The sequence below is a fragment of the Aulonocara sp. 'chitande type north' Nkhata Bay genome, linkage group LG1 (genome assembly GCF_057382095.1).
Source record: "Aulonocara sp. 'chitande type north' Nkhata Bay isolate Kocher_YH1m ecotype deep benthic linkage group LG1, A_spYH_male_GT1.1, whole genome shotgun sequence".
Classification (NCBI taxonomy): domain Eukaryota; kingdom Metazoa; phylum Chordata; class Actinopteri; order Cichliformes; family Cichlidae; genus Aulonocara; species Aulonocara sp. 'chitande type north' Nkhata Bay.
The window spans coordinates 433031-505119 of NC_141344.1; the positions used below are offsets into that span (position 1 = coordinate 433031).

A 72089-nucleotide genomic window follows, 5' to 3' on the forward strand; every position below is an offset into this window, starting at 1 on the left:
AGGGCTTCCTGGAGTTCACCTGATGTCAGTGGTGAATCCAGTGCCATTGCTTGAGTGTCTAGTAATTTTGGAAGAGTTACGTTGTCAAGAAACAGATCAATTTCATTTTTAGATGGGTTTATTTGTGGTGAGTATAAAGTTTCATAGAAATCCCTAAAAATGTTGTTTATTCTTCCAGGATCATATATTGTGTTCCCCGATAAATCTTTAGCAGCACATATAGTTGTTTTTTCTTTATTTATTTTTAGCTGGTTAGCTAGAAATCGACCTGATTTGTTACTGTGTTCAAAATTCTGCAAGCGAAGTCTTTGTATAAGGAATTGTGTTTTTTTATTAATAATTTCATTTAATTCTAGTTTTGTTTTGCATATTTTGTTCAATGTTTCCTGATCTTGGTCGCACGCGTAGGCTTCTTCTAGTGATTTGATGTTTTTTTCTAATTCCTGAATATTTTTGTTTTCTTCTTTCTTTTTGTGTGATGAGAAAGAAATTATTTTACCTCTCATCACAGCTTTCCCTGCTTCCCATAGAACAGAAGCAGATATTCCGGGAGTGTCATTAAAGTCTAAATATGAAGTCCATTCCTTTTTAAAATATTTAATAAAGTCTTCATCTTTAAGTAGTGATATATTAAATCTCCAGTTTTTTCTTGGCGTAGTGTTATTCTTGTGCATTAGTGTTAAAGATACAGGAGCATGATCGCTGACAGCTATAGGATGAATCTCAGTGTCTGAAATGTCGCTCAGCAGTGAGCTGCTGACCAAAAAATTATCCAGACGAGAGTAAGAGTGATGAACATGTGAGAAAAAAGTATATTCCTTACTGGTGGGGTGAAGAGAGCGCCATGCATCGCAAAGACCAAAGTCACTCATATACTGTTTGATTATATTTGTGGACTGCCAATTGCGCTGAGTTCCTGTTGTGTTGAGCCTATCCATGTCTTCATTTAGTCCAAGGTTGAGGTCACCGCCAAGAATGAGTGTGCAATCAAGGTGTTCAGAGAGTGCACTAAAAAATCCGTGGAAGAATGAGGGTTCATCAACATTTGGACCGTATATACTTACAATACATAGTTTTTTGTTCAATATTGATAGTTTAATAATTAGAAATCTACCCTCTGGATCTATAACTGTATCGAGTACTGTAAAATTAACATTTTTATGTATTAAAATTGCTACTCCCCTTTGTCTAGAATTATAACAGGCTGCAAACACGTTAGGAAACTCAGGTGTTTTAAGTTCGTTTAAACCTGTGACAGGTCTGTGAGTTTCTTGTAATAAAACAACATCTGCCTGTAGTTTTTTAAGCTGGTTAAATATCTTTAACCTCTTTCCTCTGGTGCCAGCTCCATTTACATTCCATGTGACAAACCTCAGCATGCCCATAATTGTGTGTGCATGTCTAATGAAGTATGCTGGGTGTTTCGTTTAGACAGGTGGAGAGAATATGGAAACATCCCTTGTTTGTAAATAGAAAGAGAAAAAGAAGTGTGGTGAGAGGCTCCATAAGTCTGACTATGTGTGTGAATATTCACTAATATGAACAAGCGTGGCTTGCTTATGTGTCCTGCAAGTCTGTGCGTGCTGTGAGGCTGTTGTGAATATGCTGCCGTTGAGCTGATGTGTTTGCGTGATCGTGGTGTGAAAATATGGAGAAATAGAGGGTGTTGTTTGTAGGTGAGTGGGGAAGTAGGTGATCACAGCAGTGAAAGACAGGAGAAAGATAGAAGCCACATGAACTGTGAGCAACAACAACAAAAAAGAAACGAAACGGAAACATTCCAATTAAAGCAATGACGGAGGGTGACGGTGTTATATCTGCTATGACATCATATTGATATTACTAGGTTAAACCCATGTTAAAAGAGAAAGTGTGAATGAATAAGAAAAGAGTGTAGCGGGTTCTTATCTGGAGTGCAGTCAATATAACCACGGTGTGGTGCCGGGGTCGCGGTAGAGCTGGCCGTCCACGTAGAGCCGGTCCACGGCGATGACAGCACGGGAGCCTTTCTGGATGAAGCTACGTCGAACTGGGAACAGGACCTTGCGTCGTTCCAGGATCTCTTTGGGGAACTGGTCGTTCACGCTGAAGTCCGTTCCTTTCAGCTCTCTGCCGCGACTCTTCACCTGTTCCTTCTGTTTGAATTGACCGAATTTGGCCACAATAGGCCGTGGTCTCCCAGTCCGCGACCGCACGCCCCCCAAGCGATGTACTCTATCGAAGTTGATGTTCTTTACGGTGTCCTCCGGCAGCTTCAGGTGGATTTTAATGAAGCTTTTCACCGTTGCCTCTGCGTCCTCTGCGGCAGTTTCTGGAATACCAGAAAACACAAGATTATCTCTCATGCTACGGGCTTGTAGATCGATAACGGACTCTTTTATTTTTTTATTTTCAATGTTTAGCTGGGTCACGTTATCGGTGAGAGATTTGACCGACTCCCGTAGCGTGGCATTTTCAGCGGCAAGCGTTTCCATCTGCTGCTGGCTGAATTCCAGGGATTCTCTCAGAGATTTAAATTCCCGGTGTAAAATCTCCACCAGGGACAGCCTCGCATCGAAACTGGACAATCGCTTGTCGATTGACTCCAGGATGTCTGCGATGTCTTTGCCGGCAGGCGATGTTGTACCGGGGGAGTCTGCCGGGCGACATCTCTTCGATGACGGCGTCTCAATTTTGGCCGGGGAAGATGCACTCTGGGCCTTCTTCATTACTAAATCTTGAAAACAGCAGTCGATGTAATCTTGGAGAGCGTCTAAACTCTCCCCGTTGTCCTCCAGGGTGTTAGAGATGATAAAACAGATGTTGTTAGTTATATGACAATTGATTAGTATATTTGGTAATACTGAAGCTTGAAAAACCTTTGTTAAACTATGCTACCATTTGCTTTTTCTCCGCCAAAATCTCCGGCGTCTGACGTCACCTACAACATGGGTCGCTTACCTTGTCCGTCACTTCCGTCACTTACCACCATAATGGAGAATTTGTTATTCCCTTCAGCCTTTACCTTGAGCATCCAGCTAGCGCAAGGGGGGCCACATGAGATGAAGATAGTAGTTGTTTTGGTTAGTGCGAACAAACTGCTTCCAATTTTACAGTAGGTCCAATGTCCATCACTGGTCACCAGGTCTCTCAATTCCCGTTGTTCTTCTTCAGATGTTATCCATATAGCAGAGCCATGACCTTCTCCAAGATCGTATCCATATTGCGTTACGAAAAACACAGTCTGAGTACACACAGCCCTGCCCATTGTCTATCATGTTGGCCAGCCTTGTGGGATTTTGAACAGCTGTAGTCGCTTCTTGTTTTTCGATAAGCCAGGTCCGAGCCAGCTCCAATCAGCCAGAACTCTCTTATCATGGTTCCGAATTGGTAGATGTCATTCGATGTCCTCCATCGAGAGTGTCGGCAGACACACGAAGGCAACCAACCATCGAGTGTCCGGCAGCAAACGTCTCCGCAGGACAATTGGGCTCTCACGAGTTTGCCAGTTTTGCTAAGGGACCAGTTGATCAAATCCATAATTCTTCTTTAGGTTTTTATAGAACAAGTCTGGGAGACTCTCTTAGGGTTAGACAATAAGCAAGACTATACAAGACATGAGAAGAAATGAGAAGCCAATCAGGAAAGATAAGGGAGAGGGAGAAAGTGCATCCGCCTCCATCAAGAGCCAAGAGAAGTGTACATATACAGTGGGGCAAAAAAGTATTTAGTCAGCCACCGATTGTGCAAGTTCCCCCACCTAAAATGATGACAGAGGTCAGTAATTTGCACCAGAGGTACACTTCAACTGTGAGAGACAGAATGTGAAAAAAAAATCCATGAATTCACATGGTAGGATTTGTAAAGAATTTATTCGTAAATTAGGGTGGAAAATAAGTATTTGGTCACCTCAAACATGGAAAATCTCTGGCTCTCACAGACCTGTAACGTCTTCTGTAAGAAACTTTTCTGTCCCCCACTCGTTACCTGTATGAATGGCACCTGTTTGAACTCATCATCTGTATAAAAGACACCTGTCCACAGCCTCAAACAGTCAGACTCCAAACTCCGCCATGGCCAAGACCAAAGAGCTTTCGAAGGACACCAGGAAAAGTATTGTAGACCTGCACCAGACTGGGAAGAGTGAATCTACAATAGGCAAGCAGCTTGGTGTGAAAAAAATCAACTGTGGGAGCAATCATCAGAAAATGGAAGACATACAAGACCACTGATAATCTCCCTCGATCTGGGGCTCCAGATCCCAGAACCACACGGGGGGACCTGGTGAATGACCTGCAGAGAGCTGGGACCAAAGTAACAAAGGTCACCATCAGTAACACACTACAACGGCAGGGAATCAAATCCCGCAGTGCCAGACGTGTTCCGCTGCTGAAGCCAGTGCATGTCCAGGCCCGTCTGAAGTTTGCCAGAGAGCACATGGATGATACAGCAGAGGATTGGGAGAATGTCATGTGGTCAGATGAAACCAAAGTAGAACTTTTTGGTATAAACTCAACTCGTCGTGTTTGGAGGAAGAAGAATACTGAGTTGCATCCCAAGAACACCATACCTACTGTGAAGCATGGGGGTGGAAACATCATGCTATGGGGCTGTTTTTCTGCCAAGGGGACAGGACGACTGATCCGTGTTAAGGACAGAATGAATGGGGCCATGTATCGTGAGATTTTGAGCCAAAACCTCCTTCCATCAGTGAGAACTTTGAAGATGAAACGAGGCTGGGTCTTCCAACATGACAATGATCCAAAACACACCGCCCGGGCAACAAAGGAGTGGCTCCGTAAGAAGCATTTGAAAGTCCTGGAGTGGCCTAGCCAGTCTCCAGACCTCAACCCCATAGAAAATCTGTGGCAGGAGTTGAAAGTCCGTGTTGCTCGGCGACAGCCCCAAAACATCACTGCTCTCGAGAAGATCTGCATGGAGGAATGGGCCAAAATACCAGCTACTGTGTGTGCAAACCTGGTAAAGACCTATAGTAAACGTTTGACCTCTGTTATTGCCAACAAAGGTTATGTTACAAAGTATTGAGTTGTATTTTTGTTATTGACCAAATACTTATTTTCCACCCTGATTTACGAATAAATTCTTTACAAATCCTACCATGTGGATTCATGGATTTTTTTTTTCACATTCTGTCTCTCACAGTTGAAGTGTACCTCTGGAGCAAATTACCTCTGTTATCATTTTAGGTGGGGGAACTTGCACAATCGGTGGCTGACTAAATACTTTTTTGCCCCACTGTATAAAAATTCCCCGCTCAGGGTTAAGGGTTAGGGTTAGGCTATTGGATCTGATGGTCCCCCCTCAGATCCACTAGCTACTGAGTATTGCCGTTATGGGGTGCATCCTTCTCCCATATGCTCTTCCAGTATTGCTCCATCTCCAGCCTTGGTGGTGCTGTTCTCATATTGTTCCCTTGCCACTGAGAGTACACCTTGGCTGGTTCTGTGGAGAACAGCTGATTTATTCTCCTGCCTTCAATCTCCCCAATGTACCTCTTCAAGCAGCTGGCCATGGCTGTGAGTCGTTGCTTGGCAGTTTCCAAGGTCTCAGGTATGGACAGCTTCCTGTACTTCTTAGGCACCTTCTTCATCGCATCAATCTGTCTAGCTATGAATCTGTCAATCCTTTCCATGTCCAGGCCAGGTGAGGTTTCCCATGTTGAGTCAAAGCTTGAGACGTACATGTAACGGCGTGAAAGGTGATTTTATTTCCACAGTGTTTTTTCTAAAGGAAGGAAACCTTCCTCCAAACGGACAGAGCAGTGAAGCCGACAAGGGAAAGCACACGATTAAAAAACTGTATAATTAAAATATTATTTATTATATTTAAATATTTAAAAATGTAAAATGAATTAAAACACAACATTAAAAGTCCAGTGGCATCCGCCACGGTATAAAAGTCACAAAGAACTAAGAAATCCAGCGAAGTGGTGTAAAAGGGAAACCCAGCGGAGTCCTCGCCTTCCTCCCCGCATTCCGCGTCCCGGTACGCTGAAGAAAGGGAGGGAGCGGCAGTCACTATTCTTTTCAGGCAGTTTTCATTCGTAAAAAGGGGATAAGTCGAAGACTTACCCTGGGTGGGCAGAGCTCTCAACTCCGCCTGCCGCTTCTTTAAAACTGCAAATCGGCACCAGCTGTCTCGCCGTCTCTGCTCTCCTGCAGTGCACAAGCTGGGCTCTTGTTGCTACTGCCGTCCGACTGTTCGCTCCTTGTCCCTAGTCGCTGGTGCTGTATCGTCCTCTCCTCTGTATAGTTCTCTGCTCGAACGCCAAGCTCCAAGCCTCCAAGGCTCCAAGACTGCCAGACTCCTCGAGTGCAAGACTACAGGACTGACACACACACTCCGGCCCGTCTCTCGAGCCCCATGTGTCACTCTTTTCGTGTCGCTCTCAAACCTCATGTCAGGCCTCATGTCCCACGCCATGTGTCACACCTCTGTGACTTCACTCTGAAGCCTCACATCAGGCCTCATCTCTTAAGCCTCCATGTCACTCCAGGCTCTCGTGGGTTCCCGTGACACTCATGGGTGCCTTCATGCTTCGGTCCTCTCTTGCCTCTCGGTCGAACTGCTTCCTGTGGTCTGCCAGGCCCTCTTATTGGCCTCTCTGGGATCTCTCGCAGGTGTGATCAGTTTATTATCAGGTAGGGGCGGAGTCTTTCCAGGACAAGTCACCAAATAAATACCATTAAAACATGCAGTAAAACTCATAAAAATAACCCAATGTACAATATTAAAACATTAAAAAGATAAAACACAACAAAAACATGCACAACAAAAAACCTAGGTAACTTGTCTCTCTCCACCCCGTGACATACAGATACAGGGTTAATGATGGCCTCTATAGCAAAAGGGCCGATGAATTGGTGTGAAAGTTTCTTGGATTTGGCCCTTAGTGGCACAAAGCGAGTAGACAGCCATACCTGTTGTCCCACAGCATACTCCGGGGCAGGTGTCCGACGGCTGTCCGCGAGCGTCTTCCTCCGTTCTTTGGTCTGGAGCAGGGCGGCCCGAGTCATATGCCAAGCCCGGCAGCACCTCCGGAACGGTGTGTTCACCTTCATTGGTGGGAAGCAGAGGCGGTTGGTACCCCAAGGATGCTTCAAAGGGGGACTTGCCGTGGCAGTGAAGGTGTGGCTGTTGTGCACGTACTCTATCCACAGAAGCTGTTCACTCCAGAGCACTGGTTATGGGATGCGACGCAGCAGAGGGCAGCCTCAAGCTCCTGATTTGCTCGCTCGGTTTGTCCATTTGTCATGTGTTGTGGGAGTATCTGGTCAGGTGTGGTGCAGGTTCCTGTTGCCCATCCCTGGGGTGGAGTTGGCCAGCTCATCACCTGCTTCCAATTTCCGGGCATCCATCTGGAGGGTTTTTAAGCCAGCGCTGCCTGCCACTCCTCCCCAGTTCATCCTGCTACCAGTAGTGGTAAACTTGCCCCCACTCTGTTTGCCATCTGTCTCCCTGGATCTTGGATTAACGTGTTCTCTGTCTCCAGTGTTCTCCAGTGTTCTCCAGATACATCACCCGTCGTGCTCATCAGCAGCGCTGGTTGTGTTTTTACTCTGTTCTCCAGTCTACCTAGAACCCTAGGACTACATACTCACCATCTCCTTGGCCTGCCCTCCTGCCCTCCTGCCTGTGCTTCAATGGTGGATCTCTCTCCCCTGGACACCCTGGAACCTGGACCAGCTTCCCCGCACTCTCAGCCATCCATGGAATGCTCCCACGGCAACCCCTCCCCTGCCTAATAGCCGGTATTTCCAAGTAAGCACAAGACTCTCCACTAGTACCACTCACCTCAGCCCTTTAATTGTTTCCCAGATCAGTAAAACCTCTCTCCTGTGTTTGCAGAAGTTCCTGCCCGTGTTCTCCTTGTGTTCCACGTCCATTTCTCCATCCTCTGGTCTCCCTCAGTTCCTGCGTATAGTTTCTGTTAGCTTTGCTTAAGTACTTTTTCCCTTCAATAAAATTCTACATAGTTTGAGCAATTGAGTCTGCTCTTGAGTCCACAGCATTTTTGTTTGTGTCACATTACTCTGTGGGTGAAGCTGCAGTTTCCGATTTGGGGGTACGGGCCACTCCACCACTGCTTTCACCTTCTCCGGGTCGGTCCGCACGCGCCCGATCTTTACAAAAACCTCCCGTAAGTCATGGTAAATCCTTGGGACCGCTGAAAGGTCCAGAGGGTCGAGTGGCACAGTCGTGGGCTATAAGGAGATGGGGGCAGTGGGGGCCCGGAGGCAATGCATGTGGCAGTTGACACTCCATCCCATTACTTTCCCTTTCTCCCAGTCAATATGAGGATTATGAAGCACTAACCAGGAGTGGCCCAACACTAGTGCAGTGAGCGGTGCTTTAAACGCAAAAAAACAAATTCTCTCCGTGTGATTGCCCAAAAGAGAGAGAGAGAGAGAGGCTCAGACACATGGGTTATGTCGGGTAGGCGCTGACCTGATAGTGCGTGAACATGGAGTGGGTTGGCCAGTGTCTCTAGGGTGATATTTAATTTAGCGGCAAGGGAAGTGGCAATGAAATTTCGCTTTCCACCGGAGTCGACGAGCAGAGAAATGGGAGGGAGTCTGAACGCATAATTTAGCTGGTAAGAGGAGTCTGGGGAGAGTGTTATTACTTGATAGATCGCCCACCAATATTCTCTCCATTACTAGTGGGCGCGCCCTTTTGCCAGTGCCGGGCAGGAGGAAACCAAGTGGCCCTTGCAGATGCAATAAATGCACTCAACTGATTAAGACAGATAGGTTAAGCTGGATCATAGATTTACACACGAAAACTTTACTGAGGCTAGAGGCTCACTAACGTGTCTCACACAATCATCTAGCAATGAGACTGCGTCCCGACCTTAAATGACAAGCACATGATGGACAACACGTGTGTGTGCCAAGGGTGGGAGCCCGCAGTGAGCTCCGCCCAGGCGGAGAGGTGAGAGAGAGAGTAAACAAAAACACATGTAGCCTTGCGGGGCTGGCCGGGCAGACACGGGGACCCTGACAAAAACTATATATTGTGTCAGAGTATTCTTAAGTTTTTCAGGCCTTTCTGGTCTGTCAGTACAGTGAGAGCTTGGTTCAGCAATAAGTCAGAGTGGGCTGACAGGGCTGCCTTTTGTCACTGATTATTTTGATTATATTCAAAGACAGAATTTCTAGGTGCAGCTAAGGTGTGAAGAATAGAGGGTTTGATGGTTTCAGGATCTCATCTCCTCTTTTTTGCATGTATGCTTGAGAGATGAGATCTCTGGATTTGTGTTCATTTAATTTCAATTCAGTACAATGTAATCTTTACTCGAAATGATCGAAAGCTAAGTGATACAAGATCAAAGGATGGCACATTCAAGATTTATCAAAGAAAATTGAAATGAAAATCTAAGTTATGTATAATATATGTAATGTCTTTAGATAACATTGTAAATAATAATGCTTTATGAAAAAGTTTTATTTGCTCTCACACTAAATTATTGCCCCATTTCCCGATCACCCCAGTAGTCCATAGAATGATGGTTAAACTACCACTAAGTGTTAGAATATAGTCATTTTTAATAATATCACTAAAAACTGTCATGGACTGCGGTGGGAGACCATGGAGTAGCACTTAAAAAATCAAACTTGCGATTGCTGAGCTTACCGTCATTTCTTTAACAATTCAACAATAAAAGTTGAGTTGCCCCATAAATTCAAATACATTAAAGGTTTCAACTAATCCTTTAACGTTTTGGAGCAAAAGTTGGTCTCAGATTAAATTTATTGCTGGCAAAATGAATGAATTCAAGTTTTTTTTTTTGTTTTTTTTTGTTTTTTTTTCTAAATGACATCAGAAACAGCAGTATGCGACATTACGTGATGGCAGAGCTTCAGTTCATCCTTTGTCATTTTTTTTTTTTTTTTTTTTTTTTTTTAATAAATAGGACAGGGGGAATGAATGAGAGAGAGAGGGGGAGAGAAAGAAAGAAAACCAAAGGGGAGAAGAGACGGTGAGAAGGGGGGGGAAGAGAGAGAAAAAAAAAAAAAGAACTCCTGGGTCACCTGTATGGAGAAAAAAAAACAAACAAACAGAGGAGACAGCAAACAACAAAGAGCAACATAATAATAGAGAAAACAAAGCACCATCACAATAAACTAGCTAGTCATAGATATCAATATTTACTAAATAATAAACGATATTGTGCAGCACGCAAGATAGACAGCGCACAGTGTGCTTTGAGGCAGCAGCCAAGAAAGCTTTAGTCCGCGTCTGTGAATACCCATGTGTGCATACCTGTGTGGATCAGCATGCTTGCATTCCAAAGGTTTCTCCATGTAATGATCTGCTAGGGAGTGTGGGGGGGCCACAGCCCCGTCCTCCAGGATGTGAAGTGGGTATGGAGGAGATCAAAACTCCAGACATCCAGAGGCCCCCAGAACACAAGAGACCATGGAAGACCAACAGAGGGGCAGCCGCGCCACTGTCCCAGTAAGAGCTGAGGAGAGTCCCAGATGAGGGCTCGCCCAGCAGCCGCGGAGCAGAAGTCAGGGGGAGTTGCAGTGACGCGCCCGTGAGCTCCGCCGGCCCCCAGCTGTGCCTGAGTGACCGAGCCCCAGGCCGAGAGGCCGGGGGCACCCCACCTCCAAAGGGGCCCGAGCGAGCCCCAGGCCCCAGGCCCCGACAAGCGGCCGCCAAGGAGTGAGCCGGTGTGTACCCGGACGCCCACCCCCAGACACAAAGAACCACCAACACACCGACACCTGAGGGAGTCCGCCACCGGCAGGGGAAGTGGTGGTGGGTGGAGATAGGCCTCCAAACCTTGGAGGGCCTGAGGTGTCCCCAGAGAGGTGGCGTCTGATACCCAACCTGACATATAGACACAGACATACAGGCACACACAGACACAAACATCCATTCCCACCCTCATGCTCTCATATGCACTCACTCCACACTCAACCAACGTGGAGACAGACATAAAGAGACGCTGTACACACAATCACACTCCCCAAGCGTACTCTACAAACCGGGTCTAGGTACCCTTGCCCCTGGAGGGGGGAATTGCACTCAAGCTTCAACTCAAGTTTTACATGAGTTGAAGCTGTTGGCGCCTTTCTGTACCTGAGCACGCATGTGCATCTCATATTTTTGGATACTACGGGGTCTACTTTGCACTTTTGCAAGGACTGAAAGCCACCTGGCCGTCTGCCTTAATGCAAACACGAGGCTTTTTACCCCAGGAGCTGGATGCAGCTAAGGTCGTTCATCTCAACTTCCTTAAGGCAAGTAATGTTTCTTTTATTGTCTATTTATATGTGTTTACTACATCATTTAAGAGTCCCCCTAGACTGTTTGACTCAATCGTGCTGCTTGAATGCCCTCGTGAGCAACTTGAATGTTTTCCATCATAAAATAGTGCTATAAAGTTTTGGTATAAAAATCGCCATGTCACAAAACAATGAAAATCCGACAAACATCCCTACCAAACAGGCGCGCTCATGTCTGACAAGCCTCCGCGACACCCCTTACGTGTATTTCATGAAGTGCAGGCTGTGGCCGCCATACCACCGAACGAAAAAAATTCTACCATTTCAACCTGGGTCGAAAGTGCGGACTTCAAATTCAAATTCAAATTTTATTTGTCACACACACAACCATACAAAGTATGACATGAGGTGAAATGCTGTAGCTGTGCAATGCAATGCCCGACCATTAAATGACAGTGGTTTTACAGTATTTACAATTTACAGGTTATACAAAATTTACAGATTTAACAAATAGCAGAAAGAGATTATAAATTATAGGAAGTGTGCATGAAGAAAAACCAGAGTGCGTGTGGTGATGTGATGTGTGTGAGAGTCCAGTCCTACACCTGGTTCAGGGCCCAAATAGCCTGGGGGAAGAAGCTCCTCATTCTCTCTGTTTTGGCCTTAAGGGAGCGGAAGCGCTTCCCAGACCTCAACAGTGAGAAGAGTCCATTGTTGGGATGGGAGAGGTCCATCATAATCTTCCTAGCTTTGGTCTGGCAATGATGGTGTAGATGGACAGCAGGTCAGAGAGCTCTGATTGAATGATGCATTCGGCTGAGCGCACCACTCTTTGCAGATCTCGTCTGTCCTGCTTGGTACTGTTCCCAAACCAGGTGCAGATGTTTCCCGTCAGGACGCTCTCGATGGTGTAGGAGTAAAAGTTCTTGAGCACCTTCAGTGGCAGATGGAAGTCTCTAAGTCTTCTGAGGAAGAAGAGACGCTGACGGGCTTTCTTAACCAGGGTGTTGATGTGACAGGACCATGACAGGTCCTGAGTGATGTGGACACCCAGGTATCAGAAACTGTCCACTCTAGAACTGTCACTAGAAAGTTTGACTCTATCACCCCTGTTCTGAAAAATTTACACTGGCTTCCTATCAAATATCGAATTGATTTTAAAATTCTATTGTTTACTTATAAAATTTTAAACAATATGGCACCTGACTACTTAGCTGATCTCCTCTGTCTGTACAGCCCTCAGAGAGCACTAAGATCATCGGGCCAACTGCTCTTGGTGCAACCTAGGTCTCGGCTGAAGACCAGAGGAGACTGTGCCTTTGCCGTTGCTGCACCCAGGCTATGGAATACTCTCCCTCTTCATATTCGCGCGTCAGATTCCATTCAGTCTTTTAAATCACGTTTAAAAACGTATTTGTTTGATCTGGCATTTAAGGCGAATTAGGGTAATTTACATCTGGCTCTGTATTTAGATTATGTAATTATCTTATATTTTATATATTTGTAATTTATATTTTATTGTGATTTTATTTGTACTGCGATTTTACTGGAAAGCACTTTGGTGTACTTCGGTCTTAAAAATGTGCTATATAAATAAATTTTGATTGATTGATTGATTGAATGATGGACTGTTTGAAGCACGTGGGAACCGTTGCTTGGGCCAGGGAGAGGTTGAAGATCTCCGTGAACACCGGTGCTAGCTGGTCAGCGCAGGCTCTCAGGACCTGGCCAGGGATTGCATCTGGTCCTGCTGCCTTCCTGGTGTTCACCCTCCTGAAGGTGTTCCTTACGGCATGCTCTGTGATGATGAATGCATTGTCTTCACTGATGCACTCCGAGCGCGCACAGCCGTTTGTTGTTTTAATTGCTGCGGCGTTGAAGCGAGCGTAAAACGTGTTCAGCTCATCAGCCAGTGAAGCGTCAGGATTCATCATTGAAGACGCTGGTCGTTTATAGTCCGTTATTGTCCGCAGTCCTTTCCACAGGCTCCTAGAGTCGCACTGTCGTAGCTGTGACTCTAGTTTTGTCATGGTCCTGGGTCGTTGACCCAGCGTTTTGTGTTTATTCTGATTTTGTATTAGTTTAGGGTTGAACCTGAAGCTTGGTGTATATTCAGCCCTACCTGTGTCTGTCCTTGGTGCTCTGTTCATGTCCCCGTGTTGTGTTGTAAATCAGTCTGTGTCATGGTCCTGGGTCGTTGACCCAGCGTTTTGTGTTTATTCTGATCTGTATTAGTTTAGGGTTAACCTGAAGTTTGGTGTATTGTCAGCCCTACCTGTGTCTGTCCTTGGTGCTCTGTTCATGTCCCCGTGTTGTGTTGTACATCAGTCTGTTTCCTTGTATAGGTCCATATTACCGGAGACGAGCCCTTCATTGTAGGCAGCGGTGCATGATCTCAGAGCGTCGCGGATGTTTTTATCCACCCACGGCTTCTGGTTGGGAAACGTTCGGATGATAGTTCTTTCTGCTGTGTCGGCCGCTAGTTTCCCGATAAATCCCACAACCGCTTCTGTAAACATGTTGATGTCATCAGAGCTGCGCCGAAACATGTCCCCGGTCTGCGTCATCCAGTGCGTCCTGCAGCGCGGTCACTGATTGGTCCGTCCAGCGAGCGACCTCCCTCCTGATTGGTGGTTGCTGCTTTAGCCTTTGTTTGTAAGCAGGCATGGTCCGATTTTCCAAATGCCGGCAGGGGCTGAACCTTGTAACAGTTCTTTAACGGGGTGTAGCGGTTGTCTAATGTCCTAGTGCCCCGGGTGGGGCAGTTGATGTGCTGGTGATGGTTGTGAAACGTCCGTTTGAGATCCACTCAGTTAAAATCTCCCATAACAATGAATGCGGCATCTTGGTGAAGTGTTTGTTGATGTGTGAGAGCCTCATGCATCTCACATAAGGCAGTGTCCGAGTCCGCGTGAGGCGGAATGTAAACAGTGCAAGCAATGACCGCAGTGAATTCCCGAGGGAGATAGAAAAGGTGACATTTAACGATCAAAAGTTCCAGATTGGGCGAGCAAGAGCGTGTGAGTGGGGAGATATTTGTGCTGTCGCACCTTCTGTTGTTCACCATCAAACACACTCCACCACCTCTTTTCTTCCCCGACTCCATTGTCCTGTCCATGCAATAAACCGGAAACAACCCCACCGGCTGCACGGCGTGCTCTGGTATCTCTGGGTTCAGCCAAGTCTCGGTGAAGCAGAGGAGGTTGCAGTCCCAAATGTCTCTTTGGAACTTAGTTCTGGCTCTGAGGTCATCAAGCTTGTTCTCGATGGATTGAACATTGGCTAGCAGGATACTGAGCATGGATGCGCGGTGTGCGCGAGCCCGTAGCCTGTTCCTGATGCCGGCTCGTTTCCCTCAAGGCCGTTGCTTAGGGTTGCGTCCTTTGTTCTCTCTCAGGATCTCCTTTGGCCAGGTTGGGTCCGGAGTTAAACATGGTGAAATGTTCGTGTATTGTAGACCAATAGAAACCAGAGTGTCTCTACTGTAGCGAATTTGTGTGTTTTGCATGATGCCCATGCAAGATTATGGCAGATATAGCAAAAAGTGACGAAAAAAGAAAAAAAGTGGAAAAGTTGGGGCAGAGCATCAAGCACGGCAGCCTAACTCACCGGTGCCATCTTAGACTTCAAACTATACACCAGTTTTCGAATTGTGTTGATGGGCCACGTAAAACCAGAGTTAAGATAAAAAAAATACACGCGCCGTTTTTTTTTCTGAACAAAACAGTGGTGTTTACAGCGGGATGAACGGTAAAAGCTGCGTTTTCTATGGACAAGGATAGCAAACACTCTCCGCTTGCGAGTAAAAAAAAATAAAAGAAAGAAACACCCCTTCCCTATTGGTGTTAGAGTTTACCATGTCAGCCAATCCAAAAAATTAAATGGCAACATGTGGCACTTGGTTGTTTAGGGAGAGGGGGAAGTTTTAGGAGCGACACCCGCGACAGAAAGCGGGCGAGCGAAAGAAAGAGAGAGAGTGAGTCTTCATGTGAGACATTAGTGACGTTTAGCGTGTTTGGAGGCTGTAGTTAGTTTGTTGTGTAGTTGTTGTCTTGTATTGTATGTCAGTTATACTGCTGAATGTCACATTTGCTCCAAAAAAGCCATCAAAGGCAGATTCCAGTGTAAACCTGTTCCCACATGGAAAACAGGACCTCCTGCTGTCAGACCTGCAGGGTTTAGGCCTGTGCTGCTCTCCTCTATCTTATATTGAACACAAACTATTATTTTGGACTGGCACAAATAATTTGTGTGTACACCTCTCAATTTTAAATACACCTCTCAATTTAAAATACACGTAGACATTGAGGGCTACCAGGAGGGACCATGCGCTTACCTGCTGCTCTCTGGCAGGTAGCTCCAAGCCCTCCTGGGTTTTAAATGCACCTTAGAACACACATGCATCAACATTACAATGAGCGGGTAGAGGGAGGTTCGGAGTCTTCTCTCACCCCTGTTCTCTGCGACCTGCTGGAGCAGGGGGGCTAGGACTAGGAGGAGGAGTTGGCCGTCCGACTGCGGTCTGGAGTGTGGAGCCTTCCTGCTGCTGCGGAGTCGGGGCGGTCTGCCTCCCCCCACCGCAGGGAAAAGGGAAACACCACCTGGGTCTGGGTGCAGTTCCCCCCTCCAGGGGCGGGGGCACCTAGACCCGGTTTGTAGAGTACGCTTGGGGAGTGTGATCGTGTGTACAACGTCTCTTTATGTCTGTCTCCACGTTGGTTGAGTGTGGAGTAAGTGCATATGAGAGCATGAGGGTGGGAATGGATGTTTGTATCTGTGTGTGCCTGTATGTCTGTGTCTATATGTCAGGTTGGGTGTCAGGCGCCACCTCTCTGGGGACATCTCAGGCCCTCCAAGGTTTGGAGGCCTATCTCCCCCTACCACCACTTCCCCTGCCAGTGGCGGACCCCCTCAGACATCGGTGCGTTGGTGGTTCTTTGTGTCCGGGGATGGGCGTCCAGGTACACACCGGCTCACTCCTTGGCGGCCGCTTATCGGGGCCTCTCGGCCTGGGGCTCGGTCACTCAGGCGCAGCTGGCTGCCGGCGGAGCTCACGGGCGCGTCACTGCAACTCCCCCTGGCTTCTGCTCCGCGGCTGCTGAGTGAGCCCTCATCTGGGACTCTCCTCAGCTCTTTCCGGGACAGTGGCGCAGCTGCCCCTCTGTTGGTCTTCCTTGGTCTCTTGTGTTCTGGGGGCCTCTGGATGTCTGGAGTTTTGATCTCCTCCACACCTGCTTCACGCCCTGGAGGACGGGGCTGTGGCCCCCCCACACCCTCTAGCAGATTATTACATGAAGGAACCTTTTAAAAAAACAAAAAACAAGCGCGTCCATGCTCACAGGTGTACACACGGGTGATCACACCCACAAACTACACCCTTTTTGGCTCCTACCTCAAAGCACACTGTGTTCTGTTGATCTTATGTGCTGCACAATAATGTTTAACATTTAGTATTTACTGTCATATTCCCATATATCATTGTGATGTTGTTTATTCTATTACTCTTGTTCTCTTCTGCTTGCTTTCTTTTTTCTTTCTCAGCAGGTGATCCAGGTGATTGATATATGCATTTTTTTTCTCTGCCCGTTCTGTTGGTTTTTGTCTTTTGCCCTTCTCCCCCGTCCCTCTTCTCAGCTGTTTCTCTTTCCCTCTTTCTTTCTCCCCTTCTTTCCCCCAGTCAAGTCTGTCCCGTATTCAGTAAGTGAAAATAAAATAAACAATAAAAGGTGAATCAAATGGACCATTACGGCAAGGCTGGGATGGTCAGTTTGGTAAAGTAAATCCGTTGGGCATCTTTCTTTGCCTTTAGACAACAATTCTGATGGCAAAAGAGCCAAACGGGACAGGCCAAAAAAAAAACAAAAAAACAAAAAATAATAAAAATAAAAAATAATAATTTGTGTGCCTTCTAATTTAATGCAGCACACCTGATTGTTCTGTAAATAGTTTTAAATGGTTATTTAAAAAACGCCTGAGGCCTTTGGCTGCATTTTTAGGTACATAGTACCATATAACTTTGTTGTTTGCAAAACTTGTGCATGAACCTGAAGTTCCCAATGTAACAAAATATACTTTATTAAATATTTACTAAATTTATATAAAAATTGTTAGTTTTCAAAAAGTGTGTTCTCCTGAATGGGATTATAGGCTAACAAGCAGCGCTGTGTGGTTGGCAGATGGAAGTTCATGACGGACAGTTCAACTCTCATCCCACTCATGCCACTTTTTGTTATAAATGTTGTCATAAGTGTGCTACATTGGTTGTGCATCAAAATTACTTTAAAAAAAAGGACAAAACCATGAGCAATTATCTCAAATAACTAATTTTAACATCTTATTTCTGAAAGCTGTATTTTTTAGCAACAACACTTAATGTGTGTGTGTTTTTTGTTTGTTTTTTTAAATGGTAGGTTCATAAATGAGGCTGAGTCTTATTTGCATCAATGAACCATCAGTTTGGAAGGGTTACCGATATTTGTTCGCGATGACGAGACCAAACTCTTCTTAACATGTCTGAGTAGATTTGCATACTCACCAATCTTCAGTTTTGGTTTACAGAGACTTATATGTACTGTTGTTAATTTTGCATAGGATACAGATCCAGTTGAGTGGGCAACCCTCACTGTTCTGGAGGACTACGTGGGACCCAACTTGCAGTCCACAGTGGTCAACACTGCCATTGTTTTGGAAGAGAACATAATTCTTGATGATCTGTGAGTGTGAAGAGGACTCTCCATTTACATGCACAATTTGGAGTCTATTAGATAGATATGATACAAACCACTGCAGTGCAGTACCTGTAATACCTACAGCATATTCTAATCGCTCTAATAGGTTATTATGGTCAACAGTATCGAATGCTGCACTAAGGTCTAGCAGGACAAGCACAGAGATGAGTCCACTGTCAGAGGCCATAAGAAGATCATTTGTAACCTTCACTAAAGCTTTTTTCTGTGCTGTGATGAGCTCTGAAACCTCACAGAAACTCTTCAAATAAACCATTCCTGTCACGGTCCTGGGTCTCCTGACCCAACATTTTTAGTTTTTTGTGATGTTTGTATTATTGTACTTGTGTGAGTTATTCTATGGTTTCTAGTTTCGATCCCTTGCCCTTCATGTTTCTGTGTCCCCTCTGTTCTGTGTAAGTCTGTGTCTGCATGTTTGAGTTCCCCTCTGTGTCTCTCGGTTCTTACGGTGTGTTCACACCGAACGCGATGGAGACGAACAAAACGCCCCAAACGCCCCTAATTTGACGCGTGCACATTCGCGTCTTAACGCGTGTCCAAGAAAAATCCATCACGCGTCAAAATATGATATTTTGACGTGCGTGAACCGGAAATGTGGGAGGAATGTGGGAGGAAGTTGTGCCAGACCGGTATCTTTGCAAGATGGCAGCTGTCGAGCTAGCGCTTGAAGAGAGAGTCTCCCTTCTCTATTTACTGTGGAGAGCAGAGCAGCGGCGTAAAAGACGTCCTCGCCATACCTGGGTCCATCAGGTCCTCCAGACGCGTGAGCAGTTTGGTGAGTTTCACCATTTGCAACAGGAGCTGCGCTTGGATGACGGCAGATTCCAGCGATATCATCGTCTGTCACTCGGCCAGTTTGAGGACCTGCTTTCCCGTGTCGGTCCCAGCATCGCCCGCCTAGACACCAATTACAGGCGCTCAATCCCACCTGCAGAGCACCTGTCCATCTGCCTGCGGTTAGTAAAAGTGTTTAATACAGTAGTCCTTTATTGATACCTGTGCTAATATATGCTAAACCATCCATTTATACACTGCTAATATGGATGTGCTATGCTAAAAGTGAATGCTGTCGGCGTTTACTGATAGCAAACTGGTACGAGATGACTGTTTATAATATTTCTAGTGATACTCGAAAGGTCTCATCAAGTCCCGATTTATTTCACTTTATGCTGTTAACAGTGTTTGAATGATAGCATGGCTGTGGTGTCATAGGTATGCTCTCGGTGTTTGCTGATATCAAACTGGTATTAGGACCACTGTGGGTTAATCTTTGCAGTGATACTCACTCCTTTTTGTTTATTTAGACTTGGTTTAATTCTGGGATAGTTGAATATTTGTATATAATCACCGCAGACTGTTTCAGATTATATCTAATATATATCATGTAATTATCCTTATAATTGCAAAATGTTTAATGTAAGATTTATGTTTTGGAATTTGTAATTTTGGAATTTCTATAATGTATTTTGTAACTGCAGTACACATAATACTCATTTTAAACAATTTTGTCCAGGTTCCTTGCCACCGGGGACTCCTTCAGGACCATCGCGTTCAGTTTTCGAGTCGGTGTGTCCACGGTGAGCCAGATCATCCCCCAGGTAGCGACGGCCATCTGGGACTGTCTAGTGGACGATTTCATGGCTGTGCCTTCAACTGAAGACTGGCAGTCCATCGCAGAGGGATTCCAGGAGCGCTGGAACTTCCCTCTCTGCTGTGGAGCTCTGGATGGGAAGCACGTCCAGACGAACCCCCCAACTCAGGATCCATGTTCCACAACTACAAGGGAACTTTTTCCATTGTTCTCTTTGCGGTTGTGGATACAGAGCATCGCTTCCGCGTCATTGATGTTGGGGGGTACGGGAGGACCAGCGATGGTGGTATTCTGGCCAACTCCATCTTTGGTCAGGCTCTTCGGGCTGGGACTCTCCATCTGCCTCCTGACCAGCCTCTACCTGGTGGAGAACACCGTGGAGCCCAGCCCCATGTCTTTGTGGCTGATGAAGCGTTCCCGCTGCGGCGTGAGCTCATGAGACCTTTCCCTGGACGCCTCCTCCCTTTAGGGAAGAGGATCTTTAACTATCGCCTTTCCAGGGCCAGGATGATAGTGGAAGGTGCCTTCGGTATCCTCTCCTCACAGTGGAGGTTGTATCGGCGCACCATGGAGCTCCATCCTGAAATTGCGGAGAAGTGTGTGAAGGCAACGTGTGTTCTGGACGAGAGAGGGGCACCTGCTGTGAGGGGTGTGACACCTGCTGTGGTGGAGCCGTTGCAAGGCCTGGGTCGTATGGCAGCAAACAACTCCTCCAGAGAGGCTGTCCTGGTGAGGGAGAAGTTCATGGCTCACTTATCGGCAGAGGGAGGTGTGTCTTGGCAACCAAAGGAGTAGCCTGTTTGAAGTCTGAGTGACTTCCCCACAACGGCTCTTTTAAGAGCCACCCACAAACCTCTAAAGAGTGTTCCTGTCTTTTTAAAATTTTCTTAATAAATGGAGCTCTACTCCAAAATAAACTAACCTCTATTTACTCTCTTAATAACTTGTCTTCACTATGTTCCTATATACAGTGTGGTGCAAATGTTTGGGCAACCTTATCAATGGTCATTAGTTTCCTGTATGAATCGCTGTTACAGTAAAAAATGTCACTTACATATATCATATAGGAGACACACACATTGACATACACTACATATTTATGTTATTTCTCTTTTTTTGTGTTGCCAATTTATGCACCTGCTTGATTTAGTTTAAACAGTTATTGCACACTTTTTGTAAATCCAGTGAACTTCATTTCACTTCTCAAATATCACTGTGTCTCCCATATGATGTATTCAACTGACAATTTTTATTGTGACAAACAACGATTTGTACAGGAAAATAATTACTTTTCACAATGTTGCCCAAACTTTTGCATCCCACTGTATTAGTATGTTTTGTTATTTGTGTAATGTGAATTAAATTCTACTTGTGTCAAGTCGAGTGCCAATATTTGCTGTGTAGTAGAACAGAGACATTTGTCATTATAAATGTTTATTTGATAAAATATATAAATTCAGTAACAAAAAGATTCAACATAAATATATGAAATTTAACTATTTACAGAGAGACAGGAATAAAAAGGACCCAGCTTGGAGTGGAAGAGCCTCAGGGAGAAGGAGGAGAAAAATAAGAACATTGTTTCTGCCCTGGAGAGCTGCTGCCTCATCAGAAAACTACTGATCATTATGCTCCAATGTTTCCAAATTTAACACAGCTGTGCTGTTTTCAAAAACTAATTTATAAATTTGAAATTTCACGAATTCTCGTGTCTGAGGCGGCATGCTCTCCAGAGCAGGAACAAGGCTGAGGAGGAAATGTTTAACACTATTGTGTTAAACGCTGAATTGTTGATTACAGTTCAGCGTTTAACACAATAGTTCCCTGCAGACTGTTCACAAAGCTGAGGGATCTGGGACTTAACAGCCGTCTGTGTGCATGGGTGTTGGACTTCCTCACTGGCAGAACTCAGGTGGTGAGGGTGGGCAGGTGCTTCTCCAACAGCATCACCATCAACACAGGAGCACCTCAGGGATGTGTCCTCTCGCCACTGCTCTACTCCCTCTACACTTCAGACTGTGTGGCCACCCATGGCTCCAACACCATTGTGAAGTTTGCTGACGACACAGTGGTGTTGGGTGCCATCTCCAACAACGATGAGACGGCCTACATGGATGAAGTGAAGAATCTGGCATCGTGGTGCCAGGACAACCACCTCCAGCCGAACGTCAGCAAGACCAAGGAGCTGGTGGTGGACTTCAGAAGGGGTCAGCACAGAGACTACAAGCCCATTATCATCAATGGAGCTCCAGTGGAGAGGGTGCAGTCCTTCAAGTATCTTGGTGTCCACATCTCCTCAGACCTGACATGGGCTGCCCACATTCAGGTCCAGACCAAAAAGGCTAGGCAGCGCCTGTATCACCTACGACAACTGAGGAAGTTCAGGGTCTCTCCAAAGATCCTCAGGATTTTCTATACAGGCGCTGTGGAGAGCATCCTCACACAGAACATGACATCGTGGTTTGGGAACAGCTGTGTGAAGGACCAAAAAGCTCTAGTACACTACTAGTGTTTTCTACACTAGTAGAAAACAAGATATTATTTCTTTCAAAATGACCATTAAACCTTAGCAACCTTTGTAATATCACAAGACACATTACAATTCTGTTTTTGCACATGTCAAGTTCTACATCTTAATAGTTCACCAGCAAGTCGCTGCCTGCTCCTTGATTTCTAAAGTTCTCTGTGGTTGTGTGTTTAGACGCTGCTGGACTTTCTCTCCTTTTGACTCTCTGTGCTTTCTTCCAAAACTTTCTCTTCTGCCTTTTTTCTCTTTCTCTCAGATCACTGATGTTCTTTATTTTTCCCTCTTTCACTCTATTTCTCCATCTTTACCTTTATGTGAAACTCTTTCTTCAACTCAGGTTGGCTGTTAATTTTTTCTCTCCTTCTTTTTTGATCATCCCTGTTCCTTCTCTTTCGTTCCTCTGACAGCTTCCCCTTTGCTATTCTAGCCTGAAATGTACCATTTTGTAATCACTATAATTTTTCTGAACCTTATGCCTTTTTACATATTAAGGATGAATATTCACAACACAATTATACATTAAGCAATAGAGATGCTATCCAGCCATTAAGTTTGATCATTAGCTGTTTCCAGGTCCAAACTCCGCTGCAGATCCCAAAGTCAAAGGAACTCTGCGGCATCACTGAGTAGTTACATAATACAGAGTTACAAACTGTCTAAATTCTTTCATCTTTAATAAAATGATCAGTGTGGCTCTACCAGGTGTAACATCCAGGCATCCATGAAAACAGAATATATGAAATTTAACAGAGTTAAAGTGAGATTGCTTGTTTCCACCTGAACACGATACACCAGCTCTGCTATCACTTCCAACATAAATAGAGACAGAAAACTAAACAGCAGTGACTATTGTCAGGTTACTGAAGTGGGGCTAGCTGGTATATAGTGACGTGCTACATGATCGCTAGCGACACAGTTGTGTTAGCATAAACACAGTGAAGCTGGAGGATGAATGCTAACTTTTTTCCACTTGATAAAAGTTAACGTGCGGGTTCCCGATGGTTAGGCTGACAGTGATCACTGACTGTTTTTAGGGGCTTGTTCAGATGTAATAGAACAAGATAAAAAGCATTGAAACATTTTAACAGCACAACACACAGCAAATCCAGCATGTCCAAATTAACACTGTTGGATTTGATTTCAACACTTTTAAAGTGTCTATATGGGTCCACACCAGAGAGTGTTAATTTAACTCTTTTTGGAGAGTTGGTACGTTAACTCTGATTTAGTGTTAAACACCAAATCTGTCTGGAGTTGATAATTTAACACTTGGTGTTAAGAGTTTATATATTAACTCTCAAAGAGTATTTTAGTTTAACTACGTAAGAGTTATCTTCTAATTCATTCTAAAAAGCGGGAATTTTACTGTTCTGAACTTCTAGAAATTTCTTTTGGAAATAAACATTTACTAAAAAGATGCAATGGTTTTTGAAAAACATTTATTCTAAACTGTGCACCACAATTTCAAAACATTTTCTGAAAGATGAAACAGTATACATGTTCTCACTTTCATTAGAATTTTGTTTATCAAAAGGTCTGACATAGGTGAGCTGGTAAATGCAAATAACAGCATTCTCAACACTTATTTCTTCAATACAATATGCATGTCCTTCATTCATCCCTTTGTGGAACTTCAACGCACTTCTGCTCTCCCCCATATTCCATCTTCACAAGCATATCCTGTGCGGAGATTGAATAAAAATTAGTTGACACTAATTAATGGCACAAATAATCCAGTAAACAATTGCAGCACAGTAAAAAAAAAAAAAAGGAATCCTCTTTGAGCCATTACTTGTGTAAAGTATTTTCCCAAAAGACAAGGACACGGGCAACAGGTAATACTGAACTAAATGTAAAACCGCAACCTTTTTCATTTTTACCATTTGCACAAAACTCTGGAGGGATCTAAATGCTGACGTAGAACCCAGTCAGGACGTCAGCTACTGCTGTTTGCTCTTTTTTTTTTTTATGGGCGATCGTTTTCAGGCTTCAAGTAGCACCATTATACCAACATTTCACATTCTAGACATTGTTTTAGGTGTATTTGACCAAAAGTTTGACTGAAAATTCACATGCAAGCTTTTTTTCAAGGCTGTGGTATTTGCCCGCAAACAATACCTTTCAGCTAGCTAAAACAGAATATTATGCTATCAGCGAGCAACATGGCTAATGCCTTTCACACAGCTTTGTCTCAACTCCAAAGAGCCACAGAAGTAAAAGCTAATAGAAATAATTGAAACAATCTTTGAAAAAATGACTTACCAAGCATGGCAAACAACTCAAATATGTAGAGCAAAATGTTCTGAAACGGCTTCACTTCAGCTTCGATTGGAGCCGTGCTGGGGGCGGAGTTTGTGAATTTACTCTGTTGGTGTCATAGCCCCTGTAGGAGTTCAGAGTTAAGAGGTCAAGAGTTAATGTTTCCATTATAACACCTCCAGATTTGACAGAGAAACACTCATTTTTAACACTCGATTTTAACTACTATCATTTTACACCTCAGAGTTACATTAAAAGAATGTGACTCTACTTAGAGTAAAATTAACTCTACTTTTGCAAGAAGACTATTAACACCAAAACATTTAACACTTTTGAATTTGCTGTGCAGGCTTAATAAACACAGAGTAGTTTGGGCCCGGAAGCAGGATTTATACATCATCACTTAAAGAACAGCTCTCGGGGCACAGCTAGCTCAGTAGATGACACATGATCGGAAGGTTGGGCGTTCAAATCCAACGAACAGCGGCCATCCTGGATTTGTAGCTGCCCACTACATCACTGAGTGAATGGGTTAAATGCAGAGGACTAAGCATTTTCCTACAGGATTAATAATGTATACATAAACAATGAGATTCAAGATAAGACAAATTTGATAATATTTGACACATCTGTGAAGCAGAAATATCAGTAAAATACACAGGAAGTAATATATCTGAAATATTAGTATAAATAACTTAATATCTTTTTATCCACTGCAAACCGTTTTATTCTCCGCGGGAGTTTGCTTCATTCATCCTGGCCGCTGTTTACATCCCGCCAGACGCAGATGCGCAGGCAGCTCAGTGCGCACTCGCGGAGCAGATTCTCCACACGGAGCGGACATTCCCCGACTCTCTCATCATTGCTCTTGGGGACTTTAACAAAGCCAATCTGAGCCATGAGCTTCCAAAATATAAGCAGTATATTAAATGCCCGACCAGAGAGGAGAGGACATTAGACCACTGTTACAGCACGATCAGCGGGGCCTATCGCGCGGTGCTCCGCGCTTCACTCGGACTTTCTGACCACGTCATGATCCACCTAATCCCCGCGTACAGACAGAGGCTGATGCTCTCCAAACCTGTCGTGAGGACTAAAAAACTGTGGAGCAACGAGGCTGTGGAGGAGCTTTGCACGTGTTTGGAGACCACAGACTGGGACACATTGAAGGCTGCTTCTAACAGCTTGGACGAGTTTACGGACACTGTCACCTCCTATATCCACTTCTGTGAGGACAGCATTGTGCCATCACGCACCAGGGTGAGTTATAACAATGACAAACCCTGGTTTACTCCTAAACTCAAAAAGCTGTGGCTGGAAAAGAGAAAGGCGTTCAGAAGCGGAGACAGGGACTGCTACAGAGAGGCCAAGTACAGGTTCACTAAAGAAGTGGACATTGCTAAACATCAGCACTCTGAGAAGATGCAGCAGCAGATCTCAGAGAATGACTCGGCCTCTGTGTGGAAAGGTTTTAGGAATATCACCAACTACAAGCCTAAAACCCCCCACTCCACTGATGACTTGCTCTTAGCCAACACCCTTAACGACTTCTACTGCCGTTTTGACGAGCCATCAGGCAGCCTTCACACCTCCAACGGCCCCAACAATAGAGACACTTTGGACACTAATTCCCCCACCTCTCCCCCCTCCATAGAGCCATCACCACCTTCAAACCGTTCACCTACAACACCCCCCTCCTCACCCCACACAAAAGAGGATTTCACACCACCTCCTCCCACCACAACTTTTCATATTCATGAAGCAGATGTGAGGAAGCAGTTTAAGAACCTGAATGCTCGGAAAGCTCCCGGCCCAGACGGTGTGTCTCCTGCCACCCTCAGACACTGTGCAAACGAGCTGGCCCCAGTGTTTTCTGGCATTTTCAACTCCTCACTGCAGGCATGTCATGTGCCTGCCTGCTTCAAGTCCTCCACCATAATCCCTGTCCCCAAGAAACCTAGGATCACTGGACTAAATGACTACAGACCCGTGGCTCTGACATCTGTGGTCATGAAGTCTTTTGAGCGCCTAGTTCTCTCCCATCTCAGGACCCTCACGGCCCCCCTCCTGGACCCCCTGCAGTTTGCATATAGAGCCAACAGGTCTGTAGACGACGCCATCAACATGGCCCTACACTTCATCCTGCAGCATCTGGACTCCCCAGGAACCTACGCCAGGATCCTGTTTGTGGACTTCAGCTCTGCCTTCAACACCATCCTTCCAGACCATCTCCGAGGCAAGCTTTCCCAGATGAATGTGCCTGATCCCATCTGCCGGTGGATCACTGACTTCCTGACGGACAGGAAGCAGCATGTGAGGCTGGGAAAGAATGTCTCGGACTCCCGGACCATCAGCACCGGCTCCCCTCAGGGCTGTGTTCTTTCTCCTCTGCTCTTCTCCCTGTACACCAACTGCTGCACCTCCACCCACCAGTCTGTCAAGCTAATCAAGTTTGCAGATGACACCACCGTTATTGGACTCATCTCGGACGGGGACGAGTCTGCCTACAGGAGGGAGGTTGAACGTCTGGTGTCCTGGTGCAGCCACAACAACCTGGTGCTGAATGCCCAGAAGACAGTGGAGATTATTGTGGACTTCAGGAAGCACACAGCCCCACTCCCCCCCATCATCCTGACTGACACCCCCATCACCTCTGTGGACTCATTCCGCTTCCTGGGTACCACCATCACCTAGGACCTGAAGTGGGAGCCCACCATCACCTCCGTCATCAAGAAAGCCCAGCAGAGGATGTACTTCCTGAGGCAGCTGAAGAAATTCAACCTGCCAACACGGACGATGATGCAGTTCTACACTGCAATCATCGAGTCCATCCTCACCTCCTCCATCACCATGTGGTACACTGGAGCCACTATCAGGGACAAACAGAGACTGCAGCGTGTTGTGCGCTCTGCTGAGAAGGTGATTGGCTGCAGACTCCCATCTTTGCAGGACCTGTACACCTCCAGGACATTGCGGCATGCAGCTCGGATCTCAGCTGACCCTTCTCACCCTGGACACAGTCTGTTTGACCTGCTCCCCTCAGGCAGGAGGCTCCGGTCCATTCGCACCAGAACCTCTCGCCATAAGAACAGTTTCTTCCCCTCTGCTGTTGGACACATGAACAATAACCATATGACTGTACCCGCCACTAACACATGACCCTACGCTGTGTCACTGCATCATTCCATGTTTGGCACTGATCACCACCTGCACTCATGTATATATCTTTCAACGTAGCACTCTTAATTCTTATTCTCATGTATATATCTCATGTATATCTCATGCACATATCTTTCCACGTAGCACTTTTAATTCTTATCCCTACTTTTATTTTTTTCCATGTCTATTTAAGTGCTATTTATGACACTATGTTTGCACTGAAGCACCGCAGCAATTTCCTAATGTTGTAAACCTGCTCAACATTTGGCAATAAACCCCATTCATTCATTCATTCATTCATTCATTCATTCATTCATTCATAAATGGTGAATAGCACACTTTTTTGGCATTTGTCAACACCATTAGAAAAAGGGTCAACGCCGTCAGAGAAAAATCCTGATGGTGTTGACATCTGATGGTTCTTGACAAAATACCCGATTTTCTCTCATAACACATGTTTATCTGATAGAAGCCATCTTATTTTTCATCAGTTGCTTATGGCCTCTACGATCTACCTAAATTAAGCTCTTTTTACAAAAAAAACCCCAATTAAATCTTGGATTAGTGTGACTTTGGTGTTGACGCACTATGGTTGTGACACAGAGCTTTATCAGAAATGTGTGCAATAAATGAAATTAAAATGAAAGAAATTATCACAGCAGTGACCTCATGGCATGTCTATCCAACACGAAGTGGTAAAGGGCTTCCTCAGAGTTTAAGCTGCCCACAATAATTCCTGACTTTTTTTGTACTTTTAAAAAAATCTGATGGTGTTGACAAAAACTCTGGACACGATTTTAATCACTTAAATAATATGTAAAAATAAATTTTCAATTGCATATTTTGATATTATATAAGGTATTGACTTAAATACTTAGTGACGAGAGCCATGATATTTAATTTTATATTACTTTTAATTTATTTTTCTGTATTTTAATATTATCACACGTGCTTCTGGACAATGGATTTTTAAGGTACTGGTAATGTATTGTACCATTTAAGATAAATAAATATGTATAAAAAATGCTAAATCATATTTTTGTTGTATATAAAATTTCCTTGGTTTGTCTTTTAGGCAGTTGGGTTAACACTTGTATGCATACTTTTAACCACAAAATTGGGTTTTAGCTGCCGGACATGTTTTGTCCCTTATCTCAAGAATCACTGAAATACAGAAATACATGACAATTACATGAAATGAGAGTTGAGATCCCATCACCTCACTGCCTGACCCTCAGAATATAATAAGTGATAAAAGATGTAAAGAATCATCCTGAGGGGATTTTTTTTGTACCACAACCTGGGACACAGTGGGATATCTGGGAAACTGACAGGGCCAAAACCATGACCCTCAACAACCTGGAGACAAAGGCAATTGCAACTATTAATGTTCCTTTCACAAGTTCACCTACAAACACCTTTAACTTTTACTTCCTTCAGTCAGATCTTGCTGACTTCAAGCTCTCTCCAGGTCGTCTTCCTCAAGCTGAACTAAAATGTGAGTGAAAGGTAATGGCTGTGACTGACAAGTTAACAACAGGAGACTGTTGCAGCAAAAATAAATAAAGTTGTACTGTGATTATCTTGTTTACATAATTCTAGAAAATCATAAGTGAAATTAGAATTAATGTTTTTAGAACACCTGAAGACCGTGTGTTTTTTTCATTGGGTGGATGAGTGCAGCTTTCTATTCTCTTTTACATATTCTTTCTGAGACATTTCTACTATGAACACAATACTGACAGTGGTTAGACGCTGAATTACTGTTCAAGGAAACCTCTGTGTTACAAGAAAAAGGAAACCTGAAAAGAGAAGCAGAGGAGAGAGGACAGCAGAACAAATGAAAAGAAAAAAGAAGAGCAGGAGGAGATGCAAAGGTGAGGTGATGGAGGAGCGATGGCAGTGTGCAGTGGAGGTAAGTGTCACATCCCATCAGGCGACAGGACGAGTGAAAGATACAGTATTGCCTTTGCTGTGGTAGGAAATAACACACACGTGGTGACACACACTCAGGTCCAGCCGAGCTTATCCGGCGCAGCAGGGCAGCTTGGCCTCCATGCAGAGCAGCAGGCCCCGATCATTTTGGACAGTATCATTAAATGCCATGTCATTACGTGTTATGGAGTAATGCTCTCACTGCCTGCCTCTCCCACAGGATGCTGCAGCCCATCTGATAGGTATGGAGGAGTGTGCGGCTGTATGCATGTCAGCGCATGTGTTTGTGGTGAAGGCGGAGGGTAGGTGTCAGCTGTGAAAATGGGATGGATGAGCCTGAGGGATTGAATTGGCATTAAATTTTAGACGCAGAGGGAGGATTGACTTTGACTGGAGCGCAAGGGGGCTGTTAGCTTATCTTTAAGGCCGTGTTTGTCACAGCACTGAGGGCAGCTTGGTTAGACAGGCCAGGAAAGAGGCAGGGAAGCACCAAGCCGAGCGTGGGCTGAGCGATATGGATAGGTGAAGGCTCCCGGTGGGACTCGCTGCCTGAGCTGGCGAGCTGTGCTGAGGAAGGAGTGCAGGAGAGCAGCTAAATTGAAGGTTTATTTATCCAATTCGCTGTCAAGGTCGGCTTGTCGGTGAGCTGTCCTGTGTGTGTTCACAAAATGCCAAAATTCGATGAATTGTTTAAAAAAAAAAAGGCAGCGAGCTGCACTGTAGAGGGGGGAATCAATGACCTTTGGTTGCGTCAAGCTTCAAGCTGCCAGCAGCTCTTAAGGCTGTCCTTACCGGCCATTATGGTTGCCTTTTAAAAACAAGGCAGGAAAGAGAGGAGCTGTCGAGGAGAGTTGTCCAACTCTGACACAAGCACACAAGAAGATTTAGACTGAGATTTCACACACACACACACAGAAATCACCTGCACGCCAGGCCTTTCACTTTCTAAAAGAAAACGTTAAAAAAAATAATTTAATAATGACTTTCTAATTTAACTTTAAAGTTCACTCAAAGCCTGAATCCTCTCTCCACTATCTGAAGGTTTACTTATGGATGGATGTCTGCTTAACTTTGGTTAATTTTACACAGCTGGAAAGTAGTGCTGCTTGTCACTGATAATCATCTTATGCCTATACACCTCCGTAGGTAAGACCGTCCATCCTGGTTCAGCATGGCTGAACCTTGGAAATACAGGTTGAATAGGAAAAAGAATTTTTGATGCAGAGCATTAATCAGTTTGGCTTTGGCTTGAGCTGCTGCAGCTGCTGCAGTGTAGCAGTGCTATCCTTTAGAGGGACCCCCTCGTCAAAGTTTTGGAAGGCCTCTGTCAGCGTGAAAAGAACATGACCTTTAAGATCGTATCAGCATGTTTGCTGGTGCATACACCACTGAGGAAAGGTTCAGTGCCCCATCAGAAAGAAAAGAGAATTGGTGTTTGTTTGAAAAAAGCAGTTTGTTGGCACTCAAGAGTGAGCAGCTTTAATGCCACAGGCGGAAGGAGGGAATAAAGATGAAAATAACTTTTGTGCATCCGATGATTTGTTTCCTTGATTGCTTTTTCGTCATTGAGAACTACTTCAATAAAAATCATAATGAAGCTCAATCTGTGTCCAGACAGTAATGAGCATATGTTGAGAGTAATGTGACAGTGGTCATCGGTTACCTCCTGCACCCAGTCTTCAAATTTGTGGTCTGTCGGCTTAGCCACACAGAAAACACCAACACAGACATCAACAGCTCCTCAAGCTCAGTTTAAATCATTTGTGTGCTTTGCAGATATATTCCTGCAAATACTGATTTTAGAAGCAGTGTAGGAGAACCAAAATAACAAGCTAAAAAAATTAAAATGCTTTTTAGTACTGAAGAGGACAGCAGATTATTTATGCTCCGTGGATTTATCAAAAGGTAAAATGGGACTAAATAGGAGAGCATGCTTAAAACATGACTTTGTATTGCTTTGACGTAGATCAAGGAGCACTTCATATTCATGGGAATGAGCCTAATTCCAGATGTATGTTTCCACAGTGTAACAGCAGCAGTACACAGAGAACCAAAGAAACACCTAGTCAAACTGTGCATTAGAGACTAAGCTGCATTAACATGCTGTCCCTATGGTCGCACTGCGACATGCTTTGATTACTGAAAGTGCAGCACTAGTTTCCCTTCAGTTGTTCACAATGGCAAGTCTCTGGATGTAATGGTTCCTTTTTTCCTTCCGAGTTGCATACATTTCCCTCAAGCATACTGTGATTACAGTTTCTGCTTTCCTTTGGCATTCTCTTTCTTTCCTCTGTCACAGTTAGAAGAGATCACACAATCTCCACTTTTCCCGGGATTTTCCACAATTTTCCAGGGATAAATATCCCAGGGCAGAAATGCATCCTATCTGTTATTTGGTCAATTCAGCATTTTCAAGAGAGAGGCAGGAAAAATAAAATAAATTAATACTTTTCACGAGGTCTGCAACTCCAAAACAATTATGCAGTCTAAATCCTCATCACATCCTTGTTATTGCACCACTAACATTTGCCACAGGATACTAGTTTGAGGGGGTTTTTCTTATTGTGTGATCCTGAGAACAGAATGAGAAAACTTAGACAACGGAAAAAAAAGACAAAACAAAGTTGTTAATGAGGAAGAAAATTGCACCTCATTGGCACTGCAGTTTTCATGTTTATCATTAATCAGACATTAAACATAGTTTTTTCTTTACTGCTGACCATTATAGTATATATATTTAAGCTGAGATCAGGGGTCTGGGCTTAGTCACTCAGCAGGGACTCTGAGGGGAGCGTGTGTGTGTGAGGTGGTTCAGTATGTGGCTGAATGCCTCGTAGGTGAGACTTCTGATGTCCAACTGGGAGGAGACACGGGACTGACCAGCATACACAGGAGAGCTTAAGTCTTTGTCCTGGTTAAGGAACATCTCAGTGTCTCCCCAGAATAGCTGGAGGAGATGGTTGGGAGAGGGAGGTCTGGACATCTGCTTATAAGGTTGCTGTTGAGACTTGGATAAAAGGTAAATAATGAATGACTTACTATAAATCCTTATAAAGACATCAGTTTCTCTCTACATGTAGTTGGCAAGTGAAAAGTCTCTTTTTTCTCAGTACGTCAACAGATTCCTTATATGAGCAGCAGATTCAAACCCAGAACCTTCCTACTGTGAGGCCACATCACTAACCACGCATGTAGGAACAAGAAGTTCAGACTGTGCATATACTCAGAATAATCACATTGTGCAGCTCACACTGAGACTGCAGCATAAATCATATGGTGAGATGCAGAAATTATGCAAAATGTATAGATTTAAAAAGTAGTCTTCTAGTAAAAACAGTTTGTGGATCTTGTCCCTAGAGGGAGTTGTGTGTGGAGTAAGCTGGTGTGCGACAGCTCAAAAGCTGACCTGTGTAAAAGACAAAAACCACTGTAAATAAAGACTCAAGTGTCAAGTTTTGCAAAGTTGTGTCCTTATATCACTGTGGTGCAGAAACCCGAGCTGTGGTACGACAACCAGCTAGAGGCGCTTGTCACAGCGGGGTACGCTGGTGTGTTTTGTTGATTGGACCCAGAAGCAGACACTGAGGAGACGAGTTGATGTTTGAACAAAAGGCGATCCTTTAGTGGGATGATGGCACGTGAAAAAAACATGGAAACTCAAAAAATTAAGAAAAATATGAAACACTCTGACTAAAATAGATGACCTGACAATGACACACTGAAAACAGAGGACTTAAATACACAGGATCTGATTTGGGGAAGTGGTAACACATGGGGAAAGCAGCTGACAGACATGAAAATAATGACAGGACAGGGGAAGTGAAACTAAATACAATGACAAAGGCACAGTAGACTCCTCCAAAATAAAACAGGAAACATGGAGACGTAGACATGACACAAACTTGACAACAAGAACCACACAGACATGAAACATGACAGGCAGATGCACGAAGCAGAGAGAGTTAGTATAGGGGAAGATGACAAAAGGAACTAAGAAAAAAAAGGACTAAACAGCAATCTAGAAACTAACTAGATGAGCTAAACTGGAACACAAATAAATACAAAAGGTGGTTGTCCATGTGTATTTCGTCCTCTGTTCTCTGCTGTCTGTTGTTGGTCCATCTGCTTACTTTCCCTCATGTTTCTCAGGTCTCTCATCCCCAGTTCCAGGTTTTTGTATTGTTTTTTTTCTTTGTACCTAGTGTTTTGTGTTTTATCTTCCCCAGTTTAGGGGACACATTTTCCCACAGGGCCTGGTGACTATGGATCCTGTACCACACCCGCAGTTGTAACAGTTGAAGCAGAAGTGCTGGAGATGCAGGTGATTGGGACACTTCTGCTGCGACTGCACTCTGAGGTCAGTCAGCTGTTCTGTATACACCAGGCTATGGTGGATCCCGGATTTGGCTGGGGGCACTGTTGGGGCAGAGTGGGTGGAGGTCAGGTAGGTGAATGGTGACATTCACAGATATCCAATTGTCCCAGTGTAAATAAAATATAAGAGCAAAACATATAAACTGAAGGCTACAGTTACCTACTCCTGATACACTCCCTAATTCTGGGAATGGATTGGCCCAGGTCCAGCAGGTTTCTGATCATCTCCCAAGTTGCCATCCTGAAAGAGATACTCACTTACCTGGGCACATTGTTAACGTCTAACACACTAAAAGAACTGTATGAATTATTGGGCATTAATTGGGCATCTGCTCAGACCACAGTGTACCACCCCCAGAGTGACGGGCTGATGGAGCGGCTAAATAAGAGTTTAAAATCCATGATTCATAATTTCATTCATGAGGATGAACGCAACTGGGTCACTGGTTACACCGTCTGTTGTTTGCAGTGTGGGAGGTGTCCCAGGAACACTGGAATTCTCTCCTTTTGTGTTTTGCAGATGTGGCCCTGGTTTACCACTCTCACAAAGCACCAGGGATTGAAACACACCAAAGCCCGATGGTGTGTTCATGGCCCTACACATTACCTGAACATAAGAGATTAATTATTCAGAAGGACTTGCCTGAAATGCTAAAGATGGGAGTATTGGGAGAGTCACACATTTCATGGTGTAGCCCATAGTTCTTGTGGCAAAGAAAGATGGGTTTATATGGTTTTGTGTTGACTACCACAATGAAGTGTCACACTTTGATGCTTATCCCATGCTCCACATCGACAAGCGCCTGGACCAGTTAGGCAGCATTCTCCAGTCCCCATCTGTTTTGACTTCTGCTTGGGAGCAATAAAGAAGTGTGACATTGGGTGGAAAAAGACTGTTTTTAAAGTGTGGAACCAGACCATTGCTATTCCCTAAATTATATATTGAATATATAGATGTAAAACTGCAGTGAACCCACTGTCCGTATCTTGTCTTGTATTGGTGGCTTAAAACCAGCATCATGGGCAGGCCACCTTAAAAATTTTATCTATTTTTGTAGTTTGTAATCATTGACCACTTTCACCCACATTTGTTCCATTCTCTGAACTATTTCTGTGGAATTTCTACAGGAAGTGACAAGAATAAGTATAGTAATTTTGGAAGGATATTCATTTGACTGATCCTGTTTACCAATTCCTGAATGTTATTATTCATTTCAGCACCAAATTCCTCCATTTGATTTCTAAGGTCGTCTTGAAGATCTGTGATTCTAATCAGTCTCTCCTCAATTCGGTGCAGAGTGTCACCATGCCTGCAGACACTACTTCACTCACGGCTTCCCAGACTAACGCCAAGTTTTTGCTTTCATTGTAAACGCCATCTTGGCTTTGAGTCGTGACACTTCTTTTGTATTTTCCTGCTTTAGCATTATTTTACATGGCAGTGGAAAAGTTGACCAGAATGTGTGGAAAAGAAAAATATATGTTGTAAATAAACACTCGAGTGTCTTGTAATGCTGTGTTTAGGTGCGTCCTTTTATCACTTTGAGGTATGCTCAATAGAAAAAAGGAAAGAAACTCAGTAGAACAAGATAGAATATGTGTTTGAAAGAGAGGGAGACAGGTGTGATCATGAGCATGCAAGTAGCAGAGTTAATGTAAATAAATACCCACCATCCAAAAAAAAGGCAGTGCTCAAGAGAGGTCAAGAAAAGAGTCCAAGCAGTGTTGAGTGGGTGAAGACGAGTGTCAGATGTGGTTTATGATAGAAGGCAAGCCACAAGAGTGAAAGGGAAGCCTTACAAGATGGTTTGTAGACGGTGGGGTCTAAGCTGGAGTGAGCAGGATCGGCAAGAAATGAGTCCATCAGAGGGACAGCTTAGAGTCAGAGAGGCTGAGATGATTTGGAAGTGTGCAGAGGAGGGAGATTGGATATACTGGACAAAGGATGATGAAGATGGAGCATCCAAGCAAGAGGAAAGGAGGAAGACCTCAGAGAAAATACATGGATAGTGAAGGTGTGTGTGACAGAGGAGGATGTTAGGGTTAGGGTGAGATGGAAGCAGATGATGTTTGTTGTAGTGCACCCCAAAAGCCAGAAAGAAGAATGAGGAAACAACTGACTGAGCAGATTTAACTCAGAAAGCAACATCAGTGGATGGATGTGATGTGATAACCAACAAAAAAGGGAAAACAGCTCTAGGGTTAGAGTCTATGTAATCAGTTGGATACATGCTACGAATTTTTTACTGATGTTTGGATGAACAGTGAAACAATGATGATTTATAGTTTGTGATATTTATCTGAGTGCATATGATGGACTATTTGTATTTATAGTCCTCCACAATTTCCACATTGACCCCCTGGATTGAAACATGGGTCAAGGATTTCCTGTCCACAATCAATTCCTTGGGCTTTCCCACAATGAGCTGCAGTTGATTCTCCTTGCACCACGTGACAAAGGATCAACCACAGCCCGGTACTTTGACTCATCACCCTCACCGATGTATCCAGCCACCGCAGAGTCATCAGAAAACTTCTGAAGATGGCAGGTCTCTGTGCAGTGGCTGAAGTCTGTTGTGTAGATGGTGAAGAGGAAAGGGCAGAGGATGGTCCCCTGTGGTGCCCCTGTGTTGTTCAAGGTGCACATATTGTGGTCTTCCTGTCACGTAATCAATAATCCAGGACACAAGAGTGGCATCCACCTGCATTGCTGTCAGGTTATCACCCAGCAGGGTTGGCCTAAAAGGTTGAATTTTGCAGACTCAGACTCAACATGAACAATTTATGAAAGAAAGCTGGGGGGTCGCAGGTGTTTGGCGACCGTGGTTCAGGGGGTTGGGAAGCTCATCTTGTAACCGGAAGGTTTCGATCGGTTGGATCCCCAGCTCTGTCTGTCTCAGTCGTTGTGTCCTTGGGCAAGACACTTCACCTACCGCCTACTGGTGATGGTCAGAGGGGCCGATGGCGCGATATGGCAGCCTCGCTTCTGTCAGTCTGCCCCAGGGCAGCTGTGGCTACAACTGTAGCTGCCTCCGCCAGTGTGTGAATGTGAGAGTGAATGAATAGTGGAATTGTAAAGTGCTATGAGGGTCTCGAAAAGCGCTATATAAATGCAATCCATATAAATGCATTGCATTACTCACCCCGTCTGGTCCAGCAGGCTTGCCTGAGTGGAGTCTTCTCATTTGTCACTGAACCTGGTCATGTGTGAACATGTTGGTTGGGAGAGGGGTGTCAGGACTTTTACAGGAGACTATGGTGCAATATGGATGAGGAGGGAGAGAGAGCTGTTTGTGGATTGCAGGCTGACTACAGGTAAGTATCTAGTCTCTGATATTGCCCTTTAATACGTGAACCATTCACACCTCCTCTCTATTGCCTGCTCCGAAGGCCTTCTTTTTGTCATTGAGGAGTGCTTTGATGTCCTTGGTCACCCACGGCTTGCTATTTGGGTAACAATGGACAGTCAGCATGGGCAATGGAGTTGGTACAGAAGGTTATGTAGTCAGTGAGGTAAGGAGCCTAAAATAATACAGGAGTGTAGCACTTCATATGTAAATGTGCAATATTGAAGTTTTTACTTTTCCATATTTACATCAGAATCTTGTTCCCTGCATCTTTAATTGATTTCAGTATACTGGAATGTTTTATGTAAACTGTGGCTGTTTACTACAGTAGCTCAATTAATGGCTAATTCACTAAACAAGCAAAGTATACATGAATTTGCCTGTTTCTTTAAATGCCACAGAAAAATTAATTGAAACTATGACTTTTCCTCCTGATATGTTCCACAGCACGTCTCTGCTTAAACCAAGCTGCTCATCACAGAAAGGGAAGACTTCCATAAATGTTTAATGACACTGGGTACACCGATGCTTTGAAAATGTGCTTCTTTTTTAATTTCCTTCTCCTTCTTTCTTTGTTAGCTCTCCCTATGCTAATGTCTGATAATGTCTCACAGCGAGGCCTGAAGCGAGATGAACCAGTTGTGATATTGTGCTTTTACTAATGTGCTGGTGGTAAGGGAGCAAATGATAGTTCTTTTATTCCAGCCTTTGATTTGATGAGTTTCTCTTCTTGCATCACATGCTAATACCTTTATATTAACAGTTGTACAACTTAGCCTGTGCATGTGTGTAGTTATTTAATAAAGGTCAAAATAAGTCAGAAAAAAGGGTGTCGAAAGAAACTCTTTGTTCACTTAAAAAATAACAGAATAATGACCAAGAATGAGAAAACTAGATGCGCCCCATTATAGTCTTCATGGCTGACCATGAAACCTACAGTTCCTAAAATTTAGGCTATAGCTTCATCACCTCCATACCCTCCCCCTGAAGTGGACCTGTTTGTTCTTTTATTCTGATACCTCAGAGTTCATATCTCCACCTCCACTGCAGCCAATTTGTATTTTTTCTAAAGGTGACCTCAGCTCATTTCAGCTCCACAGTTTTATTCTTATATTGTTCTGAGTAGCTTTGCATGACTCCCACCTCAAAACAATCGTATTTTATTTTATCCCGATGCTTGGTGCAGGCCCTCGCTTAGAAACAAGCCATTTTAGCAGCTCTCCCTTGAAGAAAACATTCTTCTAATTGGCTGCCCTTCATAAACAGAAAGTTTGACCACGAGGTGGGTGCACCTTCTGTGCCTGAAAGGACCACACAAGAATATTCCATCTCTGTGACATCATAATGACCCCAGAGTAGAAAAAAATGATCAGGAATTCTTGCTCTATGATCAGATAAATTCAATTTTTATTGAACCAAACACTTTTGAAAGAAGGCTGCTAACTCATGGGATGAACCAGTGTTGTGGCTAAACATAAGAGACAACTTGGCAAAGAATCTGTTTTAAATTATATCTTTAGACTTTTTGTTCCCAGCAGCCTGTCACAAGACACTTCATTTGTTCCCATTTCTTGAGCTGATTGTATGAAAAATACCAACAATAACAGAGCTGGAATACATAAAATGGGATTTTTGTACCAACAAGGGGATTTCCAAAAAGCTGTTAACTGTAAAGTCAGCATATATCAACATGGTGTGCAGTGTGTCCTTAAAAATTCTGAGGAAACCAGAGAAGAAGTTTGAGTCCTAAAATACTATATACAGCAGATGAACATTAACTGAAATTTGTCTTCTCAAGGAAAAAAAAATCCAACAAAGAACTAATACACAGGGGTTAAAGTGGGTTGGAATGATCCAGACCATGTTCTAGCATCTTCATTAGATGAATAATTACATCTAAAATAATATTTTACTGTGTTTACACTATTGAAGAGAAAACGTCAACAGTCAGATGATCTGTTATGAGCAATGCCTGGTGGCAATGAGAAGGAAGAAGCCCAGACCTCCAACAGCCCCAGATCAGGGAGGCACAGCTATCTGCCATTGCTTTTTCTGGTTTGTTGTCATGTTTCTGGTGCCATGAAAGTGGTCATTCCACATGTTTCTGTAAGTATGTCTGTGTGTGGTGAAACCTGGAAGAGGAGGGGTGACTTTAATCCTCAACTTTTCACCCCCAAGGTAAGACTGAGAAGATGAGAGAGGAATTTAGCCAGTCCTGTGTGTGTGTGAGTGTGTGAGTTGGCCATAGAGAATGAATGGGTTCAATGCTGCAGCTGGACAGAAAAATCAATGCTTCATATGAAGAGGCTGCGGGGGTTAGGCCTCCGTGTTCATGTCAACAAGGCTATTGGTTTTCTTAATACTCCAAAGTTGGCATTTCCCCGCTTCGGGAGGGCCGGTGAGGTGACTTGTGTGGTCAAAGCTTAACAAAGGGATCCTGCCTTCTAGCCTTTGCTCTACTGCTCGGCAGAGGGAGGCTGAGCCAGGATTAATTACCAAGTGTGCCAGCTGGATATTTGTTGTTTTTGCTCATTGTCATATTGTCCCAATACTGTTGAAGGCAGGCTAATACTGTTAGATCAAGCAAGCTGGTTCAGTGTAACGCTGAAGGAATGTCCATCAGAAATGCTTTCACAAAATAATCAGTGACTATAATATCATACTCCTACTGTATCAGTATTTAAGAGAACAAACTCAAAGGAAGGAGCCATTAAAGGATCAGAATTTTACCTGAAAGATTATTTTTATTAATTAACTTGCTGATAAGTTTTCAGTGAAACAATTAATTACGTAGGTCCACGTGAATTCATTTACTAAGAGATAACTGCAGAAAAAAAACACTTGTTTTGAGTGTTTTTGTTTCCTCTCATCTCCATGTCAGAATTAAACTGAGTCACTTCTTAATTGCATTTTGTGTTCATGTATTATTTTATTTTATGCAAAGGGCAGATAGATGTGCTAAGCAGAAAAAAAAAAAACAGCCTGATGCTGCAATTGCAAAAAAATGTGACAATAGGAGTGGAAAGTTCTGCTGGTGATTCGTTACCAACATGGTAATTAATAAACAGGCACAGTGCATGAAGAAATGAGAAATATAAACAGTGAGATTTCCCCCTATGTGGCATTTCAGATGATGACAGGCAGCTGTTTGCTTCTGAATAGATGCAAACTGTATTCCGTTACCCTATATTTATATTAGATACATGATACCACTTTTTTATGTCCGATACCGTATCATAAATTTGGATATCTGCCGATACCGATATGAATCCGATATAGTGTTTTTTAATCAATAAAACTGTTTTTTAATATCTTGCTGCATTTTGTATAAGTTCATACTCAAGTTTAAACAACAACAACACTAAAGCTATTCTGTTATACCTGTATGCAAAATTGCATAGTTCAGCAATACTGACCAATCTAATAAACTTAAACCTACACCATCCTTCCTATTCTGGTATTAGACTTAATAGTTACTATATACAGTAATGGACTTCTATTCATTTTACATCAAATTAAAACTTTGGGTGTCAGATAATTATTTATTAAAAGCTAGACATTTTAAATGAGAATAAGAAAGGAAAGTATGTCTTTGTGCTCCCTTTTCCCTGTTAATGCCCTATCGGCCCCCCTGACTAAACTTTGCTAGATCCGCCCCTGCACAGTTACCAGCCATCAGCTACATAGAAAAAGATCCTGGTGTAGAAAGTAATATTAAATAAATTCTAACAACAGCTTATCAAGTTCAAACGTGCTGCTGTTGTTTATCCGCTGGTTTCCTCTTTCTGGTGCAAAGTGGGCAAAAACAAACAAGAGAGATGGACTCACGACAGAAAAGCCGATCAGCTGATCATTGATCAGTTTCATGATTGAAGTAGCAGCAAGAGAGGGAGAGAGAGAAGAGGCAGTCGCTCCATATATCGGTTGTTAAGCTTAAGGTGGGAATGCTTTACAAACATTCAGAGATGGACTTACACACTTGCTTTACTTCTCTCGGGGATAACTTTGTCGAAAATGAAATGCCGGGTTGGTAGCGAAGCTCCAAATGCTCAACCAGACCACCGACAGGTCTCACACGCCACTCTATCACGTGATGCATACACTGAAAAAAATGTTTTTTTTGGCCCTGTAATTATTATTTCAATTAGCTATATAAATTTTACAAAAAAATACAAATTCAGTGCTATTACTTTAAAATAGCAGTTTTTCTTGTAGTGCATTACTTGAGGATTGTTTGTAATTATGTGTCCTCAGTTTTGTATGTAAATTGAATCATTTGATCCAAGTAATATTCACTAAACCAATTCATTGGCTTAATTAGTTGATATTTCCAAGTAAAATGTAATGGAGTGACATCAGTGAATATGGCCACCTTCTCTGCATTCGGAGCATGACGTCAAAGCCCCTCCCCACATTTAAGCGGTCTTTCTTCAGACATACCATGGTCCAGATTTCGACGGTTGGCAGACTTGACGGAAACGGGAAGAAGTAGAACCATGAATGTAAGTTTTAAGCAGAACAAACTTTGTATGTTCCTGTTGGCTCACCTACTTAAGTCCGTTTCTCCGCACTGAAAGAAGCTGCGCTAGCAAATAGTGTATTTTCCTGCTAGACTTGCTGACTAACTTTCCTGGCAGGAGGTATGTCCAGAATTTCCCAAAGCACTTTACAGCTTAGATGGCCACCTAAACAACACACGCCTGCTGCCTTAACTAACGTCTTTGTGAATAAAACGACCACAGTCCAGTTTAAAATAATTGCTGCACAGCTGCCATGAGGTGTATTTTGAAAAATAACAAAACAAAAAACGATATACGCACTCGATTTCACTCAAGTCTTCATATTGACCTGTTTTAAATTTGCCACCGAACTAACCGTAAAAAGATTTAAAAAAAATCAGTGTGCATCCTTGAGTTACTAGAAATTAGTTGAAAAGCATATAGATAACCTTTTTTTTTTTTTTTTTTTTTTTACAGAACATAGGACCTTCTGACTGCTAGTTTAAACTCCACAAGGTAAGATCAAATTAGTAACGATTAGGTTTAACTTGTCACATAATTTGTCTGTTTAAGGTGCCACAACATGAGATGGATGTGCAAGATATGTAGCTTTGAGTCAGAGAAGAGGTTGGGATTGTTAAAACACTACAGACTAAAGCATGGAAATGGTGGTCGCAGCCAGTCGTTCCCTTGTCTTCACACTGATTGCCCTTGCTCGTTTAAAACATTTAATGCCCTTAAGACCCATTTGTCTCGACACCATGTGAAGATGGTCACACAAAGTGGACCTCTTTCATTTACTTGTCTACTTTGCTGCTCTGTTTTTTTTTAATTCAGAGAAGCAGTATTTTGAGCATCTTAACAACCACTTAAGGAAGTTTGAAGTAGTTGCATGTGTCTTCAAAAACTGCAACTTCAGTACAAATATTTATTCCACCTTTGCTACACATAGACACAGAAAACACCAGTCACACACCCTTGAGGATTTTAAAACTGAAGTATTAAAAAGCAAACCTAATGAACCCATGTTTGCTCAGGATGAGACCTGTGTGGAAGAGAGCTTAGAGCTTTGGGATGGGGAACCACAGGAGTTGTCTCAAGATATAAAAGAGAAATTTGGCCATCTATTTTTAAAGTTAGAAAGCATGTTCAATGTCCCAAACAAATGCATTGATGAAATAGTAGATGAGCTTCAGTTTATATCCACCTCTGCATCTGGTCCACTTTTAAGAGATGTGGTGGTGTCCACCTTGAAAAGCCATAACTGTGATCTGGATCCAGCCATTATCTCAGATTTAGTGAAAAATATTTGTGAGACACACCCTATAAGTACTGCCTTGGGGACAGGTGGCCCTTTCACTACTTATTACAAGAGAAGAGAATTTATGAAGAAGCATTTTTCAGTTGTTGAACCAGAAGAACACATACTTGATAAAAAAAAAAGGGCAAAACCTTCCAGTATGTCCCAATATTGCCCTCCTTGGTGCAGGTCCTAAGTAAGTCGTTTCAAGAAAACACATTTGAAGGTGAAAAAAAAACTGAAAATGACTTTAAGTACCAGACATTTCGTGATGGATCTCACTATCAAAACAACAAGTTTTTCTCTGTAGAGGAGAACAGAGTGAGTCTCATCCTGTACGTTGATGACTTTGAGGTATGTAATCCTCTTGGGACATCTCGAAAAAAGCACAAAGTCACAGCTGTCTATTGGGTGTTGGGAAACATTCCGGTGCAGTTACGTTCCACATTGACATCAATCTACCTTGCAATTCTGTGTAAGGCTGAAGACACCAAGCAGTTTGGATTCCAGCGAGTTTTAGAGCCACTGTTAACAGATATCCAAAGCTTGGAGAAAGATGGTCTTTTTGTTCCAGCGTTAGGGAAAGCCATTAAAGGGACTGTGGTCAGTGTGGTGGCAGATAATTTGGGGGCGCACTCTGTGGCAGGATTTGTCGAAAGCTTTGCAGGGTCATACATCTGCCGGTTTTGTGTTGGGGAGCGATCCAAGTTTCAGTCCAATGAAGTGAGATCTGGGTCTTTTCATCAAAGAACCAAAGATCAACATACACTGCATGTACAGACAGCTGTGTCTAGTCCAGATCACCCTCATTGTTATGGTGTAAAAAAACAGTGTGCATTGTCAGAAAAACTTGAGCATTTTCATGTTACATCTGGTTACCCTCCAGATGTTTTACATGATCTGCTGGAGGGCATTGTTCCAGTGGAACTGGCTTTGGCATTTGATAACTTGATCAAGAAAAAATATTTTTCTCTCATGGAACTGAATGATGCCATTTCCAATTTCCCATACAAGTGGAGTGATAAAACAAATCGCCCTCATCTCATTCCTGCTAACTTTTCGACTCGAAAATCAGTAGGGGGCAACGCACATGAAAATTGGTGCTTATTACGTCTTTTGCCTCTGATTATAGGTTTAAAAGTACCCCAACAAGAGCCTGTATGGCAGATGCTAATGACACTGAAAGACATTGTGGACCTTGTCATGTCTCGAGCCCATACTGAAGAAAGCATTTGCTATCTTGACAGCATCATTTCAGAACACCGAAGCAGATTCCTTGATGTTTTCCCCCAACATAAGCTCATTCCCAAGCACCATTTCCTTGAGCACTATCCTCAGCTCATTCGGGAATTTAGCCCCCTAGCTGCCCTCTGGACAATGAGATTCGAGGCCAAACACAGCTTTTTCAAGAAGGTAGTCAGACACACTGGTTGTTTCAGGAATATTTTGCTGTCTCTTGCAAATAAGCACCAGCTCATGGTTGCATATCATCAATCACATTCTGTCAAACCATCACTTGCAGTCACAAAAACAACAGAGGTCTCTTTAGATGTGCTTAAAGATGATCTAAAAGACCTGGTGAAATGCAGATTCCCTGCTGTTACAGCTGTGCATGTTGCCAATAATGTGTGCAGTTTAGGCACCAACTATGCAGTGGGAATGTTGTTGTGTTGTGGTTCCACTGCAGGACTGCCTGACTTTTCTGAAGTGTTACAGATAATGGTGATTTGTAACAAACTGACTTTTTTCGTGAGACAACAAAGTACATGGTACAATGAACATCTGAGGAGTTATGAGCTGGAGAACACAGGGAGTGTGCAGTTACTTGAGCAAAGAGAGCTTAAAGATTTTTATCCTTTGGCTTCATACACCCTTGCAGGAAGACGCCTGACAACTTTAAAGCACCACATTTGCCTATCCTTTTGAAATGTGAGGAGAGAAGCTTGTGAATAAATGTCTGTATTTCTCATCTGTTGTTGCAGCTTCTTCCTGTTCATATGGCACCCTCAGCGAAACTGCGGATAATTTTTGGGGAGGATGATGTCCACAAACTACTTTTACCTGCAGGCATCCCAAGCACACTTCAGGACCTCAATGATGTTCTTCGAGAGACATTTGATATTACAGGACCATTCACTGTTATGTACCAGGACATGGATTTCGATGGTCAGTTCTTCACTTTGACCTCGATTGAGGAAGTACAAGATAAAGCTAACCTCAAAGTAGTAAAAACTGAACCAGTAATCTTAAGTCTCACTACTGTGGACATGTCAGAAGTTGAATCTCCAGTTCCACTATCTACAGAAGCAAGCTCCTCCTCATCTGTATGCGACACAATCCTGTTGTCCTCCCCAGATGAGAGTGGACCATCCTACAGGTCTAAGCCATGGCCATTTAAGTTTGAAATACCAGACTTCTCTTATGATATAGACCTTGCACTGGAAGCAGGAAAGCAAGCTTATGAAAATGATGGCACACTTTTGAACAACCCAAGCGTAACTAGTAGCATTCTTGAGAAGCTTGCAGAGACTATATTTGGCTTCACAGCATATCCAACTGGTGTCCAGATTTTAGCTGTTGCTGAAGCCTTGGTAGCAAAATACCCATGCCTCAAAGAGCCAGGGTCTTTTAATGGCCTATATGGTTGGCAACGGAGGATAAAGTATAAAATGGGCAACTACAGGGCAAAGTTAAGAGGTCGCCAATTAGCCATTCCAGAGCTCGAGGTGAACACACTGAAGAGATGATGCTCCAGTGAAGAGGGTTCACTTAAAGGCTTTAAAAGGGCCAAAAAAGCTGAAGTCAACTATCTGCCACCACTGCCATTCGGTGAGACTGAGGAAACCTTAGAGATGGAGAGACTAGATTTGCTGAAGGAAATGAAGAAGAAGAACAATGAGAGGGCAATTAATGAGAAAATGGAGAAGTCTTTCGCTATGAGAAGAAAAGAGGTTGTCAAGGATTGCCCCGCAATCCAAGACCTCTTAGAGAGGTGGCCTTCTCTGTTCTGTGAAAATCAGGTAAATCCAGTTCTTGTTCATGCAGCAACTAAGTGTATATGAGATCTCGTGAGTCATCTTTGATATGATTTTGTGTTTTATCTCTCATTTCAGATCAAAGAGGAGTTTAAGCGAATAACCACAATTCATCTGGAGCGAACGTTTTTGTCCAGATTGGACAGGTACACCACCAAACTCCTGGAGATATTTCGAAGGAAGGGCGGGACTGCAGGGACCAAAATAAAACCAATGTTGGACTCACTGAATAAGGTAAAATTTTAAATTATTTTAATTACATAATCTAATGGAAAAGATGAGGTCATACACACTGAGAATGTATCACTCTTATTTAAAGGACAAGTTTGTTATTTTAAACTTAAAGCTTTGTTTTCAGATTGTTTATGATGAAATCGAACGATTTTGATTGAAATTTGGACACATGCTGCTGGCCCAAGCTTTTTTGGTTTCTGTGGTAGCACACCCCCACCTCCACAATGGCTTCATACAAAGACGTGAAACTCACCGAGTGGTCAGGGGTGTTCACTGATAGGTTCACACACAAATCGTTGCAAAAATGCTTTCCAACAGGTGTTTTACCATTTGTTGTAAAACTGGACCTATTTTTTTTCAAACGCCTTACACCTGTACATTCTTCCGCCGAGAGCTTGAATAATAGAATAGAATATTGGCGGACTAATACCGTACATCACAGCACATCTAATACAAGTCAATGTAGTTGGACAAAAACTACAATAAAAACCAGTTGGAAAGTATCTTTTGCAGCGATTTTTGTGTGAACATATCAGTGAACACTCCTGACCACTCGGTGAGTTTCACGTCTTTGTAAACGACAGTTTTATGCGTTTTAGGAAGGATTGTTCCAGTGCACCTATGAAGCCATTGTGGGGGTGGGGGTGTGCTACCACAGAAACCAAAAAAGCTCGGGCCAGCAGCATGTGTCCAAATTTCAATCAAAATCATTCGATTTCATCATAAACAATCTGAAAACAAAGCTTTAAGTTTAAAATAACAAACTTGTCCTTTATCTGATCAGTGTCTGTGTTGGCTGAAACTGTTCTCCTGATCCTGACACTGTGGCCACAATTAACAATTTATGCACATGATTGTCTCTACAAGTGTATACAAACCTGTCATCTCTCCCTTAATATGCGCTCAAAAGCAGAGAAATTTACAGAATTTTCAAAGTGACCCTCTGAGTGCAGCGAGATCCCTTCCTGCTGCCCATAGACTCCAATACATTTATTTCCCAAAATATTACTCTTGTGTGTGGGAATTCCTGTCCTTGACTGGTTAATATTGTGATAGGAGGTACTGATATGTTGCAAAAAATTCATTTGCATGTCCAGTGATGAGGCAGAAAACTTTCCTCACTGGGCAGAGACAGTTTCTGGACCCACAGATCATGACATGCACTGTACTCTTGTCTTAACACACATTGTTGAGAAATTCATGTTAAGTTGTACACTTCACAACGTTAGAATGTAGCTGCAGGCTTACATTCTCCATGAGTAACTTTCTGTTTACATCTGTATGTGCTGTTATGTATGTATGTTACATATGTTATGTTGTGTATTTTCTGCAATAAATTTTCTTTTTGGGTTTAATAGCATCATGTCGATGGCAGAAGGGACATTATCATTCGTTGCTTAGTTGAGTATCTTGGAGAGAGTGGAGAGGAGCTGATCAAAGACCATCAGGTATCTGATGATTATAATGACTGTATTAAAATTGTCTAACCTTATAATCTGGTCTTCACTTGTGATGATATATTGAAGGTCAAAGATTCTCTACACTCGTGATGTTTTTTAAAAAAGACTCAAGATTAATATTTTCAATCAGGCTTTTAACTAATTTCTTAAATCTTTATGCTCTTACCCTTTATTTTTTAAATCATATTTAATCTTTATCTTATCTGCCTTAAACTTTAACTTGCCTTTTGTCTGGTTTTTTTCTGACTTTTTAACGATCACTTATTAACTTTATTTTATGAGCAAAAGAGTATTTAATTTGATTATACCTTTATAACCTATTTTAATGATTTAATGGTTCTGGTCTACCAACAAGCGTGCCGTCCCATGGACAGCTCCAGGCTGGATGGCCCCCAAAAGTGATTTTCTTTGTCTCAGGGTCAGCCTCTGTGAAGCACGTTCTGTAACTTTACGCATGAAAAGTGCCATATGAATATTGTTTGATTTGAGTATACTAAATTGAGTATACCTCTTTTTTTTATTTTTACATTTTATTTTTCTCTTAACCTTTTCTTTTACTTGGAATCTATTCTAGTTATTTCTAATTGTGGTTTGTTTGTTTTTACAGGAGGACATCAGCCAAGAAGCATTGAAAGAGGACTGCAGTAATCACATGATGAAGATCATCGTAATCCATCCCAATGTGGCACAGGAAAACCAAGATCCTGTGAACGTGTCGGTCATCATTGAGGGGACAGAAATTCTGGAGGACTGCGGAAGTGTGACAAACGCTTGCCTCCTGCTCATGGGTGTCATCTATGCTGTCAACTTAAGTTACCCACTGAAACTGAAATATACATTTGAGGTATTTCAGAAGCTGTTTCTTGAGCTTGACATCCTTAAAATGTCACCAAAGGTCCAGTCTCTCCACAAGAAACTTTTAGCGTGAGTGTTCCAGTGTTATTTGTGCTTTTGTCCAGCACAATTAATTTGTTTGCATTTTGTCTGTTTTCTGACAGTAATTTCAAATGTTCAAAGTTCTTTCTGTCCTGAACGTTCTGAGAATGTCTGCAAAGGTAGTGATTGCAACTGTTAATGGACAGAGTTGATGTATGTGTTCTGAAAGTTGATTAGAAGAAAGGGGACAGTGCACACTGAGTTTTTGAATAGCATGTTTTGTTTTGTTTTTTGTATATGTGTATATGCTCTGTTTTGAAATTTGCAATCAAGAAGTTCTAAGGCCATGTTTTTTGTGGTTATAATGTTATGTAGATATTTTAAATATATCTATGTCATTTCAACTGTGAAATAAAAGTGTCTCTTAAGCTGCAAATATTTTTTTTGGAAAATATTGATTTATTATCTAATAGAATAATAAGAATATTTATTCAATTCGATTAATATTAACTAGTACATTCATAATAAATATTACTTAATAATTACGTAGAATATAACAAAGAAAAGACTAGTAAGAAACACAAAGAAATATCAGCAATGTTCACTTGGGTTTTGTAATTGGATGCAATGGTATTCTGAGTAAAAGTTACAACCTATAGATGAGTATTGCCAGTGCAATTTGCTTGTGTATTTCACATAAAAAATAGATGGTTCTAGTAAGTAAATATTACTTAGAAATAGCCCGAGTAAAGATTACAAGCACTTTCTGTGTGGAAAAAGTTGCCTAGCTTTTTTTAAGTAAATGTCACTCCAATTTTTTTTCAGTGTACTGCTCCGACGTGCTGAGGTTATGAGGCGAGTTACGGCATGTTGGGGTTACAGTGCCGAGTGGGTAAATGCCCACCATCTCCAAACACTCCTAAACATCATATTGATTCATATATAAATCATATATGAATCATATATGTTCTCACCAAGTTTGGCACTCTGACAGCGAATGTACACTAAAATAAGAATCCACTACTTTTGGTCACAAATGTAACTGCACCTACTTAGGAAGTCCTGACCTTAGTTTTGAAATGCAAATGAGGGTTTTGTAAATATTTTCTATGGGTTCAAATTATTGTTGCTTCTATAATATTTGATGGTAAATTTAACCAGCCAGAACACAGCCAATTATGCTGAAGATCAGCAATATTAAATCCATACTGCATATGGGAAAAAACATATGTAGAAAGAAATCGCTAACACTGAATAAGATCACACAGCAAAAGGCTGCTTACACACACACACACACACACACACCCTCTTAGGTGCAGTGAAAATTTTTGGTGTTATTCTGAAGGATTTTTGTTTAATTTCTTGATCCTATAATAAATTCATGTCCTCGTATGGTGACTGTAAAAACAGATTCATGGCTAAGACACCCACACAGCCCAGTCATTAGCGACTCTACGGTATGGACAGCAAACCTTCAGGGAGGGGTCGGAGAAGGCCGGACTAACCTGGCCACTAAGCATTGTTCACCCAGAGCAATCGGATGAAAACGCAGTGCAGATGTAATTTGTTTTCAATGGCTGTTTCAAAAGAATAATTGTGGTGACACTGGAAGGTCGATAATATGGATTTTTGTTTTCGAGTGCAGTGTCTGTGTGGTGCTAAGAGAGGGTAGGAAATACAGTGCTGCAGACCCAAATACAATAAAAAATGGATTGTGTGTGTGTGTTTGTAGGGGTATTTGCAGGTCTGGTAACCATCACTGGGACTCAGACATCATTGGAAGGATTACTAAATGTGTCCTATCGGTGAGCATGGGCTGGTGTTCTCCCTTTTTGTTTCCTTCCTATGTTTCAGGGAAAACCATGGCCCTGCCCTGATGGCTCACAGAGCAGAGCAGCCTGAATAAAACTAAAACCTGGCAGAGTAACACCCACAGTTGAATCCTTTGAAATCTCCAAAAGACTGCTTTTATTCATACTATGACTTCAAAAATGTTTTTTTCAGTCAGATGACGATAATAAGAAATGCTTTTAGACTGAAATTGAGAAATTGTTGAAATAAAAAAAGAACAAAAACAGGTGAAGTAACCTATATTTCTCTCATTTGAATTGGTTTCTTGCAGTTATCTGCTCACCCTCAAAGTTATCAGTGGCATAAGTATTACTACACCACTGCACTAAAACATGCACATACTTGTTATACTGCTGTTATTCCATCTTCCTGTCTTCTTTCTCTCACCCCAACCTGTCGCAGCAGATGGCCCTGCCCCTCCCTGAGCCTGGTTCTGCCAGAAGTTTCTTCCTGTTAAAAGGGAGTTTTTCCTTCCCACTGTTGCCAAAGTGCTTGCTCATAGTCGGTCATATGATTGTTGTGTTTTTCTCTGAATGTATTATTGTAGGGTCTACCTTACATTATAAAGCGCCTTGAGGTGACTGCTGTTGTAATTTAGTGCTATATAAATAAAATTGAATTGAATTGAATTTCATCAGGAATTTATTGGACTTTTTATTCATTCTGCAAAAACAGTTTTGTACCTTTAACCATCTGATGCCAGTCTTTACTGCAGACCTAGAATACATAGAAAACACTCCATAGTATTAGTTCTCACAGTATTTCTTTGTCCTCAGTTTAGTTATACAGCATCTTTAACTTATAAAAGGGATAATCTGTTGCCCATTTCTCTATGCCTTCATCATCCTCCACCTTGCTGATCTTCTCCTCAGGCTCATCGTGTTTTGGCCTCTCTGCTTTCAGATAATGGCCACTTTGACCATTTGCCAAATCAGACACTGTTTAGCTGGGAGATAGAGTCGAGGTAATTCTAATTCGTCAGAGGAGGTGGAGGGTGGCGTGGACACGGCCGGGTTCATTGGAGGGGTGGGATTGTATGACATTAAATGAGTGAAGGCAGATTTAGCACGCTGGTGCTGGGTGGAGAGGGACATACAGTGGAAGCACATTATTTGTCTGTAGTCCGAGCCCTTGCTGACACTCTCTCTCTCTGCACTATTCCCTTGCCGCGGGTGGTCACCAGAGACCAGACTGTGGCTGATTTATTCCTCCGCTCTGCTGTCCTCTGCCTGACTGCCTCTGCAATGGAGAAATTTCCTCTCTCTCTCTCCTCAGCAGTGATGCTAAAGCAGGGAAAGCAGGCGAATGAGATGGAGGGCTAACATTAGAACGTCTCCCTCCCTAATACACTCTCCTTCTACTCCCTGTTTTCCACCCTGGAGGTTTCTTCTCACCAACCATGTCACTCTCAAAGGGCATCTGTATGTGATGGATATAAGAACATGTACACATTGTACAACCTTGTGCTTAATTAAAAATATTAAGTGGACTAAACTCAGGTTTTCTAATTGAACTCAAATGAACTGTGTTTTTCAGCTTTTTGAACAAGCTGATACAAACTAAGTAAGCTGGATAGTGTGGCATCGTCCCCACATGCTGTGTGTATTTCTCTCTGAGATCTCCGGGATAGTTTCCTGCTTTCTCAGTGTTTTGTTTTCAGTTCCCACTTTCTAGTTTTCTGTTTTGCAAGTATTTTCTTGTGTAAGTTTTTCCACTGCAATAAAGCAGCCTCCTTGCGTTTATTCCTCCTTCTGAGTGTCCTGCATTCTGGGTCCTACATCCTGCCTGCCACAACCGTTTCATGAAAAAAACGACGCAACCATACAATGGACCCAGCAGCACTTGCTCCCTCAGAACTCCGGCAGGATATCATTCACTCCATGGACCAGCTACGTAACCAGCGGCTGGATTTTCCTGAGGAGTATTGTCGCACTGTACCTAACCGGCTATAGCAATTAGTTTTTGGTCTCCCGTGGCTATACTGAATTCTCTTCACCTGCTAATAAAAGACTTTCTTCTCTATCACTGCCTATTGCAAAATGGGAAGCGGATTTATCAGTTAACTTAGACCAAAACTTCTGGTCTCAGATTTGCTTAAAAACCTTTCATTTAATTAGAAATCCCAGTCTTCAATTAATTCAATACAAAATACTACATAGAGTGCACTATACAGGTCATCAGATGTTCAAGATGGGCTTTACCTCTACCAACAACTGCTCACACTGCCAAACCAATACACCGCACAATTATATCCACGCTCTTTGGTTCTGTCCACCAGTTCAGAAGTTTTGGCGCGAGATATGTGAAGACTTATCGAAGTGTCTGAAATGTAACATTCCAACTTCCCCCTTAGTGTGTTTGTTGGGCAGCTTAGATAATGTCACTTCAGAAAAGAATATAGCCCATATGGTTTTCACTGCCCTATGCATAGCCAAGAAAACAGTCCTCATGAACTGGAAAAATAAAAACAATCTTAATTCTAACCAATATAGAAATTATCTATTAGATTACATTAGTCGTGATACAGCCTCTGCCACCACATCAGATCAATTGCTCTGGGCTCCTTTGATCAGCTCCATCACCTAGTGGGGGTGGGGGGTGGGGGGGGGGTCATAGTTTGGTCCCACCTTCGCTGTTGTGATTGGTGTGGGGGTAGGGACAGGCTTAGGGCGTCGGGGGGTTCCCCAGGAGCATCTTCCTTGGGGGGCTCAACCCGGGGTAGCGGTCATGGCCTGTTAAGGGCTCTGTTGGCTCTCAGGTGACGGTTTCCTCGTGGCTGCGTTCAGCGGGGCTAGGGGAGGGTCTGTGCTGACGGACGTGGGTTACTGACCTGGTAGACTGGCTGCCCCTGGGTGGGTCCGGGACGGGCGTGAGGTTCTGGGGGCACTCCGTCTCTGGGCTGGGGCCCTTGCTGGGCCTCGGGGGCTTGGGTCCTGGTTGGTGTGTTGCTGGGGTTGTGGGCGGGTGGGTGTATGGGGGCCCAGCCCTGGCGCAGGGTGCCGCCAGTGCATCAAGCCATCTGGGGGGCTCTTCAACTGGTGGGGGAGGCTGTCACATCTTGCAGGCGGTCTCCTCTCTTCAGGAACTCTCTCTGCAGGAGGGGGAGATACAGGAGAGGTGGAGGAAGATCTCAGCCTGGGCGTCTATTGTCTTGTGTAGTCTGGAACATGAGTGGATGACGGGGTGGGTGCAGTTTTCTCTGTGGTGGGGTCGGGTGGGCTGTCCCGGGCTCGGTGGGGCCGGGCGGCGCTGCTGGGGTAAAGGTGTGTCACCTGGGTGCAGGGGAGGCATCCCCCCCTCTGTCCCTTGGGGGTGGGCACGCTACACGGAATCCAAAAGACCATCAGGGTGTACACCTCACCCCTGGTGTCGTTGCCCACCTCTCAATCTCAATTTTAAACACACGTAGACATTGAGGGAAATCAGGAGGGGCTATGCGCTTACCTGCTGCTCTCTGGCACGTAGCTCCATGCCCTCCTGGGTTTTAAATGCACCTTAGAACACACATGCATCAACACTACATGTGAGCCACGGAGGGAGGTTTGGAGTCTTCACACACCCCCGTTCTCTGTTGCCTGTTGGAGCGGGGGGCCAGGAGGAGGAGTTGGCCGTCCGACTGGGGTCTGGAATGTGGGTGAGTGTTGAGTAATTGCATATGAGAGCATGAGGGTGGGAATGGATGTCTGTATCTGTGTGTGCCTGTATGTCTGTGTCTATATGTCAGGTCGGGTATCAGACGCCACCTCTCTGGGGACATCTCAGGTCCTCCAAGGTTTGGAGGTCTATCTCCCCCCACCACTTCCCCTGCCAGTGGCAGACGCCCTCAGACATCGGTGCGTTGGTGGTTCTTTGTGCCCTCGGCCTCTCGGCCTGAGGCTCGGTCACTCTGGCACAGCTGGCTGCCGGCGGAGCTCACGAGCACGTCACTGCAACCCCCCCCTGGCTTCTGCTCCACGGCTGCTGAGTGACCCCTCAACTGGGACTCTACTCAGCTCTTTCTGGGATAGTGGCACGGCTGCCCCTCTGTTGGTATTCCTTGGTCTCTTGTGTTCTAAGGGCCTCTGGATGTCTGGAGTTGTGATCTGCTTCATGCCGTGGAGGATGGGGCTGTGGCCCCCCCACACCCTCTAGCAGATCATTACATGAAGGAACCTTTTAATACAAGCGCGCTCATGCTCACAGGTGTACACACGGGTGCTCACACACCCAAAGTACACCCTTTTTGGCTCCTACCTCAAAGCACACTGTGCGCTGTCAATCTTACGTGCTGCACAATAATGTTTAATATTTAGTATTTACTGTTATATTCCCATATATCATCATGATGTTGTTTATTATGTTGCTCTTTTTTTTCTTCTGCTTGTTTTTTCTTTTTTCTTTCTCAACAGATTATCCAGGTGATTGATATTTGAATTTTTTGTCTGCTTATTTTGTTGTTTTTTGTTTTTTGCCCTTTATCCCCGTCCCTCTTCCCCGCTGTTTTTCTTTCCCTCTTTCTTTCTCCCTTTTCTTTTCCCCAGTCAAATCTGTCCTGTATTTAGCAAGTGAAAATGAAATAAAATAAACAATAAAAAAAAGGTGAATCAAATAGACCATTACGGCGGGGCTGGGATGGTCCATTTGGTAAAGTAAATCCGTTGGGCATCTTTCTTCGCCTTTAGACAACAATTCTGATGGCAAAAGAGCCAAACGGGACAGGCTAAAAAAAAAGAAAAAGAAAAAAAAAAGGACTTTCTTCTCAATTAATTGCACCTTCATCTCCAACTCCACCCACGCACCTGCCCGGCCTGCCAGAAGATTCGCTGCCCGACCAGGCAGAGGACTCTCAGCATAAGTCACCGGACATAACGCCACCAGAAATGTCAGCGCCTCCCTTTTCCCAGAGAAAGCGGCGTTCACGCCACTGTCAGCCTTCGCTCACCGAGCAAGCTCCAGTGGTTAGTGACAGTGACTGTTTTCGAGATCAGACGAGATCGGGCGTGTTCATGGTGGTGTGGCAGTAAGCTTCACTCTATACCCGGGGTATAGAGTATGTTTGGGGAGTGTGATTGTGTGTACATGTCAATTTATGTCAATCCTTACGTTGGGTGAGTGCTGAGTGTTTGTATATGTGTGCATGAGGGTAGGAATGCATGTTTGTGTCTGTGTGTGCCTGTTTGTCTGTGTCTATATGTCAGGTTGGGTCTTAGACTCCACCTCTCTGGGAACTCCCAGGCCCTCCAAAGTGTGGAGGCCTATCTCCCGTCACCACACCCCCTGCCGGTGACTGATGCCCTCAGGGGTCGGTGCATTGGTGGTTCTTGGTGTCCGGGGCTGGGCGCTCAGGTATGTACCAGCTCACTCCCGGTGGCTACTTGGCGGGGCCTGGCGCCTGTTGCTCAGTCAGGCCTCCTCTGGGGTGCGGGGACCCTCAGGCCTCCGGCCTCTGGGCCTGTGGCTCGGTTCACTCTGGCACAGCTGGCTGCCGGCAGAGCCGGCGGGCATGCCGGTGCAGCCCCCTCTAGCTTCTGCTCGGTGGCTACTGGGGATCCTCAGCCCTTCCCATGAAGGTGGCACGGATGCCCCTTCGGTGGTCCTCATTGGGCTCTCGCACTCTGGGGCCTCTGGATGTCTGGGGCCTGGATCTCCTCCATGCCTGCTTCATGCCCTGGGGGACAGGGCTATGGCTCTCTACATCCTCTTGCAGACCATTACATGTGGGAACCATTTGAATACAAGCGCGCTGATCCACACAGTTGTGCACACGCGTGTTCACTGTTTGTAGACTTAAATTACACCTTTCTTGGCTGCTACTTCAAAGCACATTGTGCGCTTTCTGTCTTAGGGCTGCTCAATTAATCGAATTTTAATCACGATTACGATCTGGGCTTTCAACGATCATTAAAAGTGACTGAGCCGATTATTAGCCCCTCCCTCGTGCTTTACTCTCGCGCTGCTCCGTGTGGCAAATCGAGCGCACCTCTCGTTTCGAACACGCGTCACAACAATTAAGAGGACCCGAGGGAAGCTCGGAAAGCTAAGCAGAAGTTATTTGGAGAGGAGAGTGACTGCCGTTGGTTGAAAAGAGAGGTAAAAAAAACTTCAGTGGTGTGGAAACATTATGGGTTGGTGGAGTCAGACGTGGATCAAGTAGACATAGTGTGTAAACTTTGCTACAGTGTCGTAGCTGCACCACAGAGCAACACTACAAAGTTCACTAAACATAGATGTTTACATTTATGGTAAATGGTAAATGGCCTGTATTTGTATAGTGCTTTACTAGTCCCTAAGGACCCCAAAGCGCTTTAAACATTCAGTCATCCACCCATTCACACCCCTGTGATGGCAAGCTACATTGTAGCCACAGCCACCCTGGGGCGCACTGACAGAGGCGAGGCTGCCGGACACTGGCGCCACCGGGCCCTCTGACCACCACCAGTAGGCAACGGGTGAAGTGTCTTGCCCAAGGACACAACGATCGAGACTGTCCAAGCCGGGGCTCGAACCGGCAACCTTCCGATTACAAGGCAAACTCCCAACTCTTGAGCCACGATCTCCCACAAAATTTATTTCTTATATTGCAAACATTTGCACTGTTATCAGTATTTGCACACTATTTTATATTATTTTTTAAAGTCATTATTCAATACATTGTTATTGTTAACCCTTTAAAGCCGGTCAGAGCAGCACGCTCCGTTTTGCGTAACTATTTTTAAATCCCTGTAGAACCTGAACCGTGTAAGCTAGCGCAATAATTTTACATCTTATGCCATCAGCTTGTCCTCAGTCACGGTTTCCTTCCACATATAGCTTTGCAAAAATAAAAAAGCACTAGCAGGAACAAAAACATAATATTCCAGAAACACACTTTGCCGATCCGATCAGCTGTTCGTAACACTTCCCACATTGAAACAGACGTCAGCGCGAACTATCGCATGTCCGCCATTTCCTGCCAGAAACCGGAAGTGACGTCATCTTCGCGGAAAATGTAGTTTTTTACTTGTAGGCCTTAAAAACCTATACTGGTGTTTTTATAAGTCATGTTTGACTTTTCTGAATAGTTTCTGGGATGCTTAGAACTCATATTGCACTGCTGGAAATAGTTTATTTTGATGCACCTGCTGTTTTCTTTGCAAATTTGAATCATAGGATTGTTATTTTGTTTTTCCTGCACTATATAAAAATTGCTTTATCTCCAAAATAAAACTATGAAGACACTCAAAATAAATTTCCTGTTGTTGTAAACTATTTTTTGCATTTCAATTTTTGAGGGATAAACCTCTTAAATTTCTCCAAGTAGAAATATATGTAAAAAAACAAAAACAAAAATGATTTTCAATTTTTTTGTAGTTTATTGCACTTTTTTGCAATTGATGTAGTTACTATGGACTCAATGCATACACATTATTAAAATATGGGCTATAACAGTTGTATTGATGTATAGCAACTTGAAATGCTCCCAATGGAACTACAACATGTAAAAAATAATATAAGCTCTGGCGGACTTGGTTCTATAGTAGGTTGTAAGGATTAAATAAATATCGTCAAATAATCGAGATCTCAATTTCAGTGAAAATAATCGTGATTATCATTTTTGCCATAATCGAGCAGCCCTAGTCTGTCTTGCGTGCTGCACAACAACATTGAATATTTAGTATTTACTGCTGTTTACACTTAGCAAGATTAATGCGATGTTTTTGTGTTTAGTATGTTGCTTTGGTTATTATTGCTTGTTTTCTATTCTTTCTCTCTCAACAGGTGGTCCAGGAGATTTTATTTTATATTATTTTATTTTATTTTTTTCCCCCTTTCTCACTGTCCCTCTCCCCTTCTGTTTTTCTTTTCCTTCCTCTTTCTTTCTCCCTTTTCTATCCCTCACTCATGTCTGTCCCGTCTGTAACAACTGAAAATAAAATAAAATAAATAATAAAAACAAAGGTCGATCAAATGGACCAATACGGCAATGCCACGATGATCCATTTGGCAAAATAAATCCATTGGGTATCCTTGTTGGTCTTCAGACAACAATTCTGACGGCTAAAGAACCAAATTGGGAAAGGCAAAAAAAAAAAAGAAAAAAGAAAGCCTTTCCAATGCTTTTTACAAAGCATTGGAAATAATTATCGTTCCACCCAGCTTTTCCACACCACAGCAAGAGCAGCCACATCAGAGCTGTTCCACATTGCCATCAGCTTCCCCTGCCGCTATAACTCCCTCTCCTAGGAGGAAGCAATGTCTGTGCCACCAGCAGTGGCGTTAATGTGAGCAGTGAAGGATTCCACTTCTTGTGTTTTGACTTTGACCCAGGTGTTGTCTACATATCTGTACCAGTGTCTAGGTACTCTCCCTTTAAAAGAGCCAAGAGCCTTTCTTTCCACTTCCTCCATGTAAAGGTTGATCAGATTTCCACACTGTTAGACCTCTGCCTTACCACTACATGTTTCAAACACAACGAGGGTTTCTACAGACAAAAACATGGCACTAAACTCATGAGGTATGTAGATGGGTCTGAATTTCACAGTCAAATATTCCAAATTCAGGGAACAGTGGCTGTCTACAGTCCTTGTGTTTTTTTGCACCAGCTGTCAGTAATGTAGATGCATAAACTCTCTTCTTTGTTCTTACCGGAGTGCCCATTCCTGTCATGATGGTGGACCGTGCCACATACTAACTCAATAGCCGAGTCCAGAATTTAAGTCTCTGTGAGTAGTATAATGCTACTGTCCCGTATAAACTAGTTGACTGCAGTCTGTAGTATCAGTTTGTCAATTCAATGATTACATTTACTTTAGGTGTGTTTTTGTTTGTTTTTTAACATGTCTCTTTAGACCTAAACTGAAGGTGGTAGTGCCAAACCAAATACCAGACATAGATGGGACCTCTCCAGATGCAATTTGTGTCACAATCTGCAACGGCAGATCACGTGGACATAGGTGGAGGACCCAAATGCAGACACCTGAGATATGATTGAGGTGGAAAAGAAAGCAAGCTGTTTATTGCAAACTGATAATCGACATACCAAACAAAAGGCAGGAAAGAAACTTACTAAGTCTAAACTGGGAAAAATAAAGAATAAACTAAATACATGAACCTTAGAAACAACGAACATGGGAACATGAGGACCTGGAAACTTGGAGGCTTGGAAACATGGCGTGAACACAACAGATGACCTAAGAAAGAATGAATAACAACAGACCACATAAATACACACAAGGGGAATGAAGTAAGTGGAAACATACGGGGAACAGCTGATACAAATTAATATGACACCACAGGGGAAGCAAAACTAAACACACAAAATATGGAACACAAGACTGTCAAAATAAAACAGTAAACACACAGATGCAGACCTAAGATGACAATTTGTTCATCTATAAGGCGGCGTGGAACCAAACAAGCAGTTTTGAAGAGCTAATCCTTCCACTGTTTCACTAAGACAAGTTTCTCAGGTATGAGGAAAGTAGCCCTGTGCATGTTTGGCTCCACACACAAAAGTAAGGCAGTTTTTTTCACAGTAAACATAATCAAAACTAAATATCGTTCTCAACTCATCAGTGAGCACCTCCACATAAGTATGGGGATGACCCTGACTCCATTAAAGGTTTAAAATACTGTAAAGACAAGCTAGAGCTCAATTCACTCACTGAGCAAAAAAGTAGGGGAGATCATTAAATATGGAGAGAAATTTACCTCAAAAGTGTTGAAAATGTGTACAATATGATTCACAATGTGTATGATATGATGCACGTGGATATGATCCCACGTTCCAGTTCTGGTTGAGTGAACGCTGAAGCGACTTGCTGCCGCTACTTGCTGCCGCTACTCACCGCTAACCCTGTCGTTACTTTTATCGCCATTCCTGCTCTTTACTCCTGCTTGTTCCTTGTTACCTGCTACTTGCACCCTTGCTTTTTCTACTCTTTGCTCCTGTTATGGCTACTCACCGCTATCCTCTCCCGGGGTCCTGGTTCCTGGCATCCTGCTGGTCCCTCCCACGGATTCCTGTCCTATTCCTGTCTTTACGGCCCATCGGTGTCTCTGCTCATGTTCATGATGTGGCCTCCTGTCTGTGTGGTCCTGGAACCTTGTGTCATTGATCCTTCATCCCAGTACTGGACTCCATCAATACACAGCTGATGAGCTCCTTTGACTCCGCTCCACCACCGGCTGTTTTTCGCCTCCATGCGGATATTGTTGTTCTCCCTTGCCAAAAGTACATCCATTGGGGTTCCTGCCGGAATTTTCATCAAGATAGTTCTAAGCAAATGCAGTCTCTCTGGTCCACCTGTCGCCGCTCTCCACAGAATCCTGGCAGGGCTGTTGACCACAATATTTGGCTAACCTGACCAGGTCACCTAGCACTCTCACACAGTCTGACAGTACCTGCGTCAACTTCCGCCAGCTTAACATCCGTTCACTCACGAACAAGGGACATCTCGTCCAGGATCTCCTCACAGACCGTAAGGTTAACTTTTTCTGTTTGACTGAGACGTGGCAACAGCCCAACGACTTCTCAACAGCACTTCCGGGATGATGGCGCCTGTGTTTGGCTTCGCCGCTGCCGGGTGCAGTTTGTCACGATCTATCCTCGTGTTTTTTTTCTCTACTCTGCTGTTTTTTATTTGTATCAATGATGTTCTGGCTGCCTTGGTTTATGATCGTTTGACGCTGTTATCAATCCGATCTTCAATGATGGCCCAAGATGTTTCATCTTCCTCCTCCTTTGGCACTTTCCATTCTCCGCACTTTTCCCCGCACTCCTTTGGCACTTTCCATCTGTGGATCCATGGCTGGATCCTCGGCCAGCGTTCTCAGCGTTCCCCGTAGATCACGGAGAAGAAGAGGAAGGAGATCAGGTCCCCATCAGCATCTGCACTGTCAGTTCCCACGCCAGTTCGGCCTGTTGTTTTAGAAAGATTTTTACCTGTTTCACTATCCGAGCTGGGAAAAATAGTTAGTGCAACAAAAGTATCCTCTTGTTCACTCGACATTTTACCCGCATCGTTATTCAAAAAGGTCTTTTACTCTATTGGTCCCTGTATGCTCACTATAATTAACACCTCTTTGGGATCTGGCAAAGTCCCTGCTTATTTTAAAACTGCTGTTATATACCCCCTGTTAAAAAAGCCTATGCTGGACCCATCTCTCACTAGCAACTACAGACCGATCTCAAAAATACCGTTAATTGCTAAGATTTTAGAGAAGATTGTGGCTAAGCAGCTTACAGCAGTTTTAGACAAATATAATATCTTTGATAAATTTCAGTCTGGCTTTCGTAAAGCTCATTCTACTGAAACAGCCCTTCTTAGAGTTTCCAATGACATTCTGATGCAAAACGATGCAGGTAATGTTCTGTTCTCTTAATGTTGGATCTCACGTCGGCCTTTGACACCGTTGACCATTATATTTTGCTTGATAGGCTGAAATACTGGGTCGGTGTATCTGGGTCTGCCTTAGAGTGGTTCTCCTCGTATCTTTGTGAACGATACTCTTCTGTGGCAGTTTCTAAGTACAGGTCATCTTCTACGTCCCTGTCCTTTGGTGTGCCACAAGGCTCTGTGCTGGGGCCATTATTGTTTTTAATTTATTTACTTCCTCTCCAGCATATTTTGAGCCCTTTTGAGGATATTTGTTACCACTGCTACGCAGACGACATCCAACTATATATATCTTTTAAACCTGAAGATGCTTCTAAGCTGCGGATTTTAAATGTGTGTTTGGAAACCATCAAAGGTTGGATGGCCGACAATTTCCTCCAACTAAATGAAAATAAAACTGAAGTCCTTTTATGTGCTCCAGACAGACATGTACCCAGCATAATGAATGCTCTTGGTCCCCTTTCATTTGTGAAACCATCTATCAGGAACCTAGGGATAACCTTCGATCCTGCTCTTACATTGGATATTCACGTCAAATCTCTGGTTCGGTCTTGCTTCTATCATTTAAGAAATATTTCTAAATTGAGCCCCATAATATCTCATACTGAACTGGAGATTGTTATTCATGCTTTTATTTCATCACGACTGGACTATTGCAATTCACTGTTCACATGTCTAAACAAAAGTTCCCTGGAGCGTCTGCAGACTGTCCAAAATGCTGCAGCAAGGCTTCTGACGAAAACATCGAAATACTCACATATAACACCGTTGCTTATACAGTTACACTGGCTCCCTGTCGAATTCAGAGTCCACTTTAAGATTCTGTTTCTGACATTTAAGGCTCTTCAAGAACAAGCACCATCATACATCATTGAACTTTTACAGCCCTATGCCCCTAGTAGGTCTCTGAGGTCTTGTGTTCAGGGATTACTTGTTATTCAGTATACGAGACTGAAAACTAGGGGTGATCGAGCTTTTGCTACTGTGGCCACCAGACTGTGGAATTCTCTTCCTCAGAACTTAAGATCTGCTGATTCACTGATTACTTTTAAAAAACAGCTAAAAACACATCTTTTTAAAATTGCATCTTGTTAACTTTTGACTGTACTTTGTCTTTTTAATCTGTTCCTATATCTTGTAAAGCACTTTGTGATCTTTTATCTAGAAATGTGCTATATAAATAAAATTTTACTTACTTACTTACTTACTTCTCATAGCTCAATTACTCCACCCCCCTTGGGGTTTGTTTACACCTGCCAACCTTGTGAGTCCAGCCATGGTGGAGGTCTCGCGGTAATCTATCGCGAGAACTGGAAAGTCTGTCTATTCCTACCTCCTTTGAATCGGTTGTCTGTCAACTCTCAGGTTCTACTCCAACTGTCATAGCTGTCATCTACCGTCCCCCAACATCTAATTGTGTTTTTATAAGTGACTTTGCTTATAAAAGGTTATGTGTTGCTAAACAACACATAACCTTTCCTACTCACACCAAAGGCCATACTTTGGACCTAGTTTGCTGTTCCGGACTTACTCCTTCCAAATGCACAGCGGACGAACTACCATTCTCTGATCATCTGTTTCTCTTCTTTGATGTCCAAATGACTTTTTACATAATCAAGAACCCTTGCATTTCTTTTTGGAATATCAAGAAAATAAATCTTGATATCCTTTCTTCTGCTTTTTCTAGCTGTTTGTCTCTTAATAACCTGTCATTCAAGATGATTTGGTCTCTTATTATAATCACAGTCTTGGTAGTATTTTGAGTTCTCTTGCTCCACTAAAAAACAGACCTGTAGCCTTTTCTCAGACTGCGCCCTGGTACACACCTGAACTCCAACTTTTGAAAGCAAAAGGCAGATGACTTGAACGTCGCTACAAGAAAACTGGCCTTACTGTTCATAAGGAAATGTTTTACCCTTTAAAGCCAGTCAGAGCGGCAACGCTCCGTTTTGCGTAACTATTTTTAAGTCCCTTTAGAACCAGAACCACGTAAACTAGCGCAATCATTTTTTTTGCATCTCATGCCATCAGCTTGTGCTAGGTCACGGTTTCCTTCCACATATAGCAAAAATTGCATAAAAAAACGCTTGCAGGAACAAAAACATAATATTCCAGAAACACACTTTGCCGATCCAATTAGCTGTTCGTAACAATTCCTACATTGAAATAGACGTCAGCGCGAACGATTGCATGTCCGCCATTACTTGCCCGAAACTGGAAGTGACATCATTTTCGCGGAAAATGTAGTTTTTTACTTGTAGGCCTTAAAAGCCTATACTGGTGTTTTTAAAATCAGGTTTGAATTATGCTTTTCTGAATAGTTTCTGGGATGATTCTTTTAAAAAACAGTTAAAAACCCATCTTTTTAAACTTGCCTTTGGTTGATGTTGTTTTATGTTATGTTTTATGTTCTAGCTTCTGTGAAGCACTTTGTGATTTTATCTTGAAAGGTGCTATATAAATAAAATTTTACTTTACTACACCAGCAACCATGGTCAAATGTCTTCCAGGGGCCACAGCAGGCGACATTGAGGGAAATTTAAAACTTTAAAAAGGGTAAACGTAAATTCAGTAAAATTATAATTCACGTCAGCAGTAATGACACCTGGTTATGTCAAGCAGAGGTCACTAAAATCAGTATTGGCTAAAACTAATGTGTAACCTTGCCAAAACAATGTGGGACTCTAGTTTTCTCTGGTCCCCTTCCCAATCGGACCAGGAGTGACATGTTTAGCCAATGCTCTCCTTAAATTGCTGGCTGTCTTGTGTTTTGGTATTATGGTCTATGGCCTTTGTTTTGATTATTGTAGTGACTATTATTACCCTTGGTTCGGTTTTGGCTGTTACGGTTTTAGTTCTTAGGTTTTGCTATATGGCTTCCCTGTGTTCCTTGTTGTGTACACTCTGTGCCTTTCTGTCCCTCATTTCAGGTCTGTATGTTCTGTGTCCCCAGTATCTGTTAAGTTTACGTGCCAAGAGTTCAGTCAGTGCGTTTCCTGTTTTACTTTGAAGGTCCGTGTCTTATGTCAGTGTTTCTAGTTTTGTTTCCCTTGTCTCGTCTTGTCTAATTACTCCCGGCTGCGCTCTCCTTCTGTGTCCTATTCCCTCATTTTCCCTCAGTGTATTTAAGCCCTGTTTTTCTCTTTGTCAGTGGCCGATCGTGGCTCAAGAGTTGGCAGTTTGTCTTGTAATCGGAAGGTTGCTGGTTCAAGCCCCGGCGCCGACAGTCTCCGTCATTGTGTCCTTGGAGAAGACACTTCGCCCGTTACCTACCAACTGTGTGCTCTGCCTGCCTAGTTTCCGTATCCTCGAGTTTAGTTGAGTTCTCTTAGTGTCCAGCAATAAAGCTGCCATTTTGAGTTGCCTCTGCATTTGAGTCTGCATTTTGGGTCCTTTCCTGCCTGTCTGCACACAGACCATAACAAAATGTAAATTTAGTAAAATTATACTTCACGTCGGCAGTAATGACACCCAGTTACGTCAATCATAGGTCATTAAAATCAATATTGGTTAAAACTGGTGTGTAACTTTTCCAAAACAATGTGGGACTCTGTAGTTTTCTCTGGTCCCCTCCCCAATCAGACCGGAAGTGACATGTTTAGCCGCGTGTTCTCCTTAAATTGCTGGCTGTCTGAGTGGTGTCCAAAGAAGGATGTGGGCTTCATAGATGATTGGAAAACTTTCTGGAGGAAACTGGTCTTGGTAGGAGAGACAGCATCCATCCCACTTTGGATGGAGCAGCTCTCATTTCTAGAAAGGGTTAGGGTTAGGGACAAATGGACCAATTTAGTAAAGCTTACAAAAACATGACTATCCAGAGTTGGGACCAGGACGCAGAGTTGCAGTCTTACCTCTCTGTAGCTTCTCTCCTCCTGTTACTCCCCCAAAACCCCATCTCCATAAAGACTGTGTCAGCTCCCAAACAGATAAAAAACAAATTAAAAACCAGCAAAAACGACTTAAACATAAAAAAAATCACGAAGAAAGAACAATACAGTATCCACATCTGAACCAAAGAGTAAAACAGTGAAATGTGGATTAATAAATATTAGGTCTCCTCCAAGTCTCTATTAGTACATGACTTAATAATTGATCAACAAATTGATTTACTCTGCCTTACAGAAACCTGGTTGCAGCAGGATGATTATGTTAGTTTATATGAATCAACACCCCCGAGTCATTCTAACTACCAGAAATCTCGAAGCACAGGCCGAGGGGGCGGTGTGGCAGCAATTTTTCACACCAGCCTATTAATCAACAAAAGACCCAGATAGACTTTATATTCATTTGAGAGCCTGATGCTTAGCCTCGTCCACCCCAGCTGTAAAACTCAAAAACCAGTCTTATTTGTGATCATCTATTGTCCACCTGGGCCTTACACAGAGTTTCTGTCTGATTTCTTAGACTTTTTATCTGATTTAGTTCTGAGCTCAGATGAAATAATTATTGTGGGTGTTTAATTTGTTTTTTATTTTTTTATTTTTTATGGGTGTTTCATGATTCGACTGTGTGGCAGGCAGGAATGGACCCAAACGCACACTCATGGGGACAGAACTTAAACTCAAAACCACAGCTTTATTGCTGGGAAAGAAGATCATAAAACAATACAAAACTAAACTGGGAAAAACTAATTATGCACCAGGAGACACAGGGTGAATCACACACAGCTATGAGGGAGAATGTGACACAGAACTGAGGGAGACGAGGACATAAATACACAGAGGGGTTAACACGGGAAGTGGGAGCACATGGGGAACAGCTGACACAGATAATCATAACAAGACTGGGCAGGCTTAAACACAACATGACGCATACTGACGGGAGACTGTTAAAGTGAAACAGGAAGTACACAGAGGTGCAGACAGGAGGGGAGGAGAGAACACAGAGAGAGCACAGACATATTGGGCTGGGGAAAACATGGAATAAAACACAAGGAGGAGAAACGAGGCATGGGAACTCATATGTGGAGGGGGTCACGGGCTAAAGACATGAGGGGAACTCTAATAAACTAAACAACCTAGCAACCATAAACTAAATAGAGAAGAAAATACAAAAACACACGAAAACTAAGACCATGACAGGGTGATATTAACATCCATGTAAATGCTAAAAATGACAGCCTCAACATAGCATTTAATCTGTTATTAGACTCAATTATCTAATCTCAAAATGTAAAAGAACCCACCCACCACTTTAATCACACTCTAGATCTTGTTTTATCATATGGCATAGAGGGGGCGCTAGTGTGCATGTGTGCGATGTAGACGCGTTGGCTATAGCTCTCCACCGCAGCTTTCTAAAAAAAGGCAGGATATCACAACAAAATCATTTAGGCGCTTAAATAACCAACTCGTACCTGTGGATTAATTATTGCATTGTATATATATATATATATATATATATATATATATATATATATATATATATATATATATATATATATATATATATATAAAAACACCCAGCACGCCCCTGCGGGCGGTTTATCCTTCAAGCTCGGGTCCTCTACCAGAGGCCTGGGAGCTTGAGGGTCCTGCGCAGTATCTTAGCTGTTCCCAGGACTGTGCTCTTCTGGACAGAGTTCTCCGATGTTGTTCCTGGGATCTGCTGGAGCCACTCGCCTAGCTTGGGAGTCACTGCACCTAGTGCTCCGATTACCACGGGGACCACCGTTACCTTCACCCTCCACATCCTCTCGAGCTCTTCTCTGAGCCCTTGGTATTTCTCCAGCTTCTCGTGTTCCTTCTTCCTGATATTGCTGTCATTCGGAACTGCTACATCGATCACTACGGCCATCTTCTTCTGTTTGTCTACCACCACTATGTCCGGTTGGTTAGCCACCACCATTTTGTCCGTCTGTATCTGGAAGTCCCACAGGATCTTAGCTCGGTCATTCTCCACCACCCTTGGGGGCATCTCCCATTTTGACCTCGGGACTTCCAGGTTATACTCGGCACAGATGTTCCTGTACACTATGCCGGCCACTTGGTTATGGCGTTCCATGTATGCCTTGCCTGCTAGCATCTTGCACCCTGCTGTTATGTGCTGGATTGTCTCTGGGGCATCTTTACACAGCCTGCACCTGGGGTCTTGCCTGGTGTGATAGACCCCAGCCTCTATGGATCTTGTGCTCAGAGCTTGTTCTTGTGCTGCCATGATTAGTGCCTCTGTGCTGTCTTTCAGTCCAGCTTTGTCCAGCCACTGGTAGGATTTCTGGATATCAGCCACCTCCTCTATCTGCCGGTGGTACATACCGTGCAGGGGCCTGTCCTTCCATGATGGTTCCTCGTCTCCCTCCTCTTTCTTGGGTTTCTGCTGCCTGAGGTATTCACTGAGCACTCGGTCAGTTGGGGCCATCTTCCCAATGTATTCTTGGATGTTCATTGTCTCATCCTGGACTGTGGTGCTGACACTCACCAGTCCCCGGCCCCCTTCCTTCCGCTTAGCGTACAGCCTCAGGGTGCTGGATTTGGGGTGAAACCCTCCGTGCATGGTAAGGAGCTTTCTTGTCTTTATGTCAGTGGCTTCTATCTCCTCCTTTGGCCAGCCTATTACCCCAGCAGGGTACCTGATCACGGCAGGGCGTACGTGTTGATGGCCCAGATCTTGTTCTTACCATTCAGCTGACTCCTCAGGACTTGCCTGACCCTCTGCAGGTACTTGGTGGTTGCAGCTTTTCTAGCGGCCTCTTCATGGTTCCCATTCGCCTGTGGGATCCCCAAGTACTTGTAACTGTCCTCTATGTCTGCAATGTTGCCTTCTGGTAGTTCAATCCCCTCAGTTCTGACTACCTTCCCTCTCTTTGTTACCATCCGACTACACTTCTCCAGTCCGAACGACATTCCAATGTCATTGCTGTATAGCCTGGTAGTGTGGATCAGTGAATCGATGTCTCGTTCACTCTTGGCATACAGCTTGATGTCATCCATGTACAGGAGGTGGCTGACAACTGCTCCGTTCCATAGTCGGTATCCGTAGCCAGTCTTGTTAATGATCTCACTGAGGGGGTTCAGGCCTATGCAGAACAGCAGTGGGGACAGAGCATCTCCTTGGTAGATCCTGCACTTGATGGTGACTTGTGCTATGGGCTTGGAGTTGGCCTCTGGTGTTGTGCGCCACATCCCCATTGAGTTCCTGATGAAGGCTCTTAGGGTCCCATTGATCTTGTACAATTCTAGGCATTCCAGTATCCAGCTGTGGGGCATTGAGTCATAGGCCTTCTTGTAATCAATCCAGGCAGTGCACAGGTTGGTCAGTCTGGTCTTGCAGTCTCGGCTGACTGTTCTGTCTACCAGTAGCTGGTGTTTTGCGCCTCTGGTATTCTTGCCAATTCCTTTCTGTGTCCCGCTCATGTATTGACCCATGTGCCTGTTCATCTTAGCCAATATGATGCCTGACAGGAGCTTCCATGTGGTACTGAGGCAGGTTATTGATCGGTAGTTGGAGGGGACCGGTCCCTTCTTGGGGTCCTTGGGGATCAGGACCGTCCGGCCTTCAGTTAGCCATTCCGGGTGTCTCTCGTTAACTAGCAGCTGGTTCATTTGTGCTGCCAGACGCTCGTGGAGTGCAGTCAGCTTCTTCAGCCAGTAGGCGTGAACCATGTCGGGCTCTGGTGCTGTCCAACTCTTCATACTGGAGACCCTTTCTTGGATATCTGCCACTGTGATGGTTACTGGACCCTGTTCAGGGAGGTCGCTGTGGTCAGCCCTCAGATCCTCTAGCCACTGAGCATTGCCGTTATGGGTTGCATCCTTCTCCCATATGCTCTTCCAGTATTGCTCCGTCTCCAGCCTTGGTGGTGCTGTTCTCTTATTGTTCCCTTGCCACTGAGAGTACACCTTTGCTGGTTCTGTGGAGAACAGCTGGTTTATTCTCCTGCCTTCTATCTCTCTGGTGTACCTCCTCAAGCGGCTGGCCAAGGCTGTGAGTCTTTGCTTGGCAGTTTCCAAGGCCTCAGGTATGGACAGTTTGCTGTATTTCTTAGGCACCTTATTTGTCGCACCTTTCTGCAACTCCGTTAGTTGGCTAACCTCCCTCCGTGCTACTTTGATCTTGCCCTCTAGCCTCCTTCTCCATGGAGGGTACTGCCCCTTGTCGCTGTTCAACTTGTAGCCAAGCATCTCACTGATCACTGTTGCCGTATTGTAGATCAGCTTGTTAGATATATATTGCTATATATATATATATATATATATATATATATATATATATATATATATATATATATATATATATATATATATATTTATTTTTTATTTATTTATTTTTTTTTTTTTAGCTCCACCTTTACAGCATGTTTAAAGCTTGATACAAAAGCTTTTTATAATAATTTCCCTCTTCATAAAAACTTTACAGCAGGAGAATCTTTTTACATTTCACCTGTTTAAACTGGATTGAGGCTTAAAGTTTGCACTATTAGCGTCATAGCCTTCTTGATGGTGGACGGCGTCTCCAGTACATGCTTTATTTTTAACCCTTTAAGACCTACCATAGAACCAAGTCCGCCAGAGCTTATATTATATTTTTACATGCTGTAGTGCCATTTTTGGGAGCATTTCAAGTTGCTATACATCAATACAACCATTATAGCCCAAATTTTAATAATATATTTGCATTAAGTGCATAGAAATTACATAAATTGAAAGAAACTGCAATAAACTACAAAGAAATTGAAAATCGTTTTTGTTTTTTTTAACATATATTTCTAGTTAGAGAAATTTAAGAGGCTTATCCCTCAAAACTGTAAATACAAAACAGTTGCACAAACTAGTTTCCCACCACAGGAAATTTATTTTAAGTGTCTCCATAGTTTTATTTTTGAAATACACCAATTTTTATATACTGCAGGAAAAACGAAAATAAATATTATAGTGCAAATTTTCCAAAAAGTTTGTATATGCATCAACATAAACTATTTCCAGCAGTGCAATATTAGTCCTAGGCATCCCAGAAACGACACAGAAAGTCATAAACTCAAACATAACTTTTAAAAACACCAGTATAGGCTCATGAGGCCCTGATGGTAAAAAACTACATTTCCGCGAAAATGACGGTTCTTCCGGTTTCGAGCAGGTAATGGCGGACATGCGATAGTTCACGCTGACGTCTATTCTAACGTAGGAAGTGTTATGAACAGCTGATCAGATCGGCAAAGCGTGTTTCTGGAATATTATGTTTTTGTTGCTTCAAGCGCTTTTTATGCAGTTTTTACAAAGCTATATGTGGAAGGAAACCGTGACCTAGGACAAGCTGATGGCACAAGATGTAAATACAACTCCTCCAGTTTGATATGCAAAAAAGAATTATTGTGCTAGCTTACACGGTTGGAGTGCTACAAGGATCTAAAAGTAGTTGCGCAAAACGGAGCGTGCTGCTCTGACCAGTTTTAAAGGGTTAACGTGAATCATGTGAAACCTACTGTTAAACCTCAGCTGTGGACCAGTTTAAACTGTGGAAGTATGACTCTGTTACCGGTACATGACAAAATTATTTATATTTTTGGAGCACAGCGCAAAGCAGTCAGAGAAATCTCATCCTTAGGGTTAGCATTCCCAGAACGACAGCGCAAGGACTGAGCGCCAACAGACACTCCCAGTTTACCTATGTTGCCCTTAACACCAGTAACATAGACCAGAGATGACTCTGACAGCTCAACATTATCCCCAATTGCAATAAATTAGCCCCCATCCTCCCCATTTACATATCTGAACACATATGTGTGTCCTGTGTGTGTGTTTACAGACTGTATATCTATGTTTCTCTCTCCTCCATTATTTTTACCTCTTGTTCCCCTCTGTCTCTCATTTATAATGGGGAGAGCGAGGCTGTAGATAAAGGAGGCGAGTAGGGAGACGGAGTGAGCAGTCACAATGTGTGATGCTATCTGCTACCCACAACGCATTGCAAGTGGACGCCTGACACGTTCTATACATCTTGCCAGTGCGGCGCTCATTAAACAAATGCCCGCTGATATATGGCTGTGCAGAAATGAATTTTTACCTCTGTGGGCTGGGAACTGCTCTCAGTCCCACTTCCTGTCTGATCTCTGGAGTCTGAACAAACACACATACAGAAAATCCAGCGACAGATAACAGATGCAGTCGTGTTTGCTTTCTTTTACATATTTTCTCTCTGTGTACTGATATTAGCTGAGTGTGAGTGGTTACTGTCTTTGAGCGTGCTGAATGAAATATCACCCTGTAATGAAATGTTCATAGTCGCACACAGTCCACTCAGAGTCTCCATGATGTTTCCATGATTTATCTGCGATGTTTGGTGCCTTCCTTCCTGTTAGAGTAGAAG

The 72089-nt window shown here is 43.4% G+C and overlaps 3 protein-coding genes across 4 annotated transcripts; all 3 read left to right on the forward strand.

Annotated features, from left to right (window-relative positions):
• Positions 1–18586: 18586 nt before the first annotated feature.
• On the forward strand, positions 18587–20657 carry LOC147338419 (uncharacterized). The gene is made up of 3 exons (XM_086270270.1): positions 18587–18939; positions 19497–19736; positions 20627–20657. The coding sequence occupies exons 1-3, from the start codon at positions 18587–18589 to the stop codon at positions 20655–20657; spliced, it is 624 nt and encodes a 207-aa protein (XP_086126396.1).
• Positions 19734–20369, forward strand: LOC147338420 (uncharacterized). Its single transcript, XM_086267624.1, has one exon. It carries the CDS (start codon positions 19749–19751, stop codon positions 20367–20369), a length of 621 nt encoding a protein of 206 aa, XP_086123750.1. The 5' UTR covers positions 19734–19748.
• A 25169-nt stretch (positions 20658–45826) lies between the features above and the next one.
• On the forward strand, positions 45827–48631 carry LOC147338421 (uncharacterized). Of its 2 annotated transcripts, XM_086268797.1 has the most exons (4): positions 45827–45994; positions 46088–46243; positions 47602–47691; positions 48314–48631. In XM_086268797.1, exons 1-4 carry the CDS (start codon positions 45827–45829, stop codon positions 48629–48631), a joined length of 732 nt encoding a protein of 243 aa, XP_086124923.1. The 2 variants fall into 2 exon arrangements, 1 of the variants encoding a protein (XP_086124923.1); XR_015125756.1 differs by lacking the exons at positions 45827–45994; positions 46088–46243 and having other exon boundaries at positions 47600–47691; positions 48311–48438.
• Positions 48632–72089: the final 23458 nt, after the last annotated feature.

Bases quoted from the DNA above. Each gene is read 5' to 3' on its own strand.
- LOC147338419 (XM_086270270.1), top strand. From the start codon at position 18,587: ATGTGGGAGGAAGTTGTGCCAGACCGGTATCTTTGCAAGATGGCAGCT. The intron at 18,940-19,496 runs GTTAGTAAAAGT...AATTTTGTCCAG, and splicing joins CACCTGTCCATCTGCCTGCG to GTTCCTTGCCACCGGGGACT. The intron at 19,737-20,626 runs AACTCAGGATCC...AAAATGTCACTT, and splicing joins CACGTCCAGACGAACCCCCC to ACATATATCATATAGGAGAC.
- LOC147338420 (XM_086267624.1), top strand. From the start codon at position 19,749: ATGTTCCACAACTACAAGGGAACTTTTTCCATTGTTCTCTTTGCGGTT.
- LOC147338421 (XM_086268797.1), top strand. From the start codon at position 45,827: ATGGAGAGACTAGATTTGCTGAAGGAAATGAAGAAGAAGAACAATGAG. The intron at 46,244-47,601 runs GTAAAATTTTAA...TGGGTTTAATAG, and splicing joins TGTTGGACTCACTGAATAAG to CATCATGTCGATGGCAGAAG. The intron at 47,692-48,313 runs GTATCTGATGAT...TTTTTACAGGAG, and splicing joins AGCTGATCAAAGACCATCAG to GACATCAGCCAAGAAGCATT.